Source organism: Suncus etruscus, chromosome 6, assembly GCF_024139225.1.
Source record: "Suncus etruscus isolate mSunEtr1 chromosome 6, mSunEtr1.pri.cur, whole genome shotgun sequence".
NCBI classification, from domain to species: Eukaryota; Metazoa; Chordata; class Mammalia; order Eulipotyphla; family Soricidae; genus Suncus; species Suncus etruscus.
The window spans coordinates 64,975,513-65,047,601 of NC_064853.1; the positions used below are offsets into that span (position 1 = coordinate 64,975,513).

Below are 72,089 nucleotides of genomic sequence, written 5' to 3' on the forward strand. Positions count from 1 at the left end.
GTACAATGTCTTTGGCTTCTGGTCTCCTCTTTTCAAAAATACTTGGTTAGTACATTAAGGCCTTACTCCTGTGAAGCTCATTGGAGAACCTCTTTTCAGACCTCACTGGCAAGGAAAAACTCCCATCTATTCTGAAAGTTAACTGTTTCATTCAGGTCAGTGGAAACCAGCTAATCATTAAAGGCAGGCTTATCTCATTTGGAGAATAAGGTCTTACAACCCAGTATCTCCAATCTAGCATCAGATAAAGATGGAGGATCACACAAGGCTACTGCTTTTAATCTTACAAAGATACTATCTTGCTCCTCCACTTCAAAACACAATTCATGTTCTTAGGATTTAGAATAGTTCATGTAACTGGTCTGACTTTTTCTTAACTGTAATAGTAAAGAGGCAGTTACCATTACAAAGTACTTAAAATCCTTAAGATAGAGAAAAATATTCTATCATGAACTTTTTTTAGTGGTTATTTAGCATAACTCGAATGCAGGTACCTACCTGGTATTAAAAGCTGTTGCCTAAAGATATCTAGTAGTACCAATATGATTGGGTAGAGTTTTGACATTAGATTTTGTAGCCCTACATCAAGCCCACGTCTAGAAACCAAACTACCCTGAAGTTCTTACATTAAGGGTCTCACACTTATAGTTCATTGTCAATGTCCCAAATGTCACCCGAGAGGGCGTTTGCAGCTCCCTGGATAGACCACGTTGCTAAAGCCAACTGGTTTTTCAATAATGTGTCATTAAAAGCACCATTTCTCTGACGCAACTTGAAGTTCTCCAGTAAAGCTGACAGAGTGTGAGGACCAGAGCCCCAGAAGATGTGTCGGAAAGGAGAATCTCTTGGCGATACATAGGGCGAGAGGAAGTTATATTCCACCTATAAAAAACCAGATCATACAAAACAGCTTTCACAGTGCTATAGGGGAAAATGCCTAATACAATATAGTAATCATTCTTTCACTTCAAAGGCAAAAATCTCCCTTAAAGAGGGTGATGGGGAGAGGGTGCTGGAGAGGTAAGTGGTTAAAGCATATGCCTTGTACATACGAGATCCAAGTTTAATCCACAGCATCACAACTGTCCTCCGGCCCCCAAGCACCACCAGAAGTAATTCCTGAGTGCAGAGCCAGGAGTAAGCCCAGAGAATCACTGGGTGGGATTCCCCCACCGACCGCCAAAAAAAAAAAAATTTTTTTTTAAAAGGAGGGAGGGGACGGTCACACCTAGCAAAGCTGGGAGAGGGAAAATTAGGGAAAATTGAGACTTGTACTCAACAGACTCACATCCCTAGACCCCATCTAGGATACTATTCTTTTGTTTGTGGGGACACACCCAATTGTGCTCAGGGCTTAGTGTTGGTTTGGCACTGAGGACCACTCCTGGTGGGTTCAGTGAACCATACTGAGTGCCAGAAATTAAACATGTCATCCATGTACAAGACAAACACCATACCTGCAGTGTTATTTGCTTTGGCCTCAAGACATTAAAATTCTAAGACAGGGCCAAGAGAACAGAGGGACAAAACAAAAGGAGGTATAAAGAACTTACTCAGAGGCAGGTAAGTAACTGGTTGGTGTTGGACACTGTATGCTTGAAACTCAACCACAAATCACTTTGAAATGCAAGGTCATTCAATTAAAAATGTTCTAAGGCGGGGCCGGGGTGGTGGCACTAGAGGTAAGGTGTCTGCCTTGCCAGTGCTAGTCTAGGACGGACCACGGTTCGATCCCCGGTGTCCCATATGGTTCCCCAAGCCAGGAGCAACTTCTGAGCGCATAGCCAGGAGTAACCCCTGAGTGTCACTGGGTGTGCCCCCCCCAAAAATAACAAATAAAAAAAATGCTCTAAGGCAGGGTAAGGCATTTAACTCGCACATAGCTGACCCATGGTTTGATCCCTGGTGTCCCATATGAACCCCCAAGCCAAGAGTAATGTCTGATGGATGTACATGGAATCTATTATGCTGAGTGAAATAAGTCAGAGGGAGAGAGAAAGATAGATAGAAAGAAAGCAAAATAGTCTCACTCATCTATGGGTTTTAAGAAAAATGAAAGGCGGGGCCGGGTAGGTGGCGCTGGAGGTAAGGTGTCTGCCTTGCAAGCGCTAGCCAAGGAAGGACCGCGGTTCGATCCCCCGGCGTCCCATATGGTCCCCCCAAGCCAGGGGCGATTTCTGAGCACATAGCCAGGAGTAACCCCTGAGCGTCAAACGGGTGTGGCCCAAAAACCAAAAAAAAAAAAAAAAAAAAAAAAAAAGAAAAATGAAAGGCATTCTTGCAATAATTTTCAGAAACAAAAGAGAGGAGGGATGGAAGTTCCAGCTCACTTCATGAAGCTCACCACAAAGAGTAATGAGTGCTACTAGAGAAATAACTACATTGAGAACTATCCTAACAATGTGAAGGGATGAGGGAGGTAGAAAGCCTGTCTAGAGTACAAGTGGGGGTGGGGCGGGGAGGAGAGATTTGGGACATTAGTGATGGGAACGTTGTACTGGTGAAGGGGGGTGTTCTTTACATGACTGAAACCCAACCATAATCATGTTTGTAATCAAGGTGTTTAAATAAAAATATTTAAAAAAAAAAAAAGTGATGTCTGAGCGAATAGCTAGGAATAAACCCTGAGCGTCACCAGGTGACTCTGTTCTCTACAGAGTTTCATGAATGTAATGTCCAATACCACACCCTCCACCACTGAGTCAATACTTATAGAACTCTTAATTGTGCAGGGCTATTTTCTAATTGGTGCGTGTATATGAAAGATTTATAAGTAACCACTGCAATAAAGAGTTCAAGGCTAAATAGACAACAGGAATACAAAGGAAAAACCCACATAATATTTTTGATCATAAAAATTATGGTGTTTTTGTTTTTGTGCCATATCCGGTAGCGCTCAGGGGTTACTCCTGAGCTCAGAAAACGCTCTGGCTTGGGGGACCATATGGCATGCTGGGGATTGAACCCTGGTCCGTCCTGGGTCAACCACATGCAAGGCAAATGCCCTACTACTGTGCTACTGCTCCAGTCCCAAAATTATGATCTATTTCAAAATGTTTTCAAAGTCTTTCAAAAATAGTAACAGGGGGCTGGAGAGATAGCTCAGTGGTGGGGTGTTTGCCCTGCAGGCTGCCAACCTGGGACTTGTTGATTACCAGATCCCATGTGGTCCCCCAGTCTGCTAGGGGCAATTTCTGAGCGCAGAGCCAGGAGTAACACTCTGAGCGTCACTGGGTGTGGCCCCAAAATCAATCAATCAAGTTAAAAAAAAAACAAAAAAAACAGAAAACAGTAACAGGGACCTGGGAGAGATAGCACAGCAGTATAGTGTTTTGCCTTGCACACAGTTGACCTGGGATGGACCCCAATTCAATTCTTGGCACCCCAGACAGTACCCCGAGCCTGCCAGAAGCGATTTCTGAGCATATAGCCAGGAGTAACCCCTGAGCACTGTCGAGTGGCTGTGGCACAAAAACCAAATAAATAAAAAAATTAAATTAAAAAACAAAAACAAAAAAACAGTAACAGAAGACCTCAGGAGGCTGGAGAGCTTATTGGGCAAAAAGCTATTCATCCCTAGCACCAAACTGTGCCCCAGCACCACCAGGAACAATCCTGAGACAGATCCAGGAGACCCTGAGTATTACTCAGAAACAAACAAAAATACTCACCACTGGGGGCCCCCAAGCTTTCTTCTATTTCCTAGTTTGATACTTAAATTCCCTTTCTAAGAGTTTATTTACCTTCATGATTCGGTCATTGATTGCCCTCATGACAAATTTGTTTGTTTTCTCAGCATTTTTGTAATCTGTTGTTAGTTTAGAAGTAGCACGGACGAAGTCTCCACGAGCAGAATATAACCACTGTAGATTCAGACCCATCTCCTGAAGCAGAGAAAGACATTTAATTCACCTTAAAAAGTTGTATTTCTAAGAATCTTATTCCAGAAACCTTGTTTTATGGACCAAAGCTAGTACGGCTTAGGGTCACTCTGGGTGGAACCTTGCATAGTGCCAGGGCTCAACTCTGAGAGACATGAAATGGCAACTAAAGTTATTCTTAAAGGAGGTAACAGAGACAAAGTCGGTGAAAATCAGTTAAAACACTTTCTACAAGATCCAAATATCAATGTGCAAACAATGGAGAGAGAGAAGAAACAAACCATTCACAATTGTGTCTCAAAACAAAACGAAACGAACAAAAAAACCCAAAAACCTCATCAAGTAGCTGGGACTCAACAAAAGAGGTATTGTCAAAATGACAATCTTGTATAGATCTTATACAAATTTAATGCAGTTTCTATAGAAAAAAAAGATACCCAGAATATCTTTAAAGACAGGCCAAATACTGCTAAAACATATATGGAGTAATAAATCCCCCAAACAGTCCAAGTGATCCTAGTTAAAAAGAGATGGCATGCTTTTCTTTTTCAAATTCTTTTTTTTTTTGGGGGGGGGGAGGGTTGGCCACACCTAGCAGTGCTCAGGGATTACTCGGGGCTCTGCACTCAGAAATCTGGCAGGCTTGGGGGATCATATGGGATGCTGGTCGGTCCCAGGTCAGCTGTGTGTAAGGCAAATGCCCTATTGCTGTACCATTGTTCTGGCCCCTCTTTATCCAATTATAAATTATACTGTAAATCTAATTTAATAATATAGTGTGGTACTGGAATAAGGACAGACTCAAACCAATGGAAGAGAATCAGATGGTCAGCTAAATCTGTGTACTGTCTTTTTATTCTGGTCATCATTTCTCTTGTGGTATAAAATCTTAACTTGATGTAGCCTCGCTTGTTTATATTTGCATCTGTTATATTCCACTAGCACTAACTCCTTGAAAATGCTTCCATATTTGATGTCATTAAAGATTCTTCCTATTTTCCTCAGCATATTTTTTGCACAGAGGCCTGATACGAGCTTTTTAATCCATTTTCAGTTGATTTTGTGTTTGCTAAGAGATAAGGATTCAGGTTCATTTTTTGACATGTAATTGTCCAACACCACTGGCTGAAAATGGACCTTGCTCCTTGGCCATAGATTAGCTGACCATCTGATTCTCTTCCATTGGTTTGAGTCTGTCCTTATTCCAGTACCACACTATCTTTATTATTAAATTAGATTGACAGTATAATTTAAAATCGGGTAGAGGGGCTGGAGCAATAGCACAGCAGTAGGGCATTTTTGCCTTACACAGGGCTGACCAAAGAAATGCTCCACATTTTTTTTTTTTTTTTTTGGTTTTTGGACCACACCCGGCGATGCTCAGGGGTGACTCCTGGCTGTCTGCTCAGAAATTGCTCCTGGCAGGCACGGGGAACCATATGGGACACCGTGATTTGAACCAACCACCTTAGGTCCTGGATCGGCTGCTTGCAAGGCAAACACCGCTGTGCTATCTCTCCGGGTCCTCCACATTTTGTTTTAAAGATTCTTTTATAGTGCAAAGGACAGAAGCCAGGGCCTCACATATATAGGCATGTATGTGCTCCTTCCTTGAGGCACATTTCTGTTCCAACATACTTTAAAATCTAATTATGTCAATCTGGTGAGTCTCATTTCCTGAGCAGGTACAACTCATTCCTTACTCCTTACTCTACACTCAGGGACCACTCCTGGTGGCCCTCAGGAGACTATCTGGGAGGGTTGGCCATGTAAAAGAAAGGCAGCCTAACCACTGAACTTCAAGTCTATTAAGACCAGTTGGAAACCATTTGCTAAGGCACTGCAGTTGTCTATCCTAGATTCTTAGAACACCTAGGACACCTAAGTATCATTCTTCAAGTTGTTGGACACTTCAGCAATAAGGTAAGTCTACTTAATGCTTACCTTTATGTCTGCTCTGAATTGGTTCATATCTCTCACAAATGAAAGTATCTTGTCATTATACCTCTCAGAGTCCAAGTTCAATTCAGCATCATGGGTAAGTTTAATTAAGAGCTGACCAGTCACTTCTGCTGCGGCTCGTATCATTCCATTCAACTGAGGAATTTTCTCATTCAGTGCATCATAAGTATCCATCGTAGTACCCAAGAAAGGATAATCTTTGTCCTAGAGAAACAAAGAAAGATTAATATCCTTAGGTAGATTGGTAGTATCATATTCTAGTTTCACTACTAAGGTAAGTGTAATTCTTCCCTTATTTCTAATACATTCATCCCTACTCTAATTTTATTTATTGATTGATTGTATTTTTGGGTCACACCTGGCAGTACTCAGGAGTTACTTCTGGTTCTGAGCTCAGAAATTGGTCCTAGCATCGGGGACCATATAGAACCACCGTTTGTCCTAGACTTGCTGCGTGCAAGGCAAATACCCTACCGCTGTGCTATATCTCCGGCCCCTCTAATTTTATTTATTTAAAAAATTAGGGCCCGGAGAGATAGCACAGCGGTGTTTGCCTTACAAGCAGCCGATCCAGGACCAAAGGTGGTTGGTTCGAATCCCGGTGTCCCATATGGTCCCCCGTGCCTGCCAGGAGCTATTTCTGAGCAGACAGCCAGGAGTCACCCCTGAGCATCGCCGGGTGTGGCCCAAAAACAAAAAAAAAAACAAAAAAAAAAAAAATTAAATCAAAAAGAGAGAATTATTTTCTTGTACCACTCTTAAATTTCTGATAGTGGACAGCAGAATCCATGAAAATAAACACTGGCTCCTTAAATGTGACATTTTTTAGGGCCACACCTAGGGATGGTCATTGGTTTTTTACTCCAGGGTCTGCTCTCAGGAATCATTTGTGGTAGTGCTTGAGGGATGCTGGGGATTCAACCTCAGTAGCATATATGCAAAGCCCCACTCACTATATTATCGCCCCAATTATGAAGTCTTCAAATGTAATTGTTTTTCTGTCAGTGATTCATAAAATGTTGTAAGACTGTGAGGCATTTCCAACTGGCATTTGAGAAAGTATCAAGATTTGCAAGTTATCACCAGATTCTGGACCTACTTTCTGTTTGTTTTTGTGCCACACCCAGAGGTGAGCACAAAATGTCCCTGGTGAAGTAGGATCCAGGGAGAGTGCTTACAAAAACTAACCATTCCCCCAATGGCTCCATTTAAGGGCCCACTAGATGCAATCCTCGGATTTTCCTAGAGCAGATGGCTAGAATCACCCCACTGGTTTCCTCAAAGGGCCCACTCAGAGAGTTCTTGCCCTACACAGAGTTGAGGAATTCCTGAAGAGATACTTCTGAAATTGATGTCTTAGTACTGACATTACATGTCCCTTCATTTATTTGGCTTAAATATTATTTCCCCCTTGTAAATTTACAGGCTGAAATAGGGCCTCTATCAAATTCCTTTCCCCAGAGAATTTCCACACCAAATAATAAGACAAGTTTGGTCTCTTTTTACATCTAAAAGCCAGTCAAAACATAGCATCTTTTTTTTGGGGGGGGGGGGGGGGGAGTTGGTCACACCCAGCAGCACTCAGGGGTTACTCCTGGCAGGCTCGGGGAACCATATGGGATGCCAGGATTCGAACCACCGTTCTTCTGCATGAAAGGCAAACGCCCTACCTCCATGCTATCTCTCCAGTCCCCAAAACATAGCATCTTAAAGACAAAGTCTTCTCTCCTTGTTTTTGAACACCATAGCAGGATGGCTTTGCCTCAGGGACTTTACTTTCCCTGTCACTTTGAATACCTGCTAACAAACAGGTTTGGCCACTGTAGGATTATACTATTGAATTTACTAGGTATAATTCTATACCCCTTTCATATAAATTTTATCCCTTTCTATAAACAGACCATAGGAAGTTGGTTTTAGCCCCTAGCTAGAAAACTATTCCCTTAGGTTAAGGATATTTGCTATTAGGAAACCAGGCCTCTCACAATCCCTTATTTTACATCAGTAATGACACCTAGGGCTAGAAACTACTTTGATAAGAAATTAGCCTTCCTTTTATCCTCTGGCTCCTAACTATACTCTCTTCTAAGATTACAAACCACCCTAAAGCCATGTGTATTTGTTTTAAGATCAAACAATGTATAAATGTGAACATTTCTCTCATAATATAACTGTCCCTTTACTCTTTATATACTCCCAGCCTGGAGATTAAATTTTGTCTCACGTCTGCAGAAGATGCGGGTTCCCATATACAATATGTGTGTGGTCTAATTTTCTTCATTAATTATCATTTTGCCCAGCTGCTTCATGCTTTACCTGCTTTTCTCTTGTGATATATTTCCCCCACTAGAGTTGCTGAGTGGCAAAACGACTGCAGTAAGGGAGGGGGGTGGTTGGGCTACTCCTGGTGGTATTCAGGAGTTACTCCTAGATCTGCATTCAGAAATTACTCCTGACAAGCTCAGGGGACCATATGGCATCCTGGGGATCGAACTCAGGTTAGCCATGTGCAAGACAAATGCCATACTTGTGCTATTGCTTTGGCCCCACTCAATTTTATCTCAGAGCCAAAGATAAGGTGACCTATTTTTGTATCTACCTTTGATTCTAACCTACTCCTTAGAATGACTGCTTTCATCTGTACTCCGTAAAATCCTTCCCCTAGTATACTTCCAGTCAAATTCTTTGACTCTATATTCCTTGATCGTATCTAAGATTTTTGGTCTCTATTAATTAGAGAAAACATATAAATACACTCTCAATTTAAAGTGTTACTTTCAGATCAAAATTGTCCTTATGTTGGGGCCAGAGAGATAGTACAGCAGATAGGGCACTTGCCTTACACAAAGCTGACCTGGACAATGCCAAAGCACATATAGGATGCCATATGGTCTGAGTCAGTTAAGACTAAGCCCTGAGCACCAGAGCTTACTTGGTGTGGCCTCACCCCAAGATTTTCTAATCTCTAATCAGGTAGTACTTGATCCACTCATTCATATTATTTCTAACAAGAATATCTACCTTCATTAGATAATATTAGCAATCATTTCTTCAACTACCAATTATTGGTTACAATCTCACTATCCATCCTTTGATCTTATTTTAATTCTTATTTTCAAACTATAATTCTGTATAACCTGTATTTCTGAGACAGAACTGCTAGATTTGACAATTAAACTACATCTGAATTAAAAATAAAATGCTGTCTGAGGGTCTAACAAATCAACAACAAGCCATTAGTTTGGCATACTCAATTCTTCCTTAGGTACTAAACAGACATGACCAACCATTTCTGTACAATTCATAATGCCATTCTAGAAGATGGTCTAGGTAATCTAGCCACATTTATCTCCAAATGCAGGTATTTCATTACCTTTTCAACTTAAGTCTTTATTTACCCCTCCTAGAACAGGATACTCAATGAAAATAAGCGGAGGAAGGGCCTAACCATCCACTGTATCAATAACTTGATATCAAAGTCAATAGCTTCCCTCCCAATACTAACATACTAACAATATAAACACCCTCTACTCTTTTTTCTGGGGGGGGGGGGAGGGAGTCAAATCTGGTGGTCACGGCTTATTCTTGGCTCTCTGCAATCAGGGATCAATCACCCCTAGCATCTCAGAGTACGGGGTGCCAGAGATTGAACCCGGGTCAGCTGCAGTCAAGGCAAATAAATACCCTCTCCTCTATACTATCCTGCATTATTGGGTCTCTTCTTGTCTTAGTGTTTGGTTTTCAAGCACAGTCCTTTAACACATATTCATTCATTCATGCTTTCGCCGCCTCATATAAGCTCTTATACCAACCTAGTCTTTTTCTTGTTTGTTTGTTTTTGGGTCATACCCAGTGGCTCTCAGGGATTACTCCTGGCTCTGCCCTCAGAAATCACTCCTGGCAGGCATGGGGGACCATACTGGATGACAGGATTTGAACCACCAATCAGCTGCGTAGGGCAAACAGCCTACTGTTGTGCTATCTCTCCAGTCTCAAGTCTTGTTTTTCTACAAATTCATCAGTTATAAATTGTTTCACAATAATTTCGCATGTTTTATTTGTCCACTTTTAACCCTTTAGTATATGCTTAAGAGTCTATTGTGTCTCACTCTCTTTTTTACTGGTGGGAGGCAGCATACCCAATGATGCTCAAGGGTTACTCCTACTCTGCCCTCAGCAATTATTCCTGGTAGTACATGAGGAACCATATAGGATGCTGGGGATTGAATCCGAGTTGGCCACTTGCAAGGTAAGTACACTACCTATTGTATTATTTCTCCAATACCGAAATATCTCAAACATAGTACCTTTCCTGTACTATTTCTCCAACCCCTTTTTTGAAATATTGTAAAACATTCTAGGAAACAAGGCATCAAAACTGATGTTAACACTTGACAATTCTTCAGACTTACCTCACAAAAACAAAATGAAACTGCTGGAATTCCAGAATATGCAATAAAAGGAAAAGCAGCATTATCCAAAGAAAATTTCTCACTGCAAGAAAATCAAGAAGGTGACATTAGGAAATTCTCAGAGGAACATAATGTGAATCCATGCAGTCCTCTGCTCCCTTATTGTGACTAGTGGTAATACACAGAGTCTTGATGCGTCACCAGAATTACACATGGCAAATCTGGGCTGGGTTAGGGTGCCAGGAATCATTCAAGGAGACCTCATACCTGCAAGGCATGCTCTAATACTAAGTACTAAATTGAAAAATCCTGATTTCTTAAGTTTCTCTAGATATACCTACTCTCATGGCAAGGTAATTTAGATCCCTCTCAGCAGTGCTAATGGATGGGGTTCTGTTATTATTAGTGTACTCATTCACTTTATCAACTTACACTTTGTTGATCCAGTTGCTATCTGTATATAGAGATAATCCAGTAACTGGATTTTTTACCTACAAAACAAAATATTAGTTTATCATTAAACCTAACCTTTCTGAGTAGTCATTTAAATAAATTTTTATCTCTCTATAGAAACATTTATAAAAATTAGCCTTTTATTATGTTTTCCTGATTTAAAAAAATAAAGTTAAATAAAACAAAGACAAATAATTTCAGTTTACTATTAGCTCCGTGAGTTATGGAAAGGAAGCCATGGTTTCTTTTTTTAACCTTTGATGAATGTATTAATTCCAGTTTTTTATTTGTTTAGTTTCTGGGCTTCACCTCATGTACTCAGGGGTTATTCCTGGCACTGCGCTCAGGGATTACTCCTGAAGTGACTCAGGGGACCATATGGGATGCTGGGAAATCAAATTTAGGTGCGCTGCATGCAAGGCAAAATGCCTTAGTACTATCTCTCCAGCTTCTGAACCCGTTTTAAAAGCTCTCTCTAATCTTCATGGTATTTTCATCATGTTTTTCCCTTCTCCCTTCTAGCACATTTTATACCACTGCCAACTACCTGGAAACATTGTCTTGTTCGAGACCCATAGAACTAAGGTCAAATTCTTGAATCTACTTCCTTCCCTACCTCAATTTTTTTGTTTTTGGTTTTTGGGCCACACCCGGCGGTGCTCAGGGGATACTCCTGGCTGTCTGCTCAGAAATAGCTCCTGGCAGGCACAGGGGACCATATGGGACACTGGGATTCGAACCAACCACCTTGGGTCCTGGATCGGCTATTTGCAAGGCAAACACCGCTGTACTATCTCTCCGGGCCCCCCTCCCTCAATTTTAATCATTCTAATAAACCATATATAATCCTCTAATCCCATTAGGAAAATTTATCCCTACTTTATTCCGAACTGGCTATTCGTTTGTCTAGCAGCATTCAATGAATATTCATCTAGCCTTCTATGTATGTCTAAAGCATAGCTAAAATCCACTTAAATATTCCTTAACATTCTGACTCTATCACATCCCCTCAAGGGCTACTGAGTACAGTTCAGACCTCATGGAATTAATTCCACTTTCTACTCCTACAGAGGCTATGTATTTCTTGAAATCAAAATTCTTCTACACCATTCTTTTTTTTTTTTAACCACACCCAGCGATGCTCAGGGGGCCATATGGAATGCTGGGGAACGAACTCAGGTCGAGCGCGTGCAAGGCAAGTGCACTACCCACTGTTCTATCGCTCTGGCCCCATTCTACACCATTCTTACCTGACACTGTTTAATAAGCCAAGAAGATGACTTAGTAATACTGTAACATAATTTATTCTAAATTCCAATTATTAGAATGATTAGGTAAGTATACAACCTATTTATAGTTGTATGCCAATACTTTTTCATTCTCCATGAATTAAATAAAAAACTAATTATGTATTTTTTAATTCACTCACATCTTTCATTGTTTTCTCGATAAGTGAATACAAAAGTGGGCTGGCAGAGACCTTGAAGTTCTTGTTACCTGAAAAGAGATGTTAACATTGTTTAACTATAGAAGGGATAATCTTCATACTGCTACTTCTAGGCCTAAAAGCACTTGGTAAACAAGAAGAGTATGACATTCATAAGGAGCCTTAAGCAACTATTCTCTTAAAAAGGTAGACAAAATAAATAAGGATAGAGACTGAATAGGCTAGAGTAAATGCTCTACATATAGAGGCCCATGTTCAATCCCACATACCACAAGGTCGCACAGGGAATAAAGCCTAAATACCAAGCCACTAAGAACCACTATTGTGGCCTCCAAACATGGGGAAAAAAAAAGGGGGGGGGGAGGTTAGGACAAGTTCTTTTTTTTTTTTTTTTGCTTTTTGAGCCACACCCACTGATGGCTATGTGCTCAGAAATCACTCCTGGCTTGGATGACCATATGGGACGCCAGGGGATTGAACAGCAGTCCGCCCTAGGTCAGTGCATGCAAGGCAAATGCCCTACCACTTGTGCCATTGATCCGGCCCCTAGGACAAGTTCTTTAGACTGCCAACCCTAATTTAATTTTTCTGGTTATACTATGCAGTGCTTGAATAAGGGGGAGAATGGGGTTGGGAATTAGGCTTGACTGGCCACAAGCAAATGGCTTTAAAATCTCTAGCCCATGCCAATTTTAATTTGACTGAATTGAAGCTCTTACTCCTATAATCTGTAATTGTTAATGTTAAATATCTTTCAAGGGAGGCAAGCGATAATCTGTTAATGCTGAAAACACGAAGATTGTCGATAGTAAAGATTTCATATTCATTCTGCTGCATAAGTAAGGTAATAATGATAAGCACAATAAAAATTTAATTTATGTAACTCCTTTTTTCTTTCCAATGTATTTTGGTATTTTTAGTCCATCAATGGACTTTCACACATTTTAAGTTTTGTTCATTATGTTTTCTTTTTAGTTTCTGGGTCATAGCTGGCAGTTTACTCCTGGCTCTGTGCACATTATACTATTGTTCTGGCCCCGTAGGTCAAATTTTTAACCTGATTATAGCAGTGTAGATTGTAAACAATCAATGCTACTTTAGAGAGCTTCTGCTGTTTTGTAGTTTACCTAAATTCATAAACATATGATGAAAATAAGTATACTTACCAAGAACAGCTTTATCCAGATTAATGTAAGTGAAAGTCTTTAAATGCAAAGATGTAAAGTATCCCTAGAAGACAAGGAAAAATACTATGTACTGGTATGTACTATCAAAATGAATAACTATTAAAGTTTTTTTTTTGGTTTTTGGGTCACACCCAACAGCACTCAGGGGTTACTCCTGGCTCCATACTCAGAAATTGTTCCTGGCAGGTTCAGGGGACCATATGGGATGCCGGGATTCAAACCACTGTCCTTCTGCATGCGAGGCAAATGCTCTACCTGCATGCTATCCCTCTGGCCCATTATTGAAGGTTTGTTTTTTTTTTTTTTTGGTTTTTGGGCCACACCCGGCAGTGCTCAGGGGTTACTCCTGGCTGTCTGCTCAGAAGTAGCTCCTGGCAGGCACGGGGGACCATATGGGACACCGGGATTCGAACCAACCACCTTAGGTCCTGGATCTGCTGCTTGCAAGGCAAACGCCGCTGTGCTATGTCTCTGGGCCCTATTTAAGATTTTTTTAAGATTATTTTTTTGTTTTGGGGCCATACCCGGTGGTACTCAGGGGTTACTCCTGGCTTGGGGGACCATATGGGATGCCAGGGGATCAAACTGCGGTCTGTTCTAGGCTAGTTCAAGCAAAGCAGACGCTGTAGACGCCTTACCGCTTGTGCCATGGCTCTGGCCACAAGGATTTATTTTTGTATGTATGTATGTATGTATGTATGTATGTATGTATGTATGTATGTATGTATAGAGAGAAATAATATAAACCCACAAAAAGTGTGGTTTCTAGAAAATGGCTTAAACCAATGCAAGTTTGGGAGCCCATCACTGGCATCTAGGACAAAGATGGTACCTCTAGCCACTCTGTGGCACCAATAGCCCCAAAGTCTCCAGCACTCCAGCTGACAAAGATAACACTCCTCTTGGGTTTGAAGCCACCTAAAGGCAATAAAAAATTAATTTAGTCATGAAAGATTAGAAGGACAAAACTAAAATGAAAACAGACATATTTAATTCAAAATAGTTTGGGGGGGGCCACATTCAGCATAGCTGTAGGTTGGAAGAAGAGAAGCACAAATTTTAATTTTAGAGCTACACCTGGCAGTGCTGTGTGGGCTACCCTTGACTCTGTGCTCAGAGGTTGTTCCCAGGGGCCTACTGCATGCAAATCATGTGCCCAGCCTATTCATTTCTCCCAGGCCCAACTCTGGACTACAATAAAAATACTTAAAATTTAACTAAGTTTTCAGATTATTAGCAGTAGTGACTGCTTCTTTTAAGGAACTGGAACTGTCCTCCCATTCTTGCTTCCTGAGCCTTATACTTTCATGTAACAAAGGCCAGGAAGATTGGTCCTCAGTAGGAAGCTTGTCAAAATGAGGAGAGTGGTTAGGACATAGAAGGAATCACTATAACAACAGAGAAAAATGAGAGTTCTGGCTAAGAACTAGGTGCTGGCTGAAAGGAGGGAAAGTGACATGCATGATACTCTTATAGTAACAGTACTGCAAACCATAGTGCCTAAAAATGTATCTTCCGGTCTCTAGGCCCGGCTGCCTCCTTCCTTTTCTCGGCCCCCTCTTGGGGAACCTGACTGGGACTGTTCTCAAGGAGAGGCCTGGCCAGGGCTTCACACTTGGCCCATGTGGTGGAATGCGGCCCCCAGGCCTGTGGACCCTGGTCAGAGCGACTTCCCTAACCTTAACACAGAGGTCGATGTTTTTTTACCCAGCGTGGCCAGGATTCCTAAAGGACACCCAAAGGGAATCGAATTCTCTGCTATATCCCTCTCGTCCTCCTCCTAAGCAATTGGCTAGAATTAGAACACTCTGTGCCCCCAAGCAGGCCCAGCCAGGAAAAAAAAAAAAGTAGCTTCCATAGAGCCAGGTTGGGGGGGGGGGGGAGAGAAACTGGGGACACTGGTGAAAAGATAGGTGCTTAAACACTGTACAACTAAAACTCAATCATGAACAACTTTGTAACTGTATCCCACAGTGATTAAATTAAAAATATAATGTTTTCATGCTAATAGCTAAGCCATTTCTATGCAATTTACCCTATAATTAATTTCAGGGTTGCAAAGATGCAAGGTGATTTGCAGGGTATGTGACCACAAAGAAAGTCTTCACATTATAGATATAAATGTAGAAAAATTAGTATATACTCTAAAGCAAATATCGAATAGCTGTATTAAGATTGGGGTCAGAGAGAACACAGCTGGTAGGATGCTGGACTTATCTGTGGCTGGCTAACAGAATTCAACCCCTTGCATCTAATGTGGTACCCCAAACCCTGCTAGCAGTGCTTGAGCTTGAGTAATAGTAACCCCTGAACCTCAATAGATGTGGCCCCACACCACAAAATCTACGCACATAGTAAGATATTATGTTATGATTGCTGGTAGGCTCAGTGGTCCATATGGAATGCCTGGGATCTCGTTGGCCATGTGCAAGGCAAATGCTCTACTTGTTGTACCATAACTCTGGCACTGTATGTTATTATTTAACAAAACAAAGAACATTAGAATAAAATACACACAGCTTCCTCAGGACCCTGATGAATTTGCCATGTCATTCTGGACATTTCAAATTAAGAATGAGGATCCGAGGCTGGAGCAGTGGCACAAACGGTAAGACAGCTGCCTTGCGCGTGCTAGCCTAGGACGGACCAAGGTTCGATCCCCCAGCATCCCATATGGTCTCCCGAGCCAGGAGAAACCCCTGAGCATCAGTGGGTGTGGCCCCAATGGCCTCCAAAAGAATGAGGATCCAGCGGCCAGAGACATGGTACAGCAGGTAAAGCATTTGCTAGCTGTGTGTGGCTTACTGGGTTTGCTCCTTCATATTCCTTAAAGTACTCAGAACCCACAAAAAGAGGTGAACACCTGAACCAGGTGTAGCATGCAACCCCACACTTCTATCTTTAAAAAAAAGAAACAAAAAAAAAAACACCTCCTCATTCATTAAACATATTGCATGAAAAGCTATTTAAAGAGAGTGCCAGAGAGATAGCATAAGGATTAAATTGCTGGCTTTGCACAGAACTGATCCCAATTTGATTCATATCACCACATATGGGCCTAACACAGCCAGCAATGACCCTAAATCCTGAAAAGTCGTGTTGTCCTAAAACAAAGTGAAACAAAACAAAAAAAGGAAGCTATTTGGCACTGAAGAACAGTCTGCTTTGCCTTTAAGAATTTAGTTTTAGGGGGCCGGAGAGATAGCATGGAGGTAAGGTGTTTGCCTTTCATGCAGAAGGTCCGTGGTTCAAATCCCGGCGTCCCATATGGTCCCCCGTGCCTGCCAGGAGCGATTTCTGAGCGTGGAGCCAGGAGTAACCCCTGAGCACTGCCGGGTGTGACCCAAAAACCAAAAAAAAAAAAAAAAAAAGAATTTAGTTTTAGGTAATGAATGAGAAAAGTAGTATGCCTATCTCAAATACAGGCAAGGGGTGGGGGAGGAGATGAAAGGCACTGGAGGTGGGAATGTTGTACTGGTGAAGGGGGGGGGTGTTGTTGTTTTTTTATAATTGAAACACAACTACAAACATATTTGTAATCATGTTGTTTAAAAGTAACTTAAAAAAGAACTTAGTTTTAGTACAACCGAGAAATATGTCTTGCATGTGGCTGATGCTGGTTCAACCCCCAGGACAAGTGACCACTATGTAATGCACAAAGTGAACAAAGCAGTATTAGAACAGTTAGAATGTCCTATAACACTTATATATCTAAGGCCCAAAATGCATCATTTACCTTTTAAAACCATGTCAGAGAATATCCGGGAAAGCTCCAATAGGAGAGCTGTTCCTACGCTGGATTTTGCAGCTCCAGGACCCCAGGCATCTCTCTGGGCCCCAACTACAACATACCGATCTGGAAAAAAAAATGCACACACACACACAACAAAACTCAATCAGTTTTACACTATTTAATATTGAAATCTAAAATAAGGACTTTAATTGGATGAGTTGCAATATGTATTAGGACACTTATTTCAGATCTGACTTAGGACTCCAGAGATACTTATCTTTTCGTGTCTTAAATATGGTTATTCTATCTAAATTACTCGTTAAATTTCTTCACCAACTGTTTTTGTGCTAGTTGAGTAAGAAGAAACTGTAAAACAGAGGTTTTCCTTACTCAGGAAAACAGTATGGATATTCTTCAAAAAATTAAGTATTCAGCTTCCATGTGATCCAGCAATAATACCACCCCTCAAAATACAACCCAGGAGTCCAAAAACACAATGCAGAAAAGCCCTCTGCATTCCTATATTCATTGTAGCACTGTACACAATAGCCAGAATCTGGGAACAACCCAAGTGCCCAAAAAAGAGAGAAGTGGATAAAGAAACTGTGGCACCATCTATACCATGGAGTATTATGTAGCTGTTAGGAAAATGAAGTCATGCTATCTGCTTATACATAGCTCTGGAGAGAATTATGCTGAGTGAAATGAGACAGAGGGAGGGATAAGAGAATGATCATACTCATTTGTGGAATGTTAAAAACAAGATAGTATAATAATAGTATCCAGCTGAGGGCCAAATAGACCAGTCCATATAGAAAGCTTACCACAAATAGCAGGATAGTGAAGTTAGGGCAGAGAAGGGACCACCATTATAATGATAGTTGGAAATCACTATGGACAAGAATTTGGTGCTGAGAAGAGATGAAGTGATTTGCAGGATACTCCTTCAGTATAATATTACAAACTACAATGTCTAAAAGAGATAAAAATTCCCTGTGTGCCCTGGGGAGAGGGTGGGAGAAAAACTGGGTACACTGGTGGCAGGAAATGTTCACTGCTGAAGGGTGTTGTGCACTATACAACTGAAACTCAATCATAAACAACTTTGCATCTGTGAAAAAACAAAAACACAACACCCAACTGTATCATGAACAACCTTACAATCAAGGTGTTTATATAAAGTAATTTTTTTAAAAAGAAGCAACCATGGCAATTGTGACCAGTGTCACACAGGAGCAAGGGAATCCTGACCACCCTAGGTCTGTAGTCTCAAGGGGTGGAGGAAAGAGAAAGAGTTCGTAGGGAAATGACATACCACAGTACAAGGCAACAGAAAGTGCAAAGGATTTTACCTGGTTCTTCAAAGCCTTTAATAGCTCCAAAGATGTTAAAAATTCTTCTCTCACTCATCACATTGTTTACAGAGAGCTTTACTCTCCTATCCTTATTGGATTTCAACTTACATGAAGAGTCAGTGTTCCAAGCACTTGGACACTCTTCTTCCATTTCTCTAGAAGTGGAAAAGGAAAATCAGAACTATTGTTACATTCCAGGTTTAAAGAAAATGAGTCTTGGGGACGGAGAGATAGCATGGAGGTAAGGTGTTTGCCTTTCATGCAGAAGATCATCAGTTCAAATCCCGGTGTCCCATATGGTCCCCGTGCCTGCCAGGAGCAATTTCTGAGCATGGAGCCAGGAATAACCCCTGAGCACTGCTGGGTGTGACCCAAAAACCACGAAGAGAAAAAAAAAAGTCTTCCTTTATCGAAGTATCATTAAAATACTATGTTAAAACAAAATTTCCAGTCTCCAGCATATTTTAGCCAAAAAACATTACAAGCATGTTTATAGTTGGGTTTCAGTTATAAAAAAGGACACCCCCTTCACCAATGCAATATTCCCACCATCAATGGCCCACCAACTCCCTCCATCCCCACCCCGTATGTATTCAAAACAGGCATTCTATTTCTCTCACTACTATTGTCATGATACTTGTCAATGTAGTTTTCTCTAACTGAACTCACCACTCTTTCTGGTAAGCTTCATACTGGACCTTCTAGCCCTCATCTCTGTCTGTGTATTATTACAATAATGTCTTTAATGTTTCTTAAAACCCATAGATGAGACTATTCTGTGTCTCTCCTGAGTTATTTCACCCAGCATAATAGTTTCCATATCCATCCATGCACAGCAAAATTTCATGACTTCATTGTCCTGACAGCTGCATAGTATTCCATTGTACACATGTACCAGTTTCTTTAGCTAATCATCTGTTGTCGAGCAGTTGGGCTGTTTCCAGATTCTGGCTATTGTAGATAGCGCTGCAATGAATATAGGTGAGCAGAAGGCATTTTTGTGTTGTGTTTTTGTGTTCCTAGGTATATCCCTAGGAGTGGTATGGCTGGAACATATGGGAGCTCAAATTTGTTTTTTGAGGAATCTCCATATATTGTTTCCATAAAGGCTGGATTAGGTCTCATTCCCCCCAGCAGTAAATGAAGCGTTCCTTTCTCCCCACATCCCTGCCAGCACTTATTGTTCTTGTTCTTTGTGATTTGTCATTCTGTGTGATGTGAGATAATACCTTATTGTTGTTTTAATATGCACATCCCTGATGATTAGGGAGTGATATGGAGCATTTTTTCATGTGTCATTTGGCCATTTGTAATTTTTCTTTTTCTTTCTTTTTGTGATTTTTGGGTCACACCCGGCAGTGCTCAGGGGTTATTTCTGGCTCCAGGCTCAGAAATTGCTCCTGGCAGGCACAGGGGACCATATGGGGCACCGGGATTGGAACTGATGACCTCCTGCATGAAAGGCAAACGCCTTATCTCCATGCTATCTCTCCAGCCCCCCGTTTGTAATTTTTCTTTAAGGAATTGTCCATGTCTTTCTTTTCTTTCCTGGGGCCGGAGAGATAACACAGCGGTTTGCCTTGCAAGCAGCCGATCCAGGACCTAAGGTGATTGGTTCAAATCCCGGCTTCCCATTTGGTCCCCCCATGCCTGCCAGGAGCTATTTCTGAGCAGATAGCCAGGAGTAACCCCTGAGCGCCGCCAGGTGTGGCCCCAAAAAAACCAAAAATAAATAAGGAATTGTCCATGTCTTTTCTTTTCTTTTCTTTTCTTTTCTTTTCTTTGGTTTTTGGGCCACTCCTAGCTCTGTGCTCAATAATTGATCCTGGCAGGCATGGGGGACCAAATGGGATGCTGGGAATTGAACCTAGGTCCATCCTGGATCGGCTGTGTGCAAGGCAAATGCTCTACTACTCTATTGCTCTGGCCTTGTCTGTTCATTTCCCCCCCCATTTTTGATGGTATTAAATTTTTTTCTTGTTAAATTCAATCAGTACCTTGTATATCTTAGATATCAGCCCCTTATCTGATGGGTATTGGGTGAAGTTTCTCCCATTCTGTGGGTGGCCTTTGTATTCTAGTCACCATTTCCTTTGAGGTGCAAAAGCTTCTCATCTTAATAGTTTCATCTTTTTATCTCCGATTCCACTTGTTTGGATAGTGCTGCTTCCTCCTTGAAGATGATTTTAATCTCAATGTCATGGAGTGTTTTACCTACATATTCTTCTATATACCTAATGGATAAGGGTCTGATATCAAGGTTTTTAATCCATTTGGATTAAACCTTTGTGCATGGTGTTAGATGAATGCCCGGAGTTCACTTCTGTGCATGTGGGTGACCAGTTGTCCCAACACCACTTGTTGAAGAGGCTTTCCTTGTTCCATTTAGTGTTTCTTGCCCCTTTATCAAAGATTAATTGATTGTATGTCTGGGAAACATTCTCTGAATACTCGTCTATTCCACTGATCTGAGGGTCTTTATTCCAATACCACATGTTTTAATGTCTATTGTTTTGTAGTACAATTTAAAGTTGGGGAAAGTGATGCTTTCCATCTTCTTTTTCCTTAGGGTTGTTTTAGGTTTTAGCTAATCGTGGGCGTTTGTTGTTTCAAATCCAATGTGTATTGTTAAAGTCACTTTATGGAGAAAAATTTTTATCTCTACAAAATTTGTATTTCCCAAAATACTCCAAAATGTAGAAAATTACAGCTGTTTTACTATTTTATGAAAAAACTTCTGCCTTAATCATAAAAACTTACATGCAAAATAGTTTTCAAATATGAACTTACGCAAAGAGTTTCTCTGCACAGGCTCTGCTAATTGTCTGGACAGGAATATTAGGCAATCCCGAAGACGGAGATGGTGGAAATTGAGTGTGATTGAAAGAAGGGAACCCGGGTGTAAAAGGGTCACCTGTTCCCAGATGAGCCTAAAAATAGAAGAGCATAATTACTTCCATGTACTTATTCAAGTACTTCCTTGTAAGGTTCAGTAGGAAGATAGCCCTAGCTTAAATTAGTATTTGTGTATATGTGTGGCTTGGGGTCGAGTGAGTGCCTTTTAGCCAAATCTGAGAGGCTGTATCAGGTACAATGCTTAAGAGTCTATGTGACACTAGGACACCAGCATCAAAGCATATGGCTCCAGAACTTGGAGTAATCTCAGCCCCTAAGTATTGAAAAATGAGTGGTTCTATCCTAGATGGCTCCTATTTTTACACAGCATGTCCCACGTTTTAAATTTAAGACACTACCAAGAAAGTACTTTTAACGGGAATAACCATGTCTCAAAGTAACGTCTAAACCACCTTCAGGCTTATTGCTAATCCAAGCCCAGAAAAAGGCATCCATAAGAACAAGTTTTTAATTCTGGTAATGGAGAGGGAATCTAGCAAAATTTTGAGAGTTAAAAAGATATGTACTCAAGATATGTAAACTCACATGTCCAAAGAGTTGAAGATCTGCATCAACAATAGGATAATTAGCCCGGTCCATGTATATTAAGACACCAACTGCATTAAAGCTTGCGGCATTTGCAACCTGAAAAAAAACCACAAGCACAAACCTTAGTAAAGTATAATGCTGAGTAATAAACTGAGACAGAATTATAGAATTATAGAGTACTGTATCAATACTTCCAAATGTTTCAAATAGCATGTACATTTAGGAGAAAAAAATACTTGCCTTCAAATCCAGTTAAAACAAAAGAAAGATAAATAAATAAAAATAAAAATAAAAGGGAGAATATAAAGCCCCAACACCAAAGTATCTTTTGGATATATTCCATCATAATCCCTTGTGCAGGGTTAGCTCTTAATTTTTTACTTTATTTGAGAGGGGCTATACCGACCGGGCAGTGTTTGGGGACCACTGCCAGCTTAGTATTCCAAGGAAAACATCATCAAGCTGGGGACTAAACCCAGGATATCCCAACTATCTCCAGAAATGTGAGCTAATACTCCATAGTCTTAATTTTCCTTTTTATGGTACATAGTTAACAAATGAATTCTATATATACCTTAAATTCAATTACAAAGATACATTTAAACTTTCACAAAGTATTCTTGATAACTTGATATTTAATCCAACACAGTGTGGCTGGAAAGTGTTCCAAGTGGAATGTCACAGTTGTAATAGAGAGAACTTCTTTGTTTGGATTTGGGGCACACACCTAGTGGTGCTCAGTATTTACTCCTGGTGTTCTACTCACTCAGGAAATCCTCCAGGTAGTGCTCACAGAACCTGTGATACTGATTTTATACACAGATCCACATGTGGCAGTGGTACTGAATTGGGATCAGTGCTGACTAATCCCTTTACTAATACCTCTCCTGCCCTGTTAATAAGTATTTTAAGTAAGTTATACTATCAAGTATGAGAGTTGCAGTGTTAGTTTTCAGAAATGTAAGAAAAAAATTTGGGGGTGACATGCTATACCCGGTGATGCTCAAGGGGTAATAACACCTGGGTCTGCACTCAGGCATCATTCCTGGCAATGTACAGGAGACAACATAAAACGCTGGGGATCAGGGGGCCGGGCGGTGGCGCTAAAGGTAAGGTGCCTGCCTTACCTGCGCTACCCTAGGACGGACCACGGTTCGATCCCCCGGCGTCCCATATGGTCCCCCAAGCCAGGAGCGACTTCTGAGCGCATAGCCAGGAGTAACCCCTGAGCGTCACCGGGTGTGGCCCAAAAACCAAAAAAAAAAAAAAAAAAAAAAACGCTGGGGATCAAATGCAGGTCAGAGGCACCAAGGCAAATGCCCTACCTGTTGTACTATAGCTGTGGCCCAATTAAGAAAATTTAAAATGTCATTTAGCGGGGGCAGGAGAGATAGCATGGAGGTAGAGCGTTTGCCTTGCATGCAAAAGGATAGTGGTTCGTATCTCGGCATCCCATATGGTCCCTCGAGCCTGCCAGGAACGATTTCTGAGCGAAGAGCCAGGAGAAACCCCTGAACGCTGCTGGGTATGACCCAAACCCAAAAACAAACAAATAAAAATGTCATTTAGCTGAATGACTTAGTCTTAGTATGTACAGTAACTTTTACTTACCTTTTCAGCAAAAGTGATTTTCCCTGCTCTGACAATAACTAAAGATTCATTCAGAGGAAATTTTAATTCTTCAAAGTCTCTTTTAGTGCCAAAATTAGCATGAACCAGTTTACCCTAGAATAAAAGAGTGGGTTTAATAAGCACAGTGGCACTAAAATAACTAGAGCTATCTATTCTGGAAAATCCCCACCCATTTCCACAAAATAAAGCCCACTAATTCAAAGACACCCCCCCCCACATTTATTAGACCACACCCCATGTTTATTAGAACATCACTTACAAGCACTGGAAACAATCTAAGAGCCCAGCAATGGGCCACAGTGTGTTATACGCACAATACTAGTGAGCTAAGAAAGAAAATCTATCTCACCATTTCAAACAACATGTATGGATCTAGAAGGCCAAACGAAACATGACAATTATGCTTTCATTTATATAATATATAGAGAAAACAGGGATAAACTGAATAAAAACAGGGACTAGGGATATCCATATGCCTTGGACTGGCACCATGTGCTTCCTCCACACCACCCCCAGTACTGCCAAGCCTGAGTACCACCCAATGTGCTTCACCCACCCCCAAATGAACAAAACAGTCTTCTGAACTAAAAGACCAATAAGTGGATACCAGATAGGAAAAGGTGGGTAAATATGACACAGAAGAAAACGATAAATAGAAATGGACTTTGAGTAATGAAACTGTATTATTTCTAATGATACCCTCTCTGCATTTCAAACATCAAATATAAAGTAATGCTACTTCAATTAAAAAAAATTGGTTCGGGGTCAGATAGACAGCACAGTGATAAGGTGTTTGCCTTGCATGCACCTGACCTGGGAGGAACCCAGTTAGATTCCTGGTGTCCCATATGGTCCTCCAGCCTGCCAGGGGTGATTTCTGAGTACAGAGCCAGGAGTAATCCCTGAGCACCAGTGAGTGTGGCCCAAAAATCAATCAATAAATAAAGTTTAAAAATAAAATTAAAATATTGGTTTGATTATTAAGAATCAAAGCAAATTTCTAGTATCCTATAAGCATCTTTTCATTCTCATACTTTTTATATATTAATATACAGTTCTTTACTTCAGACTTAGAGTGAAGAGAGAGGCTAACAGGATGTTAAACAGAGCTGCATACAAATATAAATTTTTTTCTTTTTTTTTTTGGGGGGGGGGCACACCCAGTGACCATGGGTTACTCCTGGCTATGCACTCAGAAATCGCTCCTGGCTTGGGGGACTATATGTGACACCAGGGGCTAGAACCAAGGTCTGTCCTAGGCTAGCATGGGCAAGGCCTTACCACTTGCGCTACCGCTCCGGCCCTTAAATATAAATTATTAAAGTTTGGGGCCGGGTAGGTGGCGCTGGAGGTAAGGTGTCTGTCTGCCTTGCAAGCGCTAGCCAAGGAAGGACCGCGGTTCGATCCCCCGGCGTCCCATATGGTCCCCCCAAGCCAGGGGCGATTTCTGAGCACATAGCCAGGAGTAACCCCTGAGCTTGTCAAACGGGTGTGGCCCAAAAACCAAAAAAAAAAAAATTATTAAAGTTTGGCCATAGCAACACCAACTATATAGCATTCCCACTCCTGATGCATGATTATAAATATATAATACGTATAAGACTAAGTCTTAACTGAATGTTAGAGTAAACACTACAATACAGTGACCTAGATACACCATTTTATAGATGTCTACATAAGCTGTCAACATAATGTTCCTAAAACACTAACAAAGTTCAGATGTATATAAACTAACAAATTTACAACAAAACATCTAGATATAGAAAGACTGTAAGTGAACTAAAATTGTCACTATTTCCTCAGAGAATAATCTACCCATCTCCATACCCCTGGCTTTTAGGTAGCCCAGGAAAATGGCACAGAAAAATAGGAAGCTAAATTATAATCATAAAGGCCAAATGTATAGCACAGCAGAGAGAACATTTGTCATGCATGTGGCTAACTCAGTTTGATTCCAAGCACCCCCATACTGGCCCACTGAGCCTGCAACGAGTGATTCCTGATTGCAATCAGGAATGAGTCTTGATGCTGCATGTGTATCACTCCACCAAATAATGATTATAAAACATCATATGGGGCTGAAGCAATAGCACAGAGGTAGGGCATTTGCCTTGCAGGCAGCCAACCCTGGACAGACTAGTTAGATTCTCAGCATCCCATATGGTCCCCCGAGCCTGCCAGGAATGATTTCTGAGTGCAGAGCCAGGAGTAACCCTGGAGTACTGCCACATGTGACCCAAACAAACAAACACCGTCATCTGGCTTGAAGGTTTCCACTAGGCAGAGACCCCATGAGCAAATTTGTGGTTTTTAACCAGAGAGCCTAGGTAGATCTATATACTACTCTTATTATTGTTTTTTTTTCCCCCCTTGGGGAGGCCACATCCAGTGGTGCTCAAGGATTACTCCTGGCCTGAGGGATCATATGGGATACTAGGGAATGAACCTGAATCAGCTGTGTGCAAGCCAAGCACCTTCCCCACCATACTATCACTTGAGCTCTTAACTTTTCTTTTTTTGTTTGTTTGCTTATTTTTGAGCTCCTAATTTTTCTAAGGATGACAACCAGTGGTGCTCAGGGCTATCCGGATCTGCTGGTGGGGGAGTGGGAAGTGGGCAGCATGCAGTGCCACATTCAACTCAGAACCTAAAGTGCTACGCATGTGTCTTGCACTTGAGCTACTTCCTGGGACCACTTCTGTAGTAGTAGGGGATGAAGAGATCACACTGGTTGTTAAGGTTCATGCCATGCATATTTCTAATTCTGGTTTGATCTCTGGCATCACAGACAGTGGCTCAAACGCAAGAGCCTGAAGATGCTTTGCCAGAGGTTGATTCCCTGAGCTGCCCCGAGGTGCTCAGGGGTCCTCTAGAGCTGGACCCAGTAAAGCCTGTAGAACTATGTGATGCCAGAGAATTGCTGGGAAGGGTTGCTTCCCTCAAGGCTTGCTGAGTTCCACTCTGGTAGTGGTTTGGTCAAATTTGCCTCTAATTTTTATAGAATCAACTGTAAAAATAATTAAACTAAGATTAGATCTCATTCGAGAGTGCTATTTTTATTTGTACCCACACCAGGAAGAAAATCTGATACATGTAATTCAATTGGCAAATATTACAAGTCGTCACTCACTGTCTAAGGTTCTGGAACCTAGAGGAAATGAAACGAACTTTCCCCTTCTAGTCCTGCTGAGTCCTTCATGTAGTTTTTATTCTGATGTAGAATAGATAAGTGCTCTTTTAAGTACCACGAAGACAAAATAGGACAGTGAAAAGCTGATTAAATTAAGGGTATTTTTGGGTAAGACTATCAAGAATACTTCCCCCCTAAAGAGGTCGTGCTAAAACTGAGACTTGAGCAGAAAGAACCATGCTGATATTTAGAAGAATGTGGCAAGAAGAGGGAAAGCTAAGTTTTAGAACAGTTTTACATTGAAATATGCTTGAGTGTTTGTGAAATACTTAGGACCTGGCTTACAAGATGAAGACTTGAGATTTTGTGCTGAGTATTAAAAACAAGAATAGTTCATGACCATAGTTCATTTTACAAATTCATACTACAACTCTTAAGAATAGTAGACAACTTGTTTTCGAGTTGCTCAACAAGGAAAGTCTCGTGCACTATGTTCCTACTTACAGAAACGGTTGTAGCTTTACTATATGCCACATAACCATCAGGATTGTCCACCAGGAATGGTGTATTATCATTTGTACGCAGGAGGGTCACTGAGTTTCGAGAACTGTGAAAAAAGATTTATTTAAAATAAAGTTGATGCCTTGAGAGAAAAAAGCCGAATAGCCTTGAAATAATATTTGGCTTACATTATTTAATTTTAAATCCCTTGTTATATTCAGCATATATGGAAACAGCTACCATATATACTCAAGTATAAGCTGAGTTTTCCCAGCACAAAATTTGTGCCCCAAAACCTGAACTTGGCTTATACTCGGGTCATACAAGTTACGTGATTCATCATGCACTGAATCAAATGTACATAGTCTCCAGTCATCTTCTGCCGTCTGCTGGAGGGGGCAGTTCTTCAGCTCAGTCCACAAGTTGCGGCTGAGCTGAACTGTATGCCACTGAGCTATTTAATCCACAGTATTCTGTGCTTTGTATGAGGACCGACAGCAGTGATGTTATCTGTGAACTCAGTGATGACAGTGTCTATGCTGATACCCTCACATCAGATACAGCTAAAGCTCTATTTGAACATACAGATGAGGAGAAGGAATCCAATTTTGAAGGATGTAACCTTTGTGATTTAGCTATGGTTTCCTGCACTTTAGTTTAAGTTATTGTTGTTAGTTTAGTTTTTCTTTAGCAATAAATATTGAAAAACATTTAACCTACTGATTCCTCAATTATTATAATTGTTTTGGGTATATTTTATTTTTTGAAATTTACCAGTGGCTGCTGCATTTTCCACCTCAGCTTATACTAGAGTCACTAAGTTTTCCTAGTTTTTAGTGTAAAATTGGGGGGGGGGGGTCGTCAGCTTATACTCGAATATAGGTAACTTATAAAGTATTTACATCTTTCAACATACCTGCCTTTGACTTGAACCTTAATAAAATGTTCATCATGCCAGGCCTTGCTGAGTTTGAATTCACGGAATTTATTTTCAATAAGGAAACCAAGGGTTTCATCTTTTTGAGATCCAGCCTCACGAGGGGTATATAAATTGTCACTCAGCCACCTGGAGGAAGATGACACGTTAAATGAACTTATTTAATTTAAAATATTGAACTTAAATACTCAAAACTGTTTCAAAGGCCTCACTCTTCTAGATGGCTTGGTGTACTCCGGGAACTACAGTGTGTATGCAAAACACCATCCCTGACTTGACAACTTGTTTGGCCAAGAAATGCCAAGGGGGCCCCCTAGAATTTCCTAAGCACTTGGGAGATCAAAAAATAAAATGGAAGTCATTAAAATTTCTTCAAGTGGGCCCGGAGAGATAGCACAGCGGCGTTTGCCTTGCAAGCAGCCGATCCAGGACCAAAGGTGGTTGGTTCGAATCCCGGTGTCCCATATGGTCCCCCGTGCCTGCCAGGAGCTATTTCTGAGCAGACAGCCAGGAGTAACCCCTGAGCACTGCTGGGTGTGACCCAAAAACCAAAAAAAAAAAAAATTTCTTCAAGTGGGGCCAGCGAGGTGGCGCTAGAGGTAAGGTGTCTGCCTTGCAAGCCCTAGCCAAGGAAAGCCAAGGGGCAATTTCTGGGCGCTTAGCCAGGAGTAACCTCTGAGCATCAAACGGGTGTGGCCTGAAAAACAAAACAAAACAAAACTTTCTTCAAGATCTGAAAGCAACTTATCTCTTTAGGGTAGTTTTAAGGTATATAAGGAGCTTCCATGCATTCTGCTATAGGCAAAAACAAAGACAGTACTATTAAGATCAAGACATACAGCTTTAATTTTCAACTGAATTTCAATCTCCTGTGGTTCTCAGCTTCATCTGACAGTTTTCTGGGCCCTAGAAAGTGCTAGGGATTGAACCTGGGCTTCTGCATGAACTCAGCCTGACATTACAGCTATCTCGATGGCTTAAGTTACTTGATGCTTTTGTGGGGAGAGTGAGTGTAGCAAAGTATTCATACTTTCTGAATGAAGAGTATACACTAAAGTACTCACTAGAAGATATCAAGACGTAGCCTTTCAACTTAAGAAAAAAAGTACCACTGAAATAAATAGCTAGGCAAAAGAGATAATTACGTTCTCTGTAGAGTTAAAGCATTTGCTTATCTAAATAAGATTTAAAATAAAAAATCAGGGGTGGGGGGAGTTTGGGGCCATACCCAGTGATGCTCTGGGGTTATTCCTGACTATGCGCTCAGAAATTGCTCCTGGCTTGGGGGACCATATGGATGCAGGGGGATCGAACCAAGGTCTGTCCTAAGTTAGGGTGTGTAAGGCAGACACCCTCTCACTTGCGCCACCACTCCTGCCCCAAAAAAATCTTAACAAAAATCTTGAGGATATTTTCTATGGTATAGATGAGTGACAGCCAAGAGAAAAAAAAAGCTAGACATCTATCAAATTACACTTTTCACATTAATCTTGCTTTAGAAAGGAAAGAAGGCTACCAGTACCCTTAGAGATAATAATTTCCAGCAGAACTTACAAAGGGGTGAGTCAGAAAATCTCAACAGGAGAAAGTTCTACAGCAATCGAGCTTCAAGAGCCAAATAAAAAGATCAAGGAGGCTGAAGGCTGTCTTGTTTCTGCTTTTCGAGACACCCCTGGCGGGTGCTCAGGGGTTTCTCCTAGCTCTGTGCTCAGACTCAGGGAACCAACCATATGGGATGCCAGAAGCCAAACCCAGGTCCGTCCCAAGTCATTGGCGTGCAAGGCAAACGGCCTGCTGCTGTGCTATCACTCCAGCTCTTTTATTTTTTTTCTGTCCTTTTTCAAGGGGAAAACAATATGCTATTCTCTTTAGCAATGTAGTTTGAAATTGTTACTTTCTAGCTAACCAGGGAAAGTCTTCCCAGTTATTAAAAACTCATTCCTTCAGATGGCCATCTCTATTGGGTTCTTCTGCACCTGATTGATGGTAGCTTTTGTAAGTTTCAGACTGAACTTAAAGGTAGTTCAAAGCTTACTTGAGGGTGCTGGTGAAGTCTGTGGTATCTAGTTTTTCTGACAACATTGTTTTGAGGTCTGTCCACAGTAAGAGAGGTGATGCCTCAGGTTCAAAACTTTCTTCAGGTCCTTCAGGTTCTTCATTCTCCATGTCCGGAGACTCCGTGGCTGCCAGTCTCCCACATTCACGCTTACAATAACCCAAGTACCCAATCATAAATCCTAACAAGAAAAAGTTTAAAAGGTAAGCTCAAAAAACTTCACTTATTATTATTCCTATTCCTATAGGAATTAATATTTTTAGCAAAGACAAAAAGTAATCATTTTAATCAAATCATATCATCAAATCAGTATCAATCATCAAATATCAAATCATCAAATTAGAAAGGAAAGAAATGTATCTCATATGAGTTCTTTTTGTTTTTGGGTCACACCTGACGGTGCACAGGGGTTACTTCTGGCTCTATGCTCAGAAATCACTCCTGGCAGACTCAGGGGACTACATGGGATGCCAGGATTTGAACCGCCATCCTTCTGCATGCAAGGCAAATGCCTTACCTCCATGCTATCTCTCTGGTCCCATCATTTGAGTTTTGTGTATTGAAATCATATAATCTATTCTAGCTTTAAAAATGTACCATTTCATGGGGTCGGAGAGATAGCACAGCAGTAGCGCGTTTGCCTTGCAATTGTTGACTCAGGACCACTGGTGGTTCGAATCCCAGCATCCCATATGGGCCCCCTTGCCTGCCAGGAGTGATTTCTGAGCAGAGCCAGGAGTAACCCCTGAGCATTGCCGGGTGTGGCCCAAAAACCAAAAAAATAAAATAAAATAAAAATGTACTATTTCAAAACATACACAGCTATACCTTTTCTTCCCAGAGCCTTATTTGGGTCCTCAGATGAAGGATTTATGCTACAAATATCCTGTGTATGGTGAAAAAATTCCAGCTAACATTTGTATGCTATGCTGGAATGAAGCATATACTCTTCTCCCACCAGGAGGTGAGAGACAGGCTAAACCTTAGTCCTCTTCCAAGGCCTACTAAAATGGCATATAAAAAAACTACAAAATAAATGTTTGCTGAGATGAACGAACAGATATGAATGGTCACTCTTACCAGTCAAGAAAAAGATGATGACAGCAATAGCTCCATAGCAGATGCATCCATTGAGCCTCTTCGGCTTTTTAACACTGGCATGATTACCTCTCACATTATTTTCAACAATCTCTTCCTCGTCTACAGCTAGTTTCATCTCCACATGACTATTATCACCATCTACTTGCCGAGCCAAACTAAACCGGGTATACGATAAAGGTTCTCCACCAAACTGAAAACATTTTAAGAGAAAGAAATCATTGTCAAAAAGAGAACATTTACAAAAACTTTGGCCAGTATAGTATAGTATACTATATACATACAGTATAGTATGTTATAGATTCTCTCTCTTTTTTTTTTTTTTTGGTTTTTAGGTCACACCCGGCAGTGCTCAGGGGTTACTCCTGGCTGTCTGCTCAGAAATAGCTCCTGGCAGGCACGGGGAACTATATGGGACACCGGGATTCGAACCAACCACCTTAGGTCCTGGATTGGCTGCTTGCAAGGCAAACACCGCTGTGCTATCTCTCCAGGCCCATGTTATACATTCTTTTTTTTTTTTTTTTTTGGGGGGGGGGGTTTGGGCCACACCCGGTAACGCTCAGGGGTTACTCCTGGCTATGTGCTCAGAAGTTGCTCCTGGCTTGGGGGACCATATGGGACACCGGGGGATCGAACCACGGTCCGTCCAAGGCTAGCGCAGGCAAGACAGGCACCTTACCTTCAGCGCCACCACCCGGCCCCATGTTATACATTCTTAAGGAAGTAGTTCTCTTTCAAACTAACATTCTTCCCTGTGAACTAGTTCACACATTATTAGTCTACTTCATTATAAGACTTTTCATTCAGGGTTTGTGCTGTGTATGCCTACTGGTGAATGTTCTGATCAAAACTTTAAAATATGTATTTTCCTTTAAAATATCTCATCTATTTGCCCCCTTCACCAGATCCAAAATACTCAGAAACTTTGGACAAGATTTTCTGTAATTAACTCGATCCAAAAGAATACATATTCCTCTGTACAATCACTGATGTTTCAAGACATAACTACACTCAAAATGTAAATGAAAACCCCATGGTAGATGCCTTGGACATCACAAAGTAAAAACCACATTTGTAGCCTTAATATTCTTATAACTGATGAGATAAAATAAAGTTTAACTTTTTCTTACCAAGTTAGAAATTGCTGCTCTGGCTTGATCCATCATTCTGAGCCACCACGCAGAAGAGCCTAGGATTAAATTAGAATATTAATTCTAATTATAGAATAGAATAAAAATAGAATAAAAATCAGTATGGACTTTTGGTTTGGTTTTGGGCCACTCATGGAGTGTATAAGGATTTACTCTTGGCACTACACTCAGGGACCTCTCTTGGTGTGGGGGTTTGGGGAACCATCTGGGGTGCTGGGACCAAATCCAAACCCAGGCTAGCTATATACAAGGCAAATGCTTTACCTGTGCTATTGTTCCAGGCCCCCACACCTTGTGGATTTTTCATATATTATTACTATATATTAAATGTGCTTTAAAATATACTCAGTGAGGCCTGAGGAGATAACACACATGGCTGATTTGTATGCTTCATATGCAGAGCTCTATGCAACACAGGAAATGCGTTGGCCCAGCCCTCCAAATAGCAGTATCACCTTTTTAGAAAGGATTTTTCACCAACAGATTTAGCTAACATGACAACTAAATTTAATAAGATACTTGAGCAGATCTTAAATAAGGGTGGAAGTACTCCTTTAAGGATGTTATTGGGAGGCCAGAGAAATAACACAGTGGTAGGGCATTTGCCTTGCATGTGGCTGACCCAGGAGGAACCCTGTTGATTCACAGCACCCATTTGGTCCCCCAGCTTGCCAGGGGCAATTTCTGAGTAAAGACAAGAGTAACCCCTGAGGGGCCGGAGAGATAGCATGGAGGTAAGGCATTTGCCTTTCACGCAGGAGGTCATCTGGTCATCTGTTCCGAATCAGGCTCCCATATGATCCCCTGTGCCTGCCAGGAGCAATTTCTGAGCCTGGAGCCAGGAATAACCCCTGAGCACAACAACCAATCAATCAATCAATAAAATTTTAAAAAAAGGATGCTATTGGGAGGAATAAAAAAACATACTATATGCAGAATAACAACATATTCTATCACTGTTGGCACTAAGGAGTATAATATCAAAGTATAATGTCACTAAGACCACCTGATAGTTTCAATTAAGCTCCCAAGTGATTTTATAAATCTCTGATGCAAAAGAATAGTAGACCAAAAAAGTATGCTGTTTCAGATAAAGTCAATTATCTGAGGTTAGTGACCTACTCAGAAACCTTAAACAGATCACCTAAACATAAAGTACAACAGGATACTGAAATTGCATTCCATCCCTGGACATTGAAGAAAACAAATTAATTTCTTATTAGCTTTTCTTATTTAAAGCATCCTATATGATCCCCTGAGCCAGGCCAGGGGTGATTTCTGAACAGAGTCAGGAATAATCCTTGAGCACCTTTGGGTGTGGCCCAAAAAAACAAAAACATGAAAACTTAAAGGAAAATATTCCTTATTATGTCCTATGTTAAATGAAAGCTTACTGAATTGAAGCTCATTGAAGTCTAGATTTAAGTGGATATTTCTTAAGATGTATAAAATGGGCATTTATTAACACTATTTTAAGACCTTTCTTATATCACAAGTATTGCTTTAAGCACACAAGACCTTGTGAATAATTTTTAATTCCTGTCTTAATTAATAAGTAATAGATCATATTCCTAGAAGCACAATCTCTTACCCCTTCTGGTACAAAAAGCTTATCAGTATCATTGCACCAGAACTGTACAAACCCAATCACTAGAGCCAGAACTAGAAGGGCACCACCCAGAACCAATTTTACTCACCCTTTTCTAGGAAAAGGCAGTCTACAAGTCTGAACCTCAAAATCTTCCAATTTTAAATTAACCTTAATACGGACTACTGTGACAACACATTTAAACAACCTAAGTACATTTTTACTTTGCATTATTCCATGGTAATATAAATACAAAAGCTAAAGAGACTGATGATTGGCAAGTCTATAAAAACAGGCAGATACTAGTAAGATGCATTATAACATTTTCTAACATTAAAATAGAAATACTTTTAATTCATTTTTTTGTTTTGGAGTCACAATCAGCTTCTCAAGGTTTACTCTGTGCTCTACTCAGCGCTCACTCTTGGTGGCCTCATGGGACCATATGAGCTGTCTGGGATCAAAACTGAGTTGGCCAGGTTATGGGAAAAGGCCCAACTCGGTGTACTATTGCTCCAAAAATAGTACACTTCCAGGTTTTTTAATTAAATGTATTTTAACTGAGAAAACACACTATTTGAATTTTTATCCCCAAGCACAAAATTGAGACTACTTCATATAAATCAAGTCAAAGGAAGTAAATGTGACCTAGGTGATTCCATTTTAACAGAACCTGTAAATCTGTAGTATTCATAAAAGTAAATTTGAGTCATTCTTTCAAAATGGCCTTCACATATATAAAATTCCAGGTTTATCTCTGGAGTTTTCGAACATAATGGTTGGAAAACTATGATTCTATGTATTAATTGATTTAGGTGCTACAATTGAGCAAGCCACAGCATTTGATAAGACCCTTTCTAAACTTCTCTAAAATTCAAATCATCTTATTCTTCCTTTCATAAAATGTGGAGTTAATTTCCATTTCATGATCTTGAGGTCATAAGCTACCTTAGGGTGTCTCAAAAAGTTTTCTATAGAGTACATAGAGCTAAGTAAAGGCAGGGAAAGTCAAATACCAAACTTTGAGATACCCAAAGCTGGCATTGCATTTTACCTAAAATAAGCTGCTTGAACTAGGGAGAGAGGCCAAGACCGGACTGTATGCTTTGCATTAGGATTCTCCCCAAAGAACATGCTGAGCACCACCATCACCACAGGGTTCAGCCTCCCATAAAAACAAGAAAAAAATTCTTGTCTCCTATTACCCTTTTGGGTGGCTGTGAGAACTACTAAAGGTGCTTGTGAGGAGGCACCAGGACTATATACCCAAGTAGTGCTGGTAAAGGAATTCAGTGCCTAAAACATGCATTTGCTTTAACACTGAGCCACCTTCCCAGTCATGCAGCTCATTTTAAAGGCGGGGGGGGGGGGGGGGGGGGGCCGGGTTAGGTAAGTTAGGGCCACACCTGACAGTGCTCAGGAGTTGCTCTAGGTTCACTAAGGGCTAGGGATCAAACTCAGACCTCTTGTATAAAATCATGTGCTCGCCCCATTGAGTAATTTCTCTCGCTGGTCAAAAGGAACTTCAGTTTGCCTCGGGCATCCAACTTGACCTGTTTTGCAAACTCCAAGGCTTCTGCAGAGTCCTTCAGAATACTTGCATATACTCAAATCTTTGTTTTGTTTTTGTGTCACACCCGGCAGCGCTCAGGGGACCATATGAATACCGGAATTCGAACCCCCAACCACTGTCCTTTTTTTTTTTTTTTTTTTTTTTTTGGTTTTTGGGTCACACCCGGCGGTGCTCAGGGGTTACTCCTGGCTGTCTGCTCAGAAATAGCTCCTGGCAGGCACGGGGAAACCATATGGGACACCGGGATTCGAACCAACCACCTTTGGTCCTGGATCCGCTGCTCACAAGGCAAATGCCATTGTGCTATCTCTCCGGGCCCAACCACTGTCCTTCTGCATCTAAGGCAAACGCAGGTACAGCTGTGCTATCTCTCCAGCCCCTATACTCAAATCTTGAAAAGAGATGGTCAAGGTTAATTTTCCCCTTTGGTGTTGGATACCATGTCTCCAGCCCTCAAAACTAGCACATTTCCCCCATAAGATTTTCCCAAACTTTAATGTGAGGGGCCAGAGAGCTTAGGCACTTGCTTTACAAGGGCCAATCCGAGTTTTACCCCACAGCACCACATATGGAGGCAGGAGGAGTGAACCCTGAGCACTTTTGAATTGTGGCCCAGCCCTTCCTCCCCACAAGAGTCCAACAGGACAGGACTAAAATGAAAGGGCGGTCGAAACAAAAGAAAACAAGCATAAACTTCACCCCTTCTTAGCATTCTGGTGATAAAAAAAAATTTCCTGACGCCAAGGTCAAGACCACTCGTAGCCAAGTTAGTCTATTCGTGTCACGTTCATCTGGCAAAGAACGCACACAAGGCAAACACAGGGCACCCAAAAGGTAAGAGGATCACTCTTACCTCACTTTGATTGTCATCTAATTCAAGTTCAAGCTGGGAGGCTTTCCCCGTTATAGATTAGCCCGTTATCAAAGGCAAGTAACTGCCTAGGGCAGAGTTAGCAATTACTCTTCAGCCTACAATCTTCTGGCAAAGTTCTGGCAAGATTCACAAACACTACTGTATTTCATACAAAAAAGAACCCTAAAACCCCAAGCTGTAAATTCACATTGGTGACTACAATGAAAAACAAGAATCACTTTTTGAGGGGGCAAAGCATATTTTGAGAAGGGAAAAACCCAGCAGGGGCAACAAATACTTGTTAATAAGAACTCCAGTAGGAAACAACTTGAGGACATTCTCTTAAGTGACTTTGTTAATAAGGTCAGACTCTCCAGCAGCAGTTCGGAGACAAGTGAATTGAATTAACAGCTAGTATTTCGACTCTTACCTACAGCCTAGAATCAAGGTATCTAGGTTCTTCGGTAACGGGTCAACGTTTTCCTACCATGTGCTTCCCCACACCCCCAAGCCACCAAGCTTGGGGCGGGGGTGGGGGCAGAAAGCAGGAACAGTAGAGTCCTCTGCAACTTCTAACCGCTTAAAACTCACTCTGAACAAATACATTTTTGCAATTAGAAGACCACCAACGAATGCCTGGCCTGTGCAGACGTCGAGTTTGCATATACCTAAAGCATCGGAGGTCGTTCAAAATAAACAAGCCAACGACAACCACAAAAAGTGGAGAGGAAAAAAAAAAGGTCATAAATGGAAAAAAAAAAAAAAGGTCATGCATGTCCAGGTTCCCGCACAAAGACGCAGCCAACAGTGGACAGCGGCGGAAAACGTCAAGGGGACCCAGCATTTTTCTCTCCCACAGCCCCCACCGGGGAGGGGGGTGTCGGGGGGGGGATCGCCCCACCAGCCAGCCACGCACAGACGAGACAAAGCCTTGTGAGCTCCAAGTGGCCCTGATTTCCACGGGGACAAAGACAAAGTGGAACCCTACCCCGAATCGGCCCCCCTGGCCTCTCTGCAGCGCCCGGCTGACAAGAGAGCGAGCTGGAGCGAAGCGGCTTTTTCCCAGCCAGGCGTACTCGAAGAGGCTCGGTGCTGGGGCTCACCGAGGGGACCCCCGGCTTCCCCGCGCCCAAAGCCAACGAGCTGCAGCGTCGAGGGCCCAGGGCCTGGGGGCGGTGGGGATCGCGGCTGGCAGCGATCGTCCCCGGGCAGCAGCGAGGCTCCCTCCCCCGGGAGGGCGCCGGCCGGCCACGCGCTCAAGGTCACCCCCGCACCCCGACCCCGGCGCCCGCCCGGGGACACTTCCTGGTGCAGCCACGTGCTCCGCGCCGCGGGAAGCACCTGCCGTCAGTCCCGAGCCGGGACTCCAACGCGCGCGGCGAGCGGGGCGCGACTGGCGGAGACACCGAGCCGTGGGCCGCGGGCACAGGGCAGCCCCGCTCCCGCTCCCAATCCCGCACGCACCGCACGGCCTGGGCGCCCCGAGGACGGCTTCCCCCAACCAAGACCTTTGCAACGGACTGAGCCCGCGAGCCGCAGGGATCCGGGAGCGTCCCGCGCCTCGCCTCGCCTCGCCTCACCTCTGCACACCGCACCGCACCACTACGAGCGCGTCCTCCGTGCGCTGCCCGCCTCTCGCACAGCCGCCGCCGGCCGCCGCGGACGCCCTTTGAAGAGCCGGGCGCACCCCGGCGGTGGGTTATAGCCGGGCCCGCCTCCTCGCGGCCCTGGCTGACGTCACTTCCTGCATCACGTACTCCGGGGGCGGGACTACGGGGGCGCCCGGGGGCAGGCAGGCGCACGCGCACGCGCACGCGCCGGCTCTCTGGAGGTGGCGGAGAAACCCGCGCCCTCGGGCAGGTGCTTCCGAAGGCGGTGGGCGTGGCCTCCGAGTGTGGTGGGCGTGGCCTCTGAAAGCAGAAGGCAGGGCCTTCGGCTCCCGCCCGGCGGCTTCCACGCTGGGGGGGGCTCGAAGCAGCCGCTCATTTCCGCGAGACTCTTCTTCAATCGCACCCCCCCAGCTACTACGAACGGACGGACCGGGAACCCCCGCTTTTTGGTTCCCAAGTGTTTGGGGACTTGAACGGAAATAACTGCACCCGGTGCCGGTGTCCTTAGATTTAGACCTTCCAGCCGCATGGGGAAGATGTATCTCGCTGCTTCCCGTAAACATGCAAAAATAAAAGGCAGTAAAAATGCAAAATACATATAATGCAAAATGCATTATAAATAAAAATATAAATAAAGTTAAAATGCAAACTAAGAGGGGCCATTGGTGGTGGGAATGTTGCACCGATGAAGGGGTTTATTCTGTTGATGACTGAAATCCAACTGCAAATATGCTTGTAGTCATGGTGCTTAAATAAAGATTTATATATATTTTTTAAAAATCCTTAAAAAATGCAAAATAAAGCTGCAGGCACACTTGCATTTAGGACGTCTAAACTGCATGCTTTGGATAACGTATCAGGCCCAAGGGAATGAAGGGTGAAATAAAATGAATCTAGTGATATCAGGGTGACAGTTTGACGTCCTCCCCCTATTCAAAGCCGGTGTGGACTTGGATGTTGGCTGCCGTTATTGTTCTAGGGTTGTGCAATGCACCACAAGTAAAATCGGATGCTTGTTACTTTTTAAACTCTTTCACGAACATTGACACCCTCTTCTAAACATTGCGTCAATAATCCAGTGAGAGAGAACAGCTACGAAGTGAGAAAATGACCCTGGCTCATAATACAGCTCATAAAGCTGCTTCCATCTTCCAAAGGCCTTCCGGCTGAAAGACAGTTCGTTAAAATAATACAAGTCTGCTTCCAGTTCTCTTTCTCCAGAGTCAACTAGAGGAAGTATGAATTGGCCCATTGCCCTTATCTCCTCTTTATCTCATCCTTAAAGGCACTCTGGAAGGAGATAAATACTTGCATCAGAAGCATCACTCACTTTGATGCAACTAAGGGTTAAGAGAAATGAAAGGCCACCCATTAGTGTGTAAGGGCTGGTTTGAAATTCATACAGTAGTCCACTTGAACCCCATTGCTCTTTCCTAGACAGGTGGGATCTTTAAAAAAAAAAAAGAGTAGAATCCTCATGAGAAGTATATTAAAACTACTGAAGAAAAATTGATAAAGGAGTGGAGGGAGCTTTAGCCACAAACTAGGAAAGTTCAAATTAAAATTTTACATTCACTAAAAAAAAATACAGAGGACACTAAAGAACGTACCAGCTATATTTTTATTTTAGTGCCTTTATTTGTAATAACAGACACTGCAATAACCTCCCCCTTTCTTATTTCATTTGGAGGATCTCCCTTTTCTGCAATTTCAAATAGATGAAAATAAATGTTTTACTTTGTTGCAGAAGCTAAACAGACTGACAGGTTATTTTGCTTTGTCTGGTATTTCATCAAATGCTAAAATGCTTTTTTTTTTAAATCTGACCTTTATAAGTAACGAATGTGCCTGACATCAAAGAAAGGTCATTCTTTTGAGGGGCACACCCAGCAGCCTTCAGGGGTTACTCCTGGCTCTGTTCTCAGAAATCACTCCTGGCATCTTGGTTGTTTCCAGAGTCTGGCTACTGTAAATAGCGCTACAATGAATATTGGTGTGAGGAAGGGATTTTTTTGTTTGTTTGTTTTTGGTTTTGGTTTTTGGGCCACACCCGGTGATGCTCAGGAGTTACTCCTGGCTATGCGCTCAGAAGCTGCTCCTGGCTTGGGGGACCATATGGGATGCCGGGGGATCAGTCTGTCCTAGGCTAGCGCAGGCAAGGCAGGCACCTTACCTCTAGCGCCACCGCCCTGCCCCAAGGAAGGGATTTTTGTATTGTATTTTTGAGTTCCTAGGGTATATCCCTAGGAATGGTAAAGCTGGATCGTATGGTAGCTCACTTTCCAGTGTTTGGAGGAATCTCCATATCGCTTTCCATTAAGGTTGGACTAGGCAGAATTCCCATCAGCAGTGGATAAGACTTAGGTTCAAAGTATTCCAAGTTCAAAGTATAATTTACCCCAGATTAAATATAACAGACTTCAGATTTGCAATTTTATCCTATCCCAAGTAACTCTGTCTAATATATAATACCATAATTTGGGTGTTTGTGGGAGGGTAGAATCAGCTGAGAAAAAAATAAAAGTGAGTATCATCTTTAAAAAAAAGAAAGTAAGAAATCACTCCTGGCAGACCCTGGGAACCATATGGAATGCTGAGGATCCAACTGAGGTTGGTTGGCTGTGTGCAAAGCATATGCAAGTCCCTACCCACAGTGCTATCACTCTGGCCCCAGAAAAGTCATTCTTAACTTTCTTGAACCTGGATTATCAACTCTAAAATGGGAATAAGGACTCCAGATGTGACTCTATGGAGTAAGTGCCTTGCAAAATTGAAGCCTCATGTTTGATTCCCAGGCACTTGCCCACATTCCTGAGTATGATCCCTGATTGTTGTAGTCTCAGCACACTGTACCTACATATATTTGAGCACTTCGAGTATGTCACACCCATTGCGAAGACAACACCAATGGGAAGGGCAAGGAAGAAGGGGGTCAGTTTTAATAAAGAGGTGGGTTTTTATCTTTCAATACAATGGAAGAAGAAACCTTATCTTGGGGATTTTTCTGTGCATGTAAATAAAGCAAGGCAACTGCAGGCTTCCTAAAATCTACAGTACATGGGTATATACTAGGTTTGCAATCAAGTCTAGGGGCCAGCCCAGGTATGAATTAGTTTGGAAAGATAATGCAGAGTCAATCAGGAAAGTAACATAGAGGCTAATAGTAAGTTTAGATTGATAAAGAAGAAAGTTGGCTTGCCTAAGATTCTAGTGTTTTGTTTTGGTTTGGTTTGTTTTTTGGGTCACACCCAGCATCGCTCAGGGGTTACTCCTGGCTCTATGCTCAGAAATAGCTCCTGGCAGGCTCAGGGGACCATATGGGATGCTGGGATTCAAACCACTGACCTTCTGCATGCAAAGCAAATGCCTTACCTCCATGCTATCGCTTCGGCCCCTTGTTTTGTTTTGTCTTTGTGTGTGTGTTTTGGTGTTTTGTTTTTTAAAGTCACTCTGCTTTTATACTTATTTTACTTCACTCCACGTTACTGGAATATTGAAACCCAGTTAAGATCTCAAGTTCCAGTAACCTCATTCAACTGGTTAATAAACAGGATGGACTGAATCCATGGGGGAGAGTTCAACAATGTGGAATCTGAACTATTAAATACTTTGAAGGACATGGAAACTTCTTACCTAGAAAGTTTGATGAATTCTCCTACCTACATCAGGACCTCTCAACTTTTGGCAGTGACTAACTGGGTGCTTTTATTAACTTATGCTTTTCTTTCACTCTCCTTTTTAGAAATTTTATTTTTTATTTATTTATTTTTGTTTTTGTTTTATACCCATTTGATGCTCAGGGGTTACTCCTGGCTAAGCGCTCAGAAATTGCCCTTGGTTTGGGGGGACCATATGGGACGCCGGGGGATCGAACCCTGGTCGTGATCTTTCCTTGGTTAGCGCTTGCAAGGCAGACACCTTACCTCTAGCGCCACCTCACCAGCCCCTAGAAATTTTATTTTTAACATTTTCTCCTTTGCCATGTTTTATTCATGTTATACTCTATGTTCTGTGATTTTCTATGTTTATGTAGTTTAACAGTTTGGAGAGAGTTTTATGATTGCCTCATAGACTCATGTGTTTTAACATCCATGTTCCATCTTTTCTGTTGTTATAAGAAGGAAACATTGAAAGCTAAAAGCTTCAATTTCTCACAATTATAGTTTTTGTCGCCAAGGATTCCAATACTTGCTAAAATCAGTGATATACATGGAACCTTTTGTGGTGTCTTATATTAGGAGTGAACTTTTTGTTTGTGAGTAATATTTATTTTCAGTGCATCGCAGTCTAAGACGGAGTTAAATTTCTATCCACTTGATTTTTTGGAAATATGTTTATGGTCCAGCATATGGTCTGTCTTAGAAAATGTCCAGGTGGGCCCGGAGAGATAGCACAGCGGCGTTTGCCTTGCAAACAGCCGATCCAGGACCAAAGGTGGTTGGTTCGAATCTCGGTGTCCCATATGGTCCTCTGTGCCTGCCAGGAGCTATTTCTGAGCAGACAGCCAGGAGTAACCCCTGAGCACCGCCGGGTGTGACCCAAAAAACTCAAAAAAAAAAAAAAAAAAAAAAGAAAATGTCCTAGTGCATTGGAGAAGAATTAATATTGTGGCTTTGGGGGATGAAAAGTCATATTATATATATATATATATATATATATATATATATATATATATATATATATATATATATATATATAAACCCCTCACTTCTATTTTTTTCCTTTAAAGCCAATATATTCTTGTTGAGTTTTAGCCTGGTTGATCAATCCAGAGGTGACAAGATGGTGTCGAAGTCCCCAACTACTAATATGCTACTATTGATGTCTTTTTTCAAGTCTATTAGCAGTCATTTTATGTATGTTGTTGTCCTCTTATTGGGTGCATATATGTTTAGGAGTGTGATTTCTTCCTGACATATATATTCCTTGATTATTAAGAAACAATTCTGTCTTATAACTGGCTTTATTTGGGGGGGGTTGGTTTTTGGGTCACACCCGATGGCGCTCAGGAGTTACTCCTGGCTCTGTGCTCAGAAATTGCTCCTGGCAAGCAGGGGGGACCATATGGGATGCCAGGATTCAAGCCACCATTTGTCCTAAGTTGGCTGTGTGCAAGGCAAACACCTTACGACTGTGTTATTTCTCCAGCCTCTTATAACTATTTTTAAGCCTGAAGTCTCTACCATTTGATATTAGTTTGATCACCTCAGCCTTTTCAATGGGTTGTTTGCTTGAAGGATTGTCTCCCAAACTTTGACTTTGAGTACATGTTTGCTCTGACTATTCAAAGTTATCTTGTCATCTGTTTGTTTATATTGAGGCTTTTTTCATCTTCTGTTGTTGTCTGGAGGCATTCTGTGCTACAATGTTTGAGCTCACTGATTTGGTCCTTAGCAGCTATTATTCTGCTGGTAAGGCCTTTCCATTTTTCATTTTACCTACCAAGTTTTTCAGTCCTTACATTTCTGTTTCTATTTTTCTCATTTCTGCTCTTATATGCTCTTGCATATATTATATTGGCAGGACATCCCATTGTTTCTCTGTTGAACATCCTAAGGGTTTCTGCTCTGACCTCCATTCAGAGAGGATGAGTACTTCTTATTCAGTCTGCAGGATTGCAATCTCTACCAAAACTCCTGGCCAAGTTTTGTGCTATTTTACAAAGCATGGATTTTTGTAGTCTCAAGGTTCTTTTTTCTTATGTCACTGTCAGTTTTCCCACCACAAAGGAGGTCTCAGGGGAGTTTATGTGTGAGAGAGATTATCTTGCATCTTCTGGCTTGCTTGTGTGTTCCAGGAGTCTGTTCAGGCAGGTCATTTAGTTCTGCCTGAGGCTGTGGGCTGTCTCATTTCTCAGGCTCTTGTGTTGCAAATATATGCCCCTGGAATGCTGTGTTGTATATCTCTGTGGTAAACTTTTAACATCAGATTATAAATAGCTTAACTGGTCTCTCTAGGAAATGGAAACATTATTAAAATAATTTTATATACTTAAAGTCTGTTTCATCATTCATTGGGTCTTTAATTACTCAAAAGTAAACCTAATCTTAGTTTTTAAAAAGCTAATTTTTATTTGGAAATGTGTATATTACCTCCCCCCCCTTATGGTGTCAGGAATAGTACCCAGGATTTCACAAGAGTCAAGTGTTACCACTGAACCACATCCTGGCCCTTTAGAATACTATTTAAATATTTACTACTTAGTTTTTAATAGATAATTAAGTCTTATTTTACTATAATCTGTATATGTATTTTAATTCTTTTTTAATTTGGGGCCACACCTGGTGACACTCAGGGGTTACTCTTGGCTATGCACTCAGAAATTGCTCCTGGCTTGGGGCCATATGGGACACAGAGGGATCAAACCATGGCCAATCCTGGGTCAGCTGCATGCAAGGCAAATGCCCTACCACAGCACCATCACTCTGGCCCTGTGTTAACTTATTAAAAAGAAAAATATACTTGAAAGAACTCCTACGTAGCTCTGATAGTTGTCCTTTCTCCTTGTGGAAGGTAGAAAAAGCATGTAGAGCAGGCTGATTTTGTGTGTCAAAGCTTATACAAAATAATTGTTGCATAAGGAGAAATGTTTAACCATCTTAATACGTTTTGGATAATAATAGTATTATTAAATTTTGTGGAATTCCTGTAAGTCTGATATGGTCTGGTCAGTTTTGGTTATTTTGCTATAATAGTGTGACTCATAATATAGCAAACACTTTTTCCCATGCGATTACAATTGTGATATATCTCTAGTTATATTTTAAAGTCTTTAGCCATTTATGGAATTGCTTTGTGTTCAGGGTTTACAGAAAAACATGCTGACAGATATTTTCAAGTATTGGTTTATCATAGAACTGAGAATAACAATCACAAAATCTATGGTAAAACTGGACTCTTAAAAGTCACAATAGATGGATATGTTCTACATTGGATGAACAAACATTAAGCATAAACATATGGGGATGGAGCAATAGCACAGTGGTAGGGTATTTGCCTTGCACACTACCAACCTAGGTTCGAATCCTGGCATCCCATATGGTCCTCCAAGCCTGACAGGAGTAATTTCTGAGCACAGAGCCAGGAGTAACCCCTAAAGGCATAGATCCAAAAATAATCCCTAAACACAGCTTGGTGTGCCCCAAAACACAGAGACTATGCTATTTTTAATAAAATAAGTTATTTTGGTGCTGGAGCAATAGCACAGTGGCATCTGCTTTGCAAATAGCCAACCCTGGGCCAGAGAGATATCACAGCAGTAGGGCACTTGTCTTGCATGTGAACGACCAGGAACGGGCCCAGGTTTGATTCGCTGGCACCTCATATGGTCCCCTGAGCATGCCAAGAACAACTTCTGAGCACAGAGCCAGGAGTAAACCCCGAGCAATGCCAGGAGTGCCCCTCCCCCAAAAGAAAGCAAATAGCATACCCAAATTCAATCCAGCATCCCATATGGTTCCCTGAGCATCTTCAGTAGCGACCCCTGGGTGTGGCCCAAAATAACAAAAACAGAAAAGTTATTTAATTGAATCACTGTGAGGTGAGAGACACAGTTACAAAGTTGTTCATGATTGAATTTCAGTCATACAAAGTTCAACACTTTTCACCAGTGCACATTTCCCACCACCAATGTCCATATTTCTCCCACCCCACCCCATCTAGCCTGCCTCTAGGGCAGGCATTTTCCTTCTCTCTCTGTTTCTCCCTTTTAATTTTTGTTTTTGTTTTTGAGCCACACCTGGCAGCGCTCAGGGGTTACTCCTAGCTGTGGTCTCAGAAATCCCTCCTGGCAGGCTCATGGGACCATAGATATTTCTGGTAATTGAACTCAGGTCCATCCTGGGTCTGTGTACAAGGCAAACGCCCTATCACTAACTCTCTGCTAACTCTCTGGCCCCTCTCTTCCTTTTTTATTTTTATACCCTGTATATTGTAAAGAATATTGAGATTGAAGGGATATCATTCATATCACTTTATCTCATTTCAGCACCCACTTCTTGTTCAGAGTGATTGTAAAATAAAAATCCACGAGTTGTGAGATCACCCACACACTATATCTCCAATCCCAGGCAGACAGGTCTGAAGCAGGGTCTCAGATGAAATAATTCAAACCAGGCTGAGGGTAAAACATTTATAGTCTGGCAATCTTCTACCTCGTATGGAGAGCAAGCTGCCTGCCAGAACTGTCATTTTTATTGAATACAGAGACCACCTCCAGATGGTCAAAGTAAGGACAGAGTAAGGACAGATAGCTCAGATTATCCTGAGCTGGTCCTGCCCAGGTAAAGTAAATCCTACCAGATAAAACAATCTCTGTTTCAGGGTAAAACCAAGTTATAAACAAGCAGATACAAAGGAACCAAGGGTGATCTTTGTTTTGGGTGAAACCAAATTGTAAACAAACAGATACAAAGAAATCATGAGGGCCGGGAGAGATAGCACAACGGCGTTTGCCTTGCAAGCAGCGATCCAGGACCAAAGGTGGTTGGTTCGAATCCCGGTGTCCATATGGTCCCCCATGCCTGCCAGGAGCTATTTCTGAGCAGACAGCCAGGAGTAACCCCTGAGCACTGCCGGGTGTGGCCCAAAAACCAAAAACCAAAAAAAAAAAAAAAATCATGAATGATCTTTGTTTTGGGTAAAATAAGGTGTAATATAACAGTCATCATTTCCAACTATTATTGTCATAGTGCTCCCTTCTTGGCCCTTACTACACACTCTTGATATATTATATTCCACAAATGAACGCAATCATTCTATGTCTACTCTCTCTCTCTCTCTCTCTCTCTCTCTCTCTCTGACTTATTTCACTCAGCATAATACTTCATCTAACTAATGATCCATCCAACTGATTATTTATTGAACATATTTTTTTTTTTTTTTTTTTTTTTTTTTTTTTTTTTTTTGGTTTTTGGGCCACACCCGGTGGTGCTCAGGGGTTACTCCTGGCTGTCTGCTCAGAAATAGCTCCTGGCAGGCACGGGGGACCATATGGGACACCGGGATTCGAACCAACCACCTTTGGTCCTGGATCGGCTGCTTGCAAGGCAAACACCGCTGTGCTATCTCTCCGGGCCCACATATTTATTTTTTATTCTGAGGGACTGACTAAGCAAATCAACTTCTGAGAAATGGAACTTCAAAAATGGGATACTCTGGGGCAGGGGAGATAGCATGGAGGTAAGGTGTTTGCCTTTCAAGCAGAAGGATGGTAGTTCGAATCCCGGCATCCTATATGGTCCCCCGTGCCTGCCTAGAGCCAGGAGTAACCCCTGAGCACTGCAGGGTGTGACCCAAAAAACAAAAAAACAAAACAAAACAAAAATGGGATACTCAAAAAACAAAAATCTACAACCACCAAAATAGGTTCTGGGTTACTTTCAGAGAATGCTTTCCTGAGGACAGAATAAAGATTACTTTGACAAGATATATCCCCAACAGATTTTCTACCACCCTATCTACCTCATGTGAATCCCATTCAGTAAGAAATAATGGGCCCGGAGAGATAGCACAGTGGCGTTTACCTTGCAAGCAGCTGATCCAGGACCAAAGGTGGTAGGTTCGAATCCCGGTGTCCCATATGGTCCCCAGTGCCTGCCAGGAGCTATTTCTGAGCAGACAGCCAGGAATAACCCCTAAGCATCGCCAGGTGTGGCCCAAAAACCAAAAAAAAAAAAAAAAAATCACATTAGTAAGAAAAAAAATCGCATTAAACATTTGCATATCCCGAATGGAACTGCTCGGGGTATGCGAATGTTAATGCGATTTTTTTCTTACTAATGCGATTTTTATTGCAGTTATTCTGTAAGCGAATAATCGCGAATACTGCGATATTTGAAGGCCGGCCGCGGGCCACAAAATGTTGTACGGAGGGTCGCAAACGGCCCACGGGCCGCGTGTTTGAGACCCCTGCTTTAATATAACGTATAGCTATTTGTTATCTATACCAATAACACAAAATACTAATTTAAAAAGATATATGCAAGTCTCCGTTCATTGTACCACTATTTTCAATAGTCAAAATATGGAAACTACTGAAATGCCTAATCATAGATAGGTAGATAAAAAGATTTGGTGTAATAGAGAATTCCATAATAGAATACTACTCAGCTGTAGGAAAAGACAAAATCTTGAACACTGCTATAACTCAAGACTGGAAATCAAGAATGTAATAATGTGAAGTGAGAAGAGAAACATAAATACCAGGTGATCTCACTTGTCTGGTATATAAAGCAAGCATGTACAGGAATAGATTATATCCAGGGAAAACAAATCTGATGACAGACCTGAGATAACCAAATATGGATAAAAAGGATCACATGGGAAGTGGTAGAAGGTTATTGAGACTTTGTTGGTGGATGTAGGGAATGATATATTGTCTTTAAAACTTATGATTGGGGGGGCCGGGCAGTGGCGCTAAAGGTAAGGTGCACCTGCCTTGCCTGCGCTAGCCTTGGACGGACCGCGGTTCGATCCCCCGGTGTCCCATATGGTCCCCCAAGCCAGGAGCAACTTCTGAGCGCATAGCCAGGAGTAACCCCTGAGTGTTACCGGGTGTGGCCCAAAAACCAAAAAAAAAAAAAAAAACTTATGATTGGGGCCAGAGAGATAGCATGGAAGTAAGGCCTTTCATGCAGAAGGATAGTGGTTCAAATCCCGGCATCCCATATGGTCCCCTCTGCCTGCCAGGAGCGATTTCTGAGTGTAGAGCCAGTAGTAACCCCTGAGCGCTGCCGGGTGTGACCCAAAAACAAAACAAAACAAAACAAAACAAAAAACAAAAAAACTTATAATCATTTGCATTCTTCTAAACAAATGTTACTTCAATAAAACTAAGTTAAAATATATATATTTATATATAATGTGTAGAGAGTATGTTGGGTAAGCCCTTAAACAGAAATCTCAGATTTGTAGACCTCAAGAAACCTGGCCCGCATGAAAAAAAAAAATTTTTTTTGGGGGTTACACTTGGCAGCACTCAAGAGTTACTCCTGGCTCTATGCTCAGAAATCCCTCCTGGCAGGCTCCGGAGACCATGTGGGATGCCGGGATTCAAACCACCATCCTTCTGCATGCAAGGCAAACTACCTACCTCCATGCTATCTCTCCGGGCCCCTACATGGAATTTATTAACTACTTTGGTGCCTACTGGAATGCAACCCTCTGTTTCTAAAAATATGTGTCCCTATCTTTTTCTATTCAAACTGCTTCTTAGGACTGTGCAAACCAGATGGTTGCTTTGAGGATATTTGTCTACCACCATCTAGTGTGCCAGTTTGTTGCCCACACATTTCTCTCGATTGATTGGCCCTGCAAGTAGCAGTAGAAAGAGGCCTTTGAGGTTACCAAGCGATTGTATCTAACACATTATTCTCACTAACTCAGTTATAAGTGTGAGAGGGAAACTTCCCTGTTAAGATCAGAGTTAAGGGGCCGAACAGATAGCATGGAGACAGGGCATTTGCCTTGCATGCAGAAGAAAGGTGGTTCGAATCCCGGCATCCCATCTTGTATGGTCCCCTGAGCCTGCCAGGAGTGATTTCTGAGCACATAGCCAGGATAACCCCTGAGCACTGCCAGGTGTGACCTAAAACATAAACAGCAACAGCAACAACAAAGATCAGAGTCAAAATACACACCACTTACCTGTTACAGACTAGGAACCTGAGAGAAAAAAAGGAGTATTTAGAAGAATTTTATATACCCAACAAAAACTTAAAAAAAAGAAGAGTTTTATATATCCAAATCTATAGTAATTAGAGCAGAAAGATTTTGGGTTTTAGATTATGGCACTTATTACTTTGCCTCTTACATTTAAAAGTGCATTGTGCTTTGTATATATTTAAAAAAAACACAATTTGGGGCCAGAGAGATACCATGGAGGTAAGGCGTTTGCCTTGCATGTAGAAGGCTGGTGGTTCGAATCCCGACATCCCATATGGTCCCCCTAGCTTGCCAAGAGGGACTTCTGAGAGTCGATCCAGGAGTAACCCTTGAGCGCTGCCGGGTGTGACTCAAAAATTAAAATAAATAAATAAATAAATAAACACAATTTAAAAACACATTAATTTTCCAACTCAATAATAAGTCACCCAAAGTCATTTATTCTTTCTGGGTGCTATCTGTGCAGAATTGGTAAATGGATTCTCTCAGGTCAGCATTTCTCAAAGATTTTTGTTTGCTGTTTGTCTGTTTTCGAAGCTGAACTGAAAGCTTTCTCCTGGCTCCATGCTCAGAGATCATCCCTGGGAGTGGTCAGGGCACCATATGGTGCTGAGACTAGAACTGGGGCTGACTATGTGCAAGGCAAGCACCTTATCTCTATGCTATTTCTTCAGTCCCTCAAAAAAATTTTTTATTGCACTCCAGGGTAAAACACTCATTTTAGGCTTCACAATTCAACATACACATTTCTGCTTGTATGTTTATAGAGAGGTATCTGTTTGTTGTTCATATAAAGCTGAGTGTTTCATGAAATATATCTTTTGCTAGATTTTTCTATTTAAATTTTTAAGCAACTGAAGTTGATTTCTCAATTAAAAAAAAAAAACCCACTGTCCTAGGCTGTCCAGGTTCTTTGGCGCACAAGTCATTCAGAAACAGGACAAATGATTAGCTCCAAGTTAAATATCAACTCCCAAGGTTTTACCCTGTTACTTTGCCCACTGTTTCAACTTTCTCCTATCCTACACTTCAACAAATATTTATTGAGGTTTTATGAGTTGGGAGGCATAACTAGAAATGTAGATAGACTTCTTAATGCTTTCAAATACAGACATGCACTTTGATCACTAGTGCAGCAAACTGCCACTCTTCAGTCCTTCAAGCAACCTCGAGAGCTGCTTCTCAGATCAAGATTTTTACTTTATAAGCTATAAAATTTGGGGCCGGGCGGTGGCGCTAAAGGTAAGGTGCCTGCCTTGCCTGCGCTAGCCTTGGACGGACCGCGGTTCGATCCCCCGGTGTCCCATATGGTCCCCCAAGCCAGGAGCAACTTCTGAGCACATAGCCAGGAGTAATCCCTGAGCGTTACCGGGTGTGGCCCAAAAACCAAAAAAAAAAAAAGAATTTTGTTTAGTTGGAATCCTAAGGTTAGGAAAGTCACTTTAGGACCAGAATTAAATTAAATTAAATTAAAATATGATGTTCTGGGGCCAGAAAGATAGCACAGTGGCATTTGCCTTGTAAGCAGCCGATCCAGGACCTAAGGTGGTTGGTTTGGATCCTGGCGTCCCATAGGGTCCCCCGTGCCTGCCAGGAGCTATTTCTGAGCAGATAGCCAGGAGTAACTCCTGAGACCACCGGGTGTGGGCCCCCCCCCCCAAAAAAAAAAAGATGTTCTGCACATCGGAATAGCTTGCATTCCAGGAAATGGAGGTACACCAGCAGCTCGCATATATCTGAAGTTGGTGGTGCTATTTTCCATTTATTTTTTTCTCCTAAAACATGTAGCTGGAAAGTTTTAGTTTCCTGTTCTCAAACTGCTTACTAAATTATTTTTGGTTTTCCCTGTGCTGAGAGGAAACTCACTCAGGAGAACCTGGAACAGGAGTAACATTCATGTTCCTAGTTCTGAAGAGAAGTTACTCAAGAAGTTACTCAAAGGGAAAGCAGAATAAGAAAGTTAATTGTGTTAATTTTCAAGTTAATTATGACTGGCTAGAGCTTTGAGCAGGATATAATGTTTTATTTAATATCATTTGTGCAAAATAGAACTAGATTTGATTTTTGTTGTTGTTGTTGTTGTCGTTTGTTTTGGACCACACCCAGCAGTGCTCAGGGGTTACTCCTGATTCTTCACTCAGAAATCACCCCTGGCAGGCTCAAGAAACCGTATGGGATACTAGGAATAGAATCCAGGTCAGCTGTGTGCAAGGCAAATACCCTACTGCTGTGCTATTGCTCCGGCCCGGAATTAACTTTGAAATAAAATTTAAGTCTGGAAGAAAATATTAACATGTCTAATTTATTTGACAAAATCCTTCTTCCTCCACCCTCCCAAGTGCTTGTCCAGCCTCTTTGCTTTTCCATAGAGAGCACCTCTTTCCAAGGCAGATTCTTGATTAATCCTGACCATTAGAAAAGTTTTTTCATGTTATTGAACTGAATTTTCGCTATGTTTTCTATCCATGAGTTGTTTTTTGAAGACTCTTACATATTAAAAACTATCATCACTTTTGCAGACTACTAGCTAATAACTTCTTTTTTTTTTTTTTTTTTTTTTTTTGGTTTTTGGGCCACACCTGGCGTTGCTCAGGGGTTACTCCTGACTGTCTGCTCAGAAATAGCTCCTGGCAGGCACCGGGGGGGGGGGGGGGGGGGGGGCATATGGGACACCGGGATTCGAACCAACCACCTTTGGTCCTGGATCGGCTGCTTGCAAGGCAAACACCACTGTGCTATCTCTCCGGGCCCAGCTGATAACTTCTAAGGGTGACAAAAGTGCATATTCTTTGATTCCTCGCTAATGGTCACTTGTCAAAGTTTGATTTTGCTAATCCAAATGGAATAGAAAAACATTTTTCTGTTTTGGGATTTATAGATTTCAAGAAAATCTTTCAGTCATACCCAGTGCTGCTGTTCTTGAATCTCTGTGGTTAGGGGTGGTCACTCCTGAGGGTGCTTGGAGGACCATGTGGTGCCAAGGATGAATCTAGGCCTCCAGCATGCAAAGCATTCATTAAACTCTTTGAACTGGCTCTCTGGCCCAAAATGATATCATTTTGTTTTGTTTTGTTTCTTTGGTTTTGTTTGTTTGTTTGTTTTGGTTTGGTTTTGGGCCACACCCGGCGGCTCAGGGGTTACTCCTGGCTGTCTGCTCAGAAATAGCTCCTGGCAGGCATGGGGGACCATATGGGACACAGGGATTCGAACCAACCACCTTCGGTCCTTGATCTGCTGCTTGCAAGGCAAACGCCGCTGTACTATCTCTCCGGGCCCTGTTTCTTTGTTTTTTTTTTTTTTTGGGTCACACCCAGCAGTGCTCAGGGGTTACTCTTGTCTCTGTGCTCAGAAATCCCTCCTGGTAGGCAAGGGGGGATCATGTGGAATGCAGGGATTCAAACCATGATCCATTCTGGATAGGCTGCATGCAAGGCAAATGCCCTACAGCTGTGCTATCTCTTCAGCTGGATATCATTGTTTTAAATCTCATGTTCACTCCTTAACAGTCATTAGGCTTTGTTGAGCTTTCAGAAGGGCTCAATATAAACAGTTTAGCTTGTTTTGTTTTGGTTTTGGTTCACACCCGGCTGTGCTCAGGGATTACTCCTGGCTTTGTGCTCAGAAATAGCTCCTGGCAGGCATGGGGAACCATAAGGAATGACAGGATTCGAACCACTGTCCGTCCTGGATTTGGCTGTATGCAAGGCAAACGCCCTACTACTGTACTATCTCTACAGCCCCCCAGCAGTTTAGTTTTTGACACAGAAACTTATTTCAACATCTTGATTTGTTATGTGCTGGCTGATTGTAGTAGCCTTCCACATTTCTCGATTGTCACAGGTAATATGATCTACGTAGTAAGTAGTGCACTCTTTTATGCTGTACATAGACTATCTATTCCATTTTATTTATTTATTTATTTATTTATTTATTTATTTATTTATTTTGGTTTTGAGGCCACACCCAATGATGCTCAGGGGTTACTCCTGGCCATGCGCTCAGAAATCGCTCCTGACTCGTGGAACCATATTGGATGCTGAGGATCAGAACCCCAGTCATCCTGGGACAGCCACTTGCCAGCCATTCTATCCCATTTAAATATGCCTAGTCAATTAGCAGTTGAAAGGAATCTAGTCCTTTATTTTGAACTGTAAAAATATTCCTATTAGAGCTGAATACAATATTTCTTTTATTAAATCATCACAAAATATAGAGCTAAAAATTGTTTACAGTTGAGTTTCAATCATACAATGGTCCAACATCCATCCCTTCACTGGCATACATTTCCCACCACCAATTTCCACGTTAACTTTCTTCCCCTTTGTTTTTTTTTTTTTTTTTTTTGGGTTTTTGGGCCACACCCGGTAACGCTCAGGGGTTACTCCTGGCTATGTGCTCAGAAGTTGCTCCTGGCTTGGGGGACCATATGGGACACCGGGGGATCGAACCGCGGTCTGTCCAAGGCTAGCGCAGGCAAGGCAGGCACCTTACCTTCAGCGCCACCGCCCAGCCCCCTTTCCTCCCCTTTGAGTGACAACATTTAAGATTTATTTAGCATTTATTGTCTGCTGAGAACAACTCCAATCCTTCATGGGATTAACACACACCTTCACAACCATTCTAAAAACAAGAATTGTTATTTTCCAACTGAGGAAACTGACATTATACAGAAGTTAAGGATCTTGCCCCTAACCATAATGCTAATAAGTGGTGACAATTATAATTCAGACCTAGGCCACTTAGTTTCTGAACCCAAACCTAAATATTTTTATACCATTGCCATTTTACAAATCTATTCATAATCCTACTGAACCACATTGATACCTAGCTTCCAGTTTTCTCCCTAAGACAGAAATTTTATGACAGAGGTTCTGGGATTGTCTAAATATAGCAATTGATTTCTTTTTTTGTTTGTTTGTTGTTGTTGTTTTTGGGTCATACCCGGCAGCGCTCAGTACTCAGAAATTGCTCCTAGCAGACTCGGGGACCATATGGGATGCCAAGATTCGAGCCACCGACCTTCTGCATGCAAGGCAAACGCCTTACCTCCATGCTATTCATGCTATCTCTCTGGCCCCTGAGGGAGTTTCTATTTATCTTTCTTTTCTTTTTTCTTTTTTTTTTGGTTTTTCGGGCCACACCCATTTGATGCTCAAGGGTTACTCCTGGCTAAGCACTCAGAAATTGCCCCCTGGCTTGGGGGGACCATATGGGATGCCGGGTGATGGAACCGTGGTCCTTCCTTGGCTAGCGCTTGCAAGGCAGACACCTTACCTCTAGCGTCATCTTGCCGGCCCCTTATCTTTCTTTTCAAGTTTGTCATTCATATATATTTTCTAAAATGTTTTATTATAACATTGTGATTTGCCAAGATGTTTATAATATAGTCATTTCAGTCATTAAATGTTCAATCACCAATTCCATCCACAACTGTAGCTTGCCCTTTTGCAAAACTTAGATCAACAAGGATCAATTTGAAATAATTATTATATATCTCCATGGTATTACTAAAGTCAGTGTCTAAGGCAGGGGTCCTCAAACTTTTTTTAGGGCCGGGCGGTGGCGCTGGAGGTAAGGTGCCTGCCTTGCCTGCGCTAGCCTAGGACGGACCGCGGTTCGATCCCCCGGCGTCCCATATGGTCCCCCAAGAAGCCAGGAGCAACTTCTGAGCGCATAGCCAGGAGTAACCCCTGAGCGTCACAGGGTGTGGCCCAAAAAACCAAAAAAAAAAAAAAAAAAAAAAAAAAAAAAAAAAAAAAAAAAAACTTTTTATTTTATTTTTTTTTTTTTTTTTTTTGGTTTTTGGGCCACACCCGGCAGTGCTCAGGGGTTACTCCTGGCTGTTTGCTCAGAAATAGCTCCTGGCAGGCACGGGGGACCATATGGGACACCAGGATTCAAACCAACCACCTTTGGTCCTGGATCGGCTGCTTGCAAGGCAAACGCCGCTGTGCTATCTCTCCAGGCCCATCCTCAAACTTTTTAAACAGGGGGCCAGTTCACTGTCTCTCTGACCATTGGAGGGTCTGACTATAGTGAAAACAAAACTTATGAACGAATTCTTTTTTTTTTTTTTTTGGTTTTTGGGCCACACCCGTTTGATGCTCAGGGGTTACTCCTGGCTATGCGCTCAGAAATCGCCCCTGGCTTGGGGGACCATATGGGACACCGGGGGATCGAACCGCGGTCCGTCCTACGCTAGCGCTTGCAAGGCAGACACCTTACCTCTAGCGCCACCTTCCCGGCCCCGTGAACGAATTCTTATGCACACTGCATATATCTTATTTTGCAATGAAGAAAAAAAACAAATACAAATACAATATGTGGCCCGCGTGCCATAGTTTGAGGACCACTGGTCTAAGGTTTTACTGGACTGAGGTTGGTGCTAGTTGAGTCTTCTGTGTTACTGTTTAGGCTCACTGAGCTTGATAGATTTCTATGTAACTTTCCCATTAGATTTCTTTTGTTTGTTTGTTTTTGTTTTGGGGCCACACCCGGTTGTGCTCAGGGGTTATTCCTGGCTCTGCACTCAGAAATCACTCCTGGTAGGCTCAGGAGACCAAATAGTATGCCTGAATCATCTGCGTGCAAGGCAAATGCCATACTGCTGTGCTATTACTCTGGCCCACCCATCAGATTTGTGATATTACTGGGCTGACACTACTGTAAAATGTTGAGGTTCAGCCACAAAGACTGACTTCATCATAAGTCCCACTCCTGGACCTGTGCAGATACTGAGATCTCTAGATACAGAGGTCTGATTTTATCACCCAGGATGGAGCAGAAGTCTTCCAAACACCACAAAAGCACCACCGGGAGAGTAAATGATCCTGAACAGAGTATATAGTTAATCCCATGACAATATACTCCAAGGGTAGAGAAACCCCATATCTCTTAGGCCAAGTGAATCCCTTTTCTAATGACCCCAATATTTATTGGGCCAGGACAGGAGGGGAAAAAAAAGCAAAAAGCACAAAACATTGTTTATTTTTATATATTATTTTTTATCTTCATTTATTATTATTATTATTGTTATTTACCTATTTTTGGTTGATTTCTTTGTTTTGGTGTGGTTATTGAAGTTGTTGTCCCCATTTATACATATTTTTTTTCTCTTCTTTTCTTTCTTTATGTGCTCTGCCATGTTTCTTATCTCAAGACCATGGCGTTTTTTTTTTTTTTTGTTTTTTTTTTTGTGGTGCTTATCTTTATTGTTGGAGTCCTCACTAGATATTTGACACTTCTTTTTGTACTGGTGGAGTGTTTCACCTTCTTTTTTTCCTTCGTCTCTCAAACCGATGATGAGAGCCTCTAAGGATTCCGCCCATTTTCGGCGTATTAGACTTTTACCCCAGTTTATTACTTTTCTCTTCTTCAAACAAAACCACGTAACTTGAACTAGCTAGTCCTGCCTCCCAGTTAGAGGGGTGAAATAAGGGAGGCGCCAAGACCAAACAGGTGCAAGACTACAAAGTAGTAGGCTAGGTACAGAGGGGACCACATATTCTAGCAGCCCTGGGGGTGAGGGAAGAGGATATGGGAGGTAGGACGAAAACGGAGGTGTAGGGAGGACAAATTGGTGATGGGAATCCCCCATGATTTTATGTAAACATGTACCTAAAATATTATTGTCAACAATATGTAAGCCACTATGATCAAAATAAAAATTATATTAAAAAATTTTGAGGTTTGGGCCGGGAAGGTGGCGCTAAAGGTAAGGTGTCTGCCTTGCAAGCGCTAGCGTAGGACGGACAGCGGTTCGATCCCCCGGTGTCCCATATGGTCCCCCCAAGCCAGGGGCGATTTCTGAGCGCATAGCCAGGAGTAATCCCTGAGCGTCAAACGGGTGTGGCAAAAAAAATTTTTTTTTGAGGTTCAGTGCAAGATATCTTCGCCGTTATCTTGGCTGGGTAGTGAATCCAAGAACAGTCCCCAGAATGAGAAATTACTTCCCATCCCTTTGTCCCCTTTCGGGGGAAGACCTTGGTAATATTTATCCGCAGCAAGTAATAATCCACACAGACAAGAACGATAGGGTTTAAAAGATCGGGCAAGGAGAGCCAGAGAATCCTCCTGCAGCCAGCAGCTTTTCCCAGAAGGACCCCTCACTCCTGTCCCTCAAGCTATTTATTGCCAACTCCACAGCGCCCCACCTGGAAGGGTTAGGTGGGGCAAAAGTCACAGAACAATCCTAAGGAAACACTTTTATATACAATTCCAAGAATCATCTTATGGAAACTTTTTCATATGCTACAGTTCAGGACCTATGGATCTAAAATAAATTTGGTGGGTTGGCAGGTTAAGTTGTGGAGCTGGGCTATTTCTGTTGGAGGGTGTTGGGTGTGACAATGAGCTGCTATGCTTCAGGCAGAAAGGGGAACCTGGCCCCACCCATTCTAAGAAGGCCCCAGAAGCATCAGCCCAGACTAGACAACCTGGGAAGAGTTGGTGGCCATTATTTTCTTTTGGAGCTTGGTAGAGGAGCTGGGCTGTCTTTCTACTGGGACTTGTCATTTATATTTGTCTTGAGAGTGTAACCTCTGATAATTTTAAAAATGAGATTTTATAATGTAAGTGACAAACAACATTTTCAATCACATGGTTGACAGAGCTATAGGCTTTTCTCGTCCCTACAAGGCAGCTAATTCCTTTAACTTCTCACATGGTATCATTGCTTGTAGCCAGGAGTTATTGATTGAAAAGAATAAAATTAAATCTGTTTTCAAATATCATTGACTCAGTTGGGTTTTATTTTCTTCTTCCCCCTTTTGCCATCTGTGACTTATAGCTCTCTTGCTTATCTTTGAGTTTCCCTTCCTCTCTGGTGTCAATCTGGCATCTTAAACATCAACACTCCTGATCAAATGTGTGCCATATGGCAAATCTCTGCCTAAATTGAGGATCTTACAAAGATAAAAATCTAAACTTAAAAAATGACTCATTAGGGGCCGGGCGGTGGCGCTGGAGGTAAGGTGCCTGCCTTGCCTGCGCTAGCCTAGGACGGACCGCGGTTCGATCCCCCGGCGTCCCATATGGTCCCCCAAGAAGCCAGGAGCAACTTCTGAGCGCATAGCCAGGAGTAACCCCTGAGCGTCACAGGGTGTGGCCCAAAAACAAACAAAAAAAAAAATGACTCATTAAAGAACATTGTCAAGTGCCAAGGAGTGGCTGCAGATGTAAATGGGAGAAATGAACAAAAGGGAAAAGAAAACCCTTGTAAACAGATGAGTAACTAACTTTAAGTCTCAAGTCAGCAGATCCAGAAAAATTACCCTATCATCAGAAATTTTGGGGTTCCTTACGTTTAATAGACAGATGTAGACAACTTTCCCCTTGGTCTGGAAAATGATCCTGCCAAAAACTTACTTTTTGGACATGGATATGTGGTCAGAGGCAACTTTTAGGTGGTTCCATCAGGGAGGGTGGCCTGACTTCCCTTGCTACATCACACATAGTTTCCTTACCAGGGAAGTTGTACCCTAGGGCCAAGGTACTCAGGGCTCAGAGTTTACCAACTTCTGTGTGCCATTTCTCCACCCAGGTGGAGTACTTGCATTTGTGCCCCTTATTTTAGCCTCCCTACAATTCTGTGACATTGATAACAAACTCATTATTTTATAGATGGATAATTGAAGGTACAAATATAAAAACATTTGGCTCCAAGATTTCAAACAAGCACAGTCTACCTGTAGCTCAGTAAAATCAGCTATCTTAAGTTCACCTTGGATTCCATCTCACGTACTGAAATAAAATCTCATATTGCCAAGTTCCAACCTGTACCTCTTAGCCATATCAGCAACATAGAAAGATTTGAGATCAGTTTATACTTGAAGCTCATACCACATGCATACAAAGACACCAAACAATAAAGCTAAAGTCCAAACCCAGAAGCCAAGGATTGAACTGGTAGGAGTTCCTGATCTGTCTTTGACCTTTGTCTGGAACAAACAGGATGTCTTGCACATGCATTGATATATTTCATCTCCCATAGGATTTTAGATGGTTATGTGTAAGATGATACCGAACTTTTAACCCCAAAGATGTCCCCCAACTTCTTCCTTTCCTAAACCTCTTTCTTTGATATGTAAAAGCTCACCTTGATTACTCAACTTCTCCCCACCTGGTATTGGAAATTGGTTTGAATAAAGAAGGCCGGAGAGATAGCACAGCGGTGAGGGGTTTGCCTTGCAAGCTTCCGGACCCAGGACCAACGGTGGACCCAGGACCAATGGTGGTTCGAATCCCGGCATCATATATGGTCTCCTAAGCCTGCCTGGAGCAATTTCTGAGCAGAGAGCCAGGAGTAACCCCTGAGAGCCGCCGAGTGTGCCCCCCCCCCCAAAAAAAAGGGGCAAATCTGGCTAGGACTAAGGCAGAGAGGCCATAGGTGAAAGGCAGACTAACTCCAAGTATTCTCCTGACTGATTTGGTTTATGAACCTTTAGCCACTACCCTGCTTCTTCAGACCTGTCTGCCTGGGATTAGAAATATGGTGTAGGGGGGCCGGCGCGCGTCCCATATGGTCCCCCAAACCAGGAGTGACTTTTGAGCGCATAGCCAGGAATAACCCCTGAGCGTTAAGAAAGAAGGAAGAAAGGAAGGAAGGAAGGAAGGAAGGAAGGAAGGAAGGAAGGAAGGAAGGAAGGAAGGAAGGAAGGAAGGAAGGAGAGAGAGAAAGAAAGAAAGAAAGAAAGAAAGAAAGAAAGAAAGAAAGAAAGAAAGAAAGAAAGAAAGAGAAAGAAAGAGAGAGAGAAGAGAGGAAGGAAGGAAGGAAGGAAGGAAGGAAGGAAGGAAGGAAGGAAGGAAGGAAGGAAGGAAGGAAGGAGGAAGGAAAAAAGAAAGGAAGGAAGGAAGAAATATGGTGTAGGGTGGTCTCACAACTCGTGGATATTATTTTACATTTATGGAGCTGACTCTAGGCCACAGTGCTTCAATGAACTTCAATGAACACGTGAGTGTACTGGGTCTGCCTGTCAAGACTGCAGGTTGTTACTTGGTATTGTGGGGACCTATGACCCTGCAATTCTAGTAATATCCAGTGAAGGCCCAGGCAGCTGGTTTTCAGAGAACATCTGTGTAGAATTTAGAGGAACTAGTGGTTTTCTATTAGCTTTTTCTTCAGCCCTCCTCACAGGGTGGGCACATTGTGTGGCCAGTTGGCATGAAAGTGGTGTTGGCTTGGCAACTCACTCTATGCAGCTGATGTGGTTTATTATGCTACTGAGCTTTTCAGTGCACAGGAGCAATTCTTGGCCCTCCCTCAGTTTAGTTCAACAGTCTTTCAGAACTTTTGGCTTCTTTGCTTATTCTTCACAAATGACCAAAACAACTCACTCAGTTTAATTCTTTTGGTCTGGTTCTAGTTTTGTGTTTGTTTTGGGGACACTCTGACAATGCTCAGAAAGCTCCCTTGAACCCAGCCTCCTCCTGCAACCCATGTAGCTAATCCTTGAGGGGCCTTTTCCTCTTTTTTCCCCTCCTCCATAGACCATGATATGACGATTTGGAGTTAGACTTCACCTATCTTTCTCCACACAAAATTAATTTTGTACTTAAGAGTCCACAATTAGTTTATCATTATGACTTAAGAATCCTTACTCATACCTGTAAAATCACCCCACACACCAAGTCTGAATCAGGGTTGCAAATGAAAGAATCCAAACCAGGCTGAGGGTGAAACACATATAGTCTGGAAATCTTCTACTTCGTATGGGGTACCAGCTACCTGCCAGAACTTCCATTTTTATTAAGTACAGAGACCAACCCCAGGTGGGAGAGTAAGCCAGAGTAAGGGCAGATAGTTTAGCTTTTTCCATCCAGGTTTACATGTAAGACAATCTCTGTTTTGGTGTAAAACCAAGTTGTAAATAAACAGATACAAAGAAACCAGGGATTATCTTCGTTTTGGGTGAAACAAGCCATAATCTAACACATGCCCATGAGTAACAGAATTTTGGAGACTCTGGGTGAACTGATAAAACTGGGTGTCTGAGAGGGGATCAGAGGTACCACCTAGGAACCATTGGTAATGTCACCAAGGTCTGTAGGCAGAGCTGCTGGGTGGTAGGACCTAAGACTAGGTCCAAGGGTTTCTGCTGCAGATTGTGCCAGGGCCTGAGCAACAGGAACTTTCAAAAACAAATGAACAGTATATAGAGCCCATAGGCAGCAAAAACTGTCCCTAATCACTCACCTAATCTGCTCCCACTCCTATCCACTGTTAGTGGCTGGTGATGAAGCTCTGCTTTAGACTGTTGCCCTGGAATTCTCTTTAAGGACTTGTCTTCCTGAAGCCTGTCTTTCCATTCCCACAACCTCAAATACCTTGGAAACATTAAAAGAAACATAATGTTTCATGTTAGAAATATTTATGGCAGACAATTGGCCAGCAGTGGGGGACCATCCAAGAATCCCATGGTACATCTATTCCAGGAACTTCTATCAAACCTCAAAACCACAAATTCTCTGCAAGCAGATACATGACTTGAAGGTCAGAATCTGAGAGAATCCAATGCTAACCTCAGCAATGGAATTCCTATTACTCACTGTACCAAGAGCAATGTCAATTTGGGCCCACTCTCTCTCTTTCTCTCTGATGTTTATTCTTCCACCTAGACAACCCACTCAAATTCACTCTCCCTTTCTCAGAGCAAACACCCTCCTTCTCAGACCTGGTACTCCTCCTGTCTTCCTGCTTCATCAATAAGTGCTTTGCAGACTCAGGGGACAGTACCATAGTGTAGTGTTAAATAATTAACGATGGTGCTGGATAGAGGTGGATGGATGGAGGGATTTTTCTCTGCCATCCCAGGCCACGTGGCTCCACAATCCCCATTCAGCTGGCGGGTCCCAGGTTTAGGTGAACGGTGGAATCAGACTCATCCAGACAGGCATCAGGAAGCATCAACTTTATTCATGCCCTATCCACCACATGTGTGGCCTATATCATAACCTTTTAAGCATTCAGCCATTCTTAGCTAGCCCTGCATCTTTTTTTTTTTTTTTTTTTTTTTTTTTGGTTTTTGGGCCACACCCTGTGACGCTCAGGGGTTACTCCTGGCTATGCGCTCAGAAGTTGCTCCTGGCTTCTTGGGGGACCATATGGGACGCCGGGGGATTGAACCACGGTCCATCCTAGGCTAGCGCAGGCAAGGCAGGCACCTTACCTCCAGCGCCACCGCCCGGCCCCTAGCCCTGCATCTTTTTTTTTTTTTTTTTTTTGGCTTTTTGGGCCACACCCGTTTGACGCTCAGGAGTTACTCCTGGCTATGTGCTCAGAAATCGCCCCTGGCTTGGGGGGACCATATGGGACGCCGGGGGATCGAACCGCGGTCCTTCCTTGGCTAGCGCTTGCAAGGCAGACACCTTACCTCCAGCGCCACCTACCCGGCCCCAGCCCTGCATCTTAACTCCTTTCAGCCATCTTCCCTCTGACCTCCATGCTGGCAAAAGACCAAAAGGCGGGCAAAAAGGGCTCTCATCCCCTCTGGTCAAAACCTTATCTACCCTTTTCAAGACTCCTCCCAGGAAATGGGCGGGGTCTTGTAGGTAAGGTCAAGTTACCTAGGAAGAATGGGTGGGGGGATGAGGCTTCACCATAGTCACCCATTAGTGCTCAGTAATGCTTATTAAAGGGTCCTGCAACTTCAGTTTGTTCCTGTATTCAGATGGAACCAATTCAGAGAGAGTACAGAGGGTAATGTGCTTTTCTTACATGTGGCCAACAGGATTGGTTCAATGTCTCGCATCACATACGGTCACTGAGTAATGCTAAGAATAATTCCTGGGGCCAGAGAGATAGCATGAAGATAAGGCGGTTGCCTTTCATGCATAAGGTCATCGGTTCGAATCCTGGCGTCCCATATGGTCCCCCCAGCCTGCCAGGAGTGATTTCTGAGCATAGAGCCAGGAGTAACCCCTGAGCGATGCTGGGTGTGACCCAAAAACCAAAAACCAAAAAAAAAAAAAAAAAAAAAAAAGAATAATTCCTGAGGACAGAGTAAGGAGAAAGCCTTGAACACTGCTGTATATGAACCTCAACACACACACACACACACACACAAATAAGGGTTCAAGAGAGATAGTACAGTGGTAGAGCATTTGCCTTGCACACAGCCGACCCAGGACTGACGGTGGTTCTATTCCCGGCATCCCATATGGTCCCTCAAGCCTACCAGGAGCGATTTCTGAGTGCAGAGCCAGGAGTAGCCCCTGAGTGTCACCAGGTGTGACCCAAAAAACAAAACAAAACAAAAAAAAACATATAAAACTAGCACATTTCGGGCCTGGAGAGATAGCACAGCGGCGTTTGCCTTGCAAGCAACCGATCCAGGACCAAAGGTGGTTGGTTCGAATCCCGGTGTCCCATATGGTCCCCCGTGCCTGCCAGGAGCTATTTCTGAGCAGACAGCCAGGAGTAACTAACCCCTGAGCACCGCCGGGTGTGGCCCCCCCCAAAAAAAAAAAAAAAAAACTAGCACATTTCTGTACTTATTGGATAACTGCTACGTTCCCGAGTCAAAGAGAATCACAAAGCTGGCCACTCTGATCTCACATGCTCTCTCAGCTCTGCTTTGTTTTTCAATTTATAATTAAAAAATTATTTAGTTAAAGAACCATGACTGGGCCCGGAGAGATAGCACAGCAGTGTTTGCCTTGCAAGCAGCCGATCCAGGACCAAAGGTGGTTGGTTCAAATTCCAGTGTCCCATATGGTCCCCTGTGCCTGCCAGGAGCTATTTCTGAGCAGACAGCCAGGAGTAACCCCTGAGCAATGCCGGGTGTGACCCAAAAACCAAAAAAAAAAAAAAAAAAAAAAGAACCATGACATAAAATTATTGATAATTGAGCTTTAGGCATAAAATATTTTATAAAATATTTTTATTAAACCACCATGAGATACAAAGTTTAAAAAGTCATTAATAGTTAAGTTTGGGTCATACTATGTTCCAACAACCATCCCTTCACCATTGTTAATTTCCTGCATCAATTTACCTAGCTAATCTTCCATTGTACCACCCCTAGCCTGCCCTTTTGTCAAAATTTTTTTCTTCTCTCTTACACTTTTAGGGACAGTGGTTTGTAATAAATACTGTTTCTGAAGGGCTATAGTGCATTATCACTTTATTTCCTCTCAATTCCCAGCTTTCCTCCAGGGTGATCATTTCCAATTATTATTGTCATTGTGGTCCCTACTCTGTCCTAACTGCACTTGCCACTCATCACTTCTTTTTTTGTTTGTTTGTTTGTTTTATTTTGGGGGGGGTCACACCTGGCAGCACTCAGGTTACTTCTGGCTTTATGCTCAGAAATCACTCCTGCCAGACTCAGGGGACTATATGGGATGGCAGGATTCGAATCACCATTTTTCTGCATGCAAGGCAAATGCCATACCTTCATGCTATCTCTCCGGCCCCTCCCACTCATCATTTCTATCCTCTTTGGGTATTATTTTTGTACTATGAATTTTGTTTTGTTTTAAATTTTTGTTTCTTGGTGTTTATTTTAATCCCATAAATAAGTATAATTCTATGTACATGTGTCTCTCTCTCTCTCATTTTACTCAGCATAATCCTCTCTATGTTTATTCATGTGTAAGCAAATTTTATGACTTTATTTTCCCTATCAGTTGCATGGTATTCCACCTAGCACTACAGTTTCTTTATCTACTCATCTGTTCTGGGGCACTTGGGTTGTTTCCAGATCTGACTATTGTGAATAGTGCTGCAATGAGTCTGGGAGTACAGATGTCTGTGTTTTGGGACCCTTAAGGTATATTACCAGGAGCAGTATTGCTGAGTCAAATGGAAGCTCAATTTCAATTTTTATATTTGTTTTTGTTTTAGGGTCACACCCAGCAGCACTCAGGGGTTACTCCTGGCTCTATGCTCAGAAATGGCTGAGGTGACCCCAATCCCTGAACATCCGCACCCGGGGCCCCAAATACCCCAATCTCCTGACCACCAAACCCCGTCCCAAACCCTTGAGTGCTCCCAGGTCCCTATCTGGACTGACCCCTCCTCAGCCCTTAACATCTAATACCCCCAAATCTCCAACCTCACTCCCCACTCCCCTTCCCCCACAGAAAAGAAAGAAAGAAAGAAAGAAAGAAAGAAAGAAAGAAAGAAAGAAGAAAGAAAGAAAGAAAGAAAGAGAAAGAAAGAAAAAGAAAGAAAGAAAGAAAGAAAGAAAGAGAAAGAAAGAAAGAAAGAAAGAAAGAAAGAAGAAGAAAGAAGAAAGAAAGAAAGAAGAAGAAAGAAAGAAAGAAAGAAAGAAAGAAAGAAAGAAAGAAAGAAGAAAGAAAGAAAGAAAGAAAGAAAGAAGAAAGAAAGAAAGAAAGAAAGAAAGAAAGAAAGAAAGAAAGAAAGAAGAAAGAAAGAAAGGAAGGAAGGAAGGAGGGAAGGAAGAAAGAAAGAAAAAAAGAAGAAAGAAAGAAAGAAAGAAAGAAAGAAAAGAAAAAGAAAAGAAAGAAAGAAAGAAAGAAAAAGAAAGAGAAAGAAAAGAAAGAAAGAAAGAAAGAAGGGAGGGAGGAAGGAAGGAAGGAAGGAAGGAAGAGAAAGAAAGAAAGAAGGAAAGAAAGAAAAAGAAAGAGAAAGAAAAGAAAGAAAGAAAGAAAGAAGGAAAGAAAGAAAAAGAAAGAGAAAGAAAAAGAGAAAGAGAGAAAGAAAGAGAGAAAGAAAAGAAAAGGCTCCTGGCAGGCTCAGGGAACCATATGGGATGCCGGGATTTGAACCAACGACCTTCTGCATGCAAGGCAAACGCCTTACCTCCATGCTATCTCTTCGGCCCCCTCAAAAATTTTTTGAGGAAATTTTTGTTCATCTCTGTAGAATGACACCCAGCTATTAGACTGACAAAGGCATTCCCCCAACTTTCTCCTTCCTTAAACTTCTTCCTTTGATATGTAAAAGCCCACTGGATAGATATTTTTTTGGTCTCTCACTCAACCTTCCCTGCATCTGGATTGGTTTGTTTAATAAAGAAAGGCTTCTGGCTAAGAGAGGTCAGGTGAAAAGCAGACTGGCTTCTTGACTCTCTCCTGACTGGCTTGGTTTATTATTTTGTCGCCACTACCCTGCTTCTTCAAATCCATCTGCATGGAGCTTAGAAACAGTTTGACTAAACATGGAATTTAGAAATATGAGATGATCTTACAACCGTGGATTTTTATTTTCTACATCTCTTCACATTTTTTGTTTTGTTTTGTTTTTGGGTCACACCCAGCATTGCTCAGGGCTTACTCCTGGCTCTATGCTCAGAGATCGCTCCTGGCAGGCTCAGGACCATATGGGATGCTGGGATTCGAACCATCATCCTGCATGCAAGGCAAAAGCATTATGTCCATGCTATCTCTCTGGCCCTTCTGTTCACATTTTTGTTGGATGTTTTATCTGTCAATTTTCCTAGAAAATCTGCATATGGCTCTGTAGCTTCCTGAAAATTTTTTGTATAACTATTCTTGTACTATGTTTCTGAGTCAATTTTTCCCCAAGCCTTCAAAGTAAATTCCCTGGCAAGTCTCAAAACTGCACAGAGTAGTCTTGCCTGCTTAATTTACTTCTGTGAACTCCACTTCTCCTATCAGCATCTCAGAAGACTATGTGACTCCTAAAACTTCTTCCAGAATGACCTAGGGTATTAATTTTACTCTTAGAGCCTTCAGACAACCACATTTTTCACTCTAACTATTGGGAATCACTCAAAAAGGTTTTTGCTATGGTGTTGAAATTCTGGGAGGTCCAACACCCACCATCATTACTCCAGATACCAAGGAATTCACAAAATGGAGAAAGAGGATCTTATTCCAAGCACTTTAAATATATAATCTGTATTTAAGCACCATGATTACAAATCAAGTTTGTAGTTGGGTTTCAGTCATAGAAAGAAAACCCTCCTTCACCAGTCCCACCACCCATGCCCCTTTTCCCTTCTCCCCCACCCCCTGCCTGTATTCCAGACAGGCATTCTACTTCTCTCACTCATTAACATTACTTTTCTCACTCATTAGCATTGTCATGGTAGTTCTTAATGTAGTTATTTCTCTAACGACATTCACCACTTTTTATTTGTGGTTGTCACCTAAGTTAATTCCAAATCTTAACTATTGTACGAAGTAATGAGTAATGGTGTGCATGCTTCCTTTTGAATGAATGTTTTAAGTATGAGGGGTAGATATTTAACAGTGGAATTGCTTGGTCATATGGCAGCTCAATTCTAAGTTTACTAAGGAATCATCATACACTTTTCCATAGAAGTTGACCCAGACAATATTTCCACCAGTAAAGGGACGATTGTCCCTTTTTCACCACATTTCTATCAGCACAGATTTTCCTACTATTTTTGAAATGTACCATACTCACTGGTATCAGATGATATCTTGTTGTCTTGATTTAAATTTCTCTAATGGTAAGTGATGCTGAGCACTTTTCATGTGCCTATTGATGATTTGCTTGTCTTCCTCTGAAGTTTCTGCCCATTTCCTCTTCCTATTTTTGATAGGATTTTTTTTTGTTTTTTGTTTTTGTTTTTTTGTTTTGTTTTGTTTTATTTTTGGGTCACACCCGGCGGTGCTCAGGGGTTACTCCTGGCTGTCTGCTCAGAAATAGCTCCTGGCAGGCATGGGGGACCATATGGGACACCGGGATTCGAACCAACCACCTCAGGTCCTGGATTGGCTGCTTGCAAGGCAAACACTGCTGTGCTATCTCTCCAGGCCCTAAATATCAAGCTTTTATTCTGATATGCTGAGTGCAAATATTTTCCCCCATTTAGGTAGTTATATTTTAGTTTAGGCCTGTGTTTTTTTCCCATATAAAAGAGCTTTAGCTTGATGTAGCTCTATTTATTTATTTTTTATTTTGTTGCCTTTGACAGTGGTAGCCAAACATTAAAGATGACTTAACTTAAAGGGCTGGAGAGATAGCACAGCTGTAGGGCATTTGCCTTGCATGCAGCTTCCAGGACAGACTGTGGTTTGAATATGGTCCCTAGTGCCTACCATGAGCAATTTCAGAGCCAGGTATAACCCGGAGACACTCACAAAGAAGGCCAAACCTGGATTGGAACATCTGCTTTCTTGAGGTCAGAAAACCATTTGAGGGCTACTCAAAAAAGACCCTATTTGCTGTATCATCTCTCTCATCTGGAACCTCCTTTTATTTCTTCCAAGTTATTATTATGTATATTTTTCTTTTTATTAATTTGTCTTTTTTTTTTTTTTTTTGGTTTTTGGGCCACACCCAGCGGTGCTCAGGGGTTACTCCTGGCTGTCTGCTCAGAAATAACTCCTGGCAGGCACGGGGGACCATATGGGACACCGGGATTCGAACCAACCACCTTTGGTCCTGGATCGGCTGCTTGCAAGGCAAACGCCGCTGTGCTATCTCTCCGGGCCCTATTAATTTGTCTTTAAAAATTACTTTATTTAAGTAGTGTTGTTACAATGTTGTTTTTATTTTTTTTTATTTTTTTTTAAATATAATTTTTATTTTAATCATAGTGGCTTGCATATTGTCCACAGTAATATTCCAGGTACATTTTAACATTGAATCAGGGGAATTCCCATTACCAAATTGTCCTCCCTTCACTTCCGTTCCCATCCTGCCTCCCATATCCTCCACTCTCACCCCAGGGGCTGCTAGAATGAGTGGTCCCCTCTGTGTCGAGTTTACTACTTAGTGATCTTATAACTGTTTGGTCTTGGTACCTCCATTACTTCCCCCTCTAATTGGGAGGCGGGACTAGATAGTTTAAGTTATGTGGTTTTGTTTGAGGAAGAGAAAAGTAATAAAATGGGGTAAAAATCAACTACGCCGACAATGGGCAGAGTCCTTCTAGGGGCTCTCATCCTTGGTTTGAGAGACGAAGGGGAAATTAGAAGGTGAAACACCACAACAGTTCAAAAAGAAGTATCAAATAAAATATCCAGTGAGCACTGCAGCAATAAAGATATGCACCAATGTTGTTTTTAATGATTTTTTTCATAATTACAAAGTTGCTCATTATTTTTAGTCATACAATGTACAACACTCTTTACTAGTGCATATTTCCCATCACCAATGTCTCCATTATCCCTTCCTCTCGTGCCCTCTCCATGCCTGCCTCTGTGGCAGATTATTTCTTCTTCTTCTTCTTCTTCTTCTTCTTCTTCTTCTTCTTCTTCTTCTTCTTCTTCTTCTTCTTCTTCTTCTTCTTCTTCTTCTTTTTTCTTCTTTTCTTCTTCTTCCTTCTTCTTCTTCTTCCTCCTCCTCCTCCTTCTTCATTCTTCTTCCTTCTTTTCTTTCTTCTTCCTTTTTTCTTCATCCTTCTTCTTTTCCTCCTCCTCCTCCTCCTCCTCCTCCTTCATCACACCCAGCAAAGCTCAGGAGTTACTCCAGGCTCTATGCTCAGAAATCACTCCTGGCAGACTCAGAGAACCGTATGGGATGCCAGGATTCGAACCATGATCCTTCTGCATGCAAGGCAAATGCCTTACCTCCAAACTATCTCTCCAGCTCCCTTCTTTCTTCTTACTCCTGCTTCTTCCCCTTCTCTCTTCCTTCTCCTTCTTACTTCTATTTATTCTTCCTCCTCCACCTCTTTCTTCTTCCTCTCCCTCCTTCTTGTTCTTCCTCCTTTCTTCTTATTCTTCATTCTCCTTCTTCCTTTTCTTCCTCCTCCTCTTCTTTCTTCTTTTTCCTCCTCCATCTCTCTTCTCCCTCTTTTCATTCCTCTTCTACTTCTTCCTTTCTCCTTTCTTTTATCTTCCTCCTCATTCTTCTTCCTCCTCTTCTTTCTCTTCCTCATTCTTCCTTCTACTTTTCTTATTCTTATCATGGTCATCTTTTTTCTTCCTCTTCTTCCTCCTCTTTTTTCTTTGCTTCTTCCTCTCTTCCTCTTCTTCTTATTCTCCTCTTCTTCCTTTTCTCTTCTTTTTTTATTCTTCTTCCTCCTTTCTCTTCTTTATCCTCCTTCCTTCCTTCCTTCCTTCCTTCTTTCTTCCTTTCTTCCTTTCTTCTTCCTCCTGTTCCCTCTTTGTGTGTGTGTGTGTGTGTGTGTGTTTTTGGGTCACACCTGGCGGCGCTCAGGGGTTACTCCTGGCTCTATGCTCAGAAATCGCTCCTGGCAGGCTCAGGGGACCATATGGGATGCCGGGATTTGAATACCACCTTCCTTCAGCATGCAAGGCAAATGACCTACCTCCATGCTATCTCTCCAGCCCCTCCTGTTCCTTTTCTACTTCCTCTATCTTCTCCTCCTCCTTCTCCTCTCTCCTTTTACTCCTTCTCTTTCTCCTACTTTTCTTCTTCTTTCTCTTCCTTTTTTCTCTTTAGACACTGTGCTTTGCAATATAGTTACTGAACGAGTATCATGCGTATCACTTTAAGTCTTTTCAGTAGCCAGTTTTGTTCAGAATAATCATTTCCATCTATCATTGTCATAGCAGTCACTTGGTCACTTCTCTACTCTAACTGCACTCTCTCACTCTTTGTGGCAAACTTCCTAGCATGGACTGGGCCTTCTGGCCCTTTTCTCATTTGTCTCTGGATATTATTACCACACTATGTTGTTTTTTATATCCCACAAAAGAGTGTGTTTAAGTCTACCCCTCTCCCTCTGATTCATTCCAATTAGCATAATACTCTCTATATCTATCCATGTATAAGCAAATTTTATTATTTAATTTTTTCTAACAGCTGCATAATATTTAATTGTGTTGGTGTACCACAGTTTCTTTATCCACTCATCTGTTCTCAGACACTTGGGTCATTCCCAGATTCTGGCTATTGTGAATACTGCTACAATGAACATAGGAATGTAGAGGGCTTTTCTGCATTGCATTTTTGGACTCCTAGGGTATATTCCTAGGAGTGGTATTGCTGGGTCATTATAGAAGTTCAGTTTCTAGTTTTTTGAGGAATAATCATATTGTTTGAATCTCCTTACAATTTGCATATCTTAGGTACTTTACCAGTAGTATTTGCATGAACTCTCCAGGATCCTTCATCTTGGTAATAGTCTGTTCCTGCACAGATCCCTGTAAAAGAAGGCTTGCAAAGTGTTTTACACCAAGTAGTCACTTAACAGGATTTGAATATGCTCATGGTGTGGTTCTTGCCCTTCAGGTCAAAATGACTCTCAAATTAATTGCAACCTGGCTTCCCTTTCTGAGGTCTCCCTGTGAGTCTGTGTGCAGGACAGACTGCATTTACTCTTCTGTCTGAATCTCTAGTTCAATGTCGTGGGTCTTTCTCCTCCACCATCTTCATTCCAGCCTAAGAGTTCTTCACCACAGGAACTTCCCAACCTCCTTTTCCCATACCTGTCCCAATACCTGTTAATCCCTTTAAGTTTCACTTACATTATCATTCCCACACTAAGATTGTTGTCCCTGAAGATTCCTCTTCAACTGGAATTCAAATTTTATTAAAAAAAAATGCTA

General features: G+C 42.0%; 1 protein-coding gene across 1 annotated transcript; it reads right to left on the bottom strand.

Annotated features, from left to right (window-relative positions):
- Positions 1-485: 485 nt before the first annotated feature.
- Positions 486-38,085, bottom strand: TFRC (transferrin receptor). The gene is made up of 19 exons (XM_049774448.1): positions 37,977-38,085; positions 32,362-32,420; positions 31,211-31,421; positions 30,110-30,311; positions 28,054-28,203; positions 27,141-27,243; positions 23,486-23,599; positions 21,872-21,970; positions 21,221-21,360; positions 18,428-18,585; positions 17,079-17,198; positions 14,175-14,260; positions 13,322-13,385; positions 12,138-12,205; positions 10,688-10,746; positions 10,256-10,337; positions 5,826-6,047; positions 3,744-3,884; positions 486-882 (listed from the first exon to the last, which is right to left on the bottom strand). The coding sequence occupies exons 2-19, from the start codon at positions 32,395-32,397 to the stop codon at positions 643-645; spliced, it is 2,295 nt and encodes a 764-aa protein (XP_049630405.1). The 5' UTR covers positions 32,398-32,420; positions 37,977-38,085; the 3' UTR covers positions 486-642.
- Positions 38,086-72,089: the final 34,004 nt, after the last annotated feature.

Coding starts and splice junctions, on each gene's coding strand:
- TFRC (XM_049774448.1), bottom strand. CDS start 32,397: ATGATGGATCAAGCCAGAGCAGCAATTTCTAACTTG. Junction 13,386..14,174: donor GTGCCACAGAGTGGCTAGAG/GTACCATCTTTG, acceptor CTTGTCTTCTAG/GGATACTTTACATCTTTGCA. Junction 10,747..12,137: donor TCGAGAAAACAATGAAAGAT/GTGAGTGAATTA, acceptor TTTGTTTTGTAG/GTAAAAAATCCAGTTACTGG.